The sequence below is a fragment of the Polypterus senegalus genome, chromosome 3 (genome assembly GCF_016835505.1).
Source record: "Polypterus senegalus isolate Bchr_013 chromosome 3, ASM1683550v1, whole genome shotgun sequence".
NCBI lineage: Eukaryota > Metazoa > Chordata > Cladistia > Polypteriformes > Polypteridae > Polypterus > Polypterus senegalus.
In genome coordinates this window covers 66560963-66633051 of record NC_053156.1, presented here as the reverse complement: position 1 = coordinate 66633051, position 72089 = coordinate 66560963, and the positions used below count along the sequence as shown (strand labels likewise).

Below are 72089 nucleotides of genomic sequence, written 5' to 3'. Positions count from 1 at the left end.
ACTAGTAACTTCCAGACAGTGTTCAGAAGCCATTAAGAAGGTTAACAGAATGTCAGGTTATAAAGCGCCCTGATGTGTGGAGTACAAGTCCAAGGAGGTTCTGCTCAAACTTCATAACACACTGGTGAGGCCTCATCTGGAGTACCGTGTACAGTTTTACTCTCCAGGCTACAAAAAGGACATGGCAGCAATAGAAAAGGTCTAGAGAAGAGCAACTAGGCTGAATTGCAGGGCTACAGGGGGTGAATTATGAGGAATGATTAAAAGAGCTGAACTTTTTCAGTTTAAGCAAAAGAAAATTAAGAAGAGAAATGACTGAAATGTTTAAAATAATGAAGGGAATTAGTATAGTTGATTGTGACCGTTATTTTAAAATGAATTCATCAAGCACACAGGGGCAGTTGAAAACTTGTAAAGGGTGCATTTTGCATAAATGTTAAGAAGTTTTTCTTATCACAGAGAACCATAGACACTTGGAATACGTTACCAAGTAATGTGGTGAACAGTGGGACTTAAGGGACCTTCTAAATTTGACTTGATGTTATTTTGAAGGAATTAAAGTGGATTGGACTGGCAAACTTTGTTGTGCTGAATAGCCTGTTCTTATCTAAATGTTTCTAATGTTCTAACAATTTCAAATTCAAACTTTTCTTCTTCATAACTCAATTTTACTGCTGTGTCTCTCCTTATGTCCCTTGTAACAGTTATTGGAGGTCCCATTTCTCACCTCACTTATACATCTCTAGCCTCTGGCTGTTTTCTGTTGTATCTTGAAACTGATGCAGATACACCTATTCATAGGAAACCTGGTTTTGATCCAACCTGACTTGATAGCTCCAGGACCATCTCTGGGTTGTCACGAAGCAGCTTCAGGCCCATATAATTAAACAGGACCTTTTCTATTTTTTTTTTTTTTGTTCACATGTTACCAGGCACTCTTGTTGCATTTTAAAAAGAGGTTATTCATCAACTTTTGATTGATGCCAGGGCACTCAACATTCTGCTGCTCCTTGATCTTAGTGCTGCCTTTCACACAGTAAATCATAATATACTTCTATCTGCCCTTTCCTCAATTGGCAAAGTCAGCATAGTTCTGTCATTGTTTAATCTTATATATGTGATAGACAGTATTTTGTTAAAAATGGTAAAAGTAAATCCTCTTCTGTGCCTAGTAACTAAGGTTTACCTCAGGGATTTGCTGTTAATCCCCTTTTGTTCTAATGAGTATGCTCTCATTAGGAAAAATCATTTGTCAACACAGTCTCAGCTTTCATTGTTACACTGATGACACTCAGATCTGCTTTCAAACAGTGGCAATAATATTTGCTTGAATGCATTTCTAATTTAAAGACTTGGTTGGACTCTAATTAAATAAAAATGCTAAATACCTTACCTAGAAAATTTCACACAATAATACCAAAGCTTCTCCTTAGCAAGATTCTCAATATGAATGTGACTATATGGCTTGTCTCTGGAAATCTTACTATTTAAGGAACAGACGTCAGGCGGTGAAAATAGGTGAATAGCAGTCAGAGACACTGATCCAAAGCACGGGGTCTTATCAGGGCTGTATTTCTTTTTCTCTCTCTGCACTAATTACTGCACGTCCAGTGATCAATCTGTTAAACTGATAAAGTTTGCTGATGATACCATCCCAACTGGCCTGATTACCGATGGTGACAAGAGGTCATACTGGAGGAACATGGATCGGCTGGCCAGTTGGTACACCCTCAACAATCATAATTGAATACCTTGAAAACAATGAAAATCATTGTGGATTACAGTATTGGAGATATTCCTCATCTTAATCACCCTTATTTATAAATGGTGTCATTATGAACAGGGTGGAAACCCCCAGGCTAATGTTACTTGATTAAGTTGACCTCCTCTGTAAGTCACTTTGTACAAAAGCATCTGTTAAGCTAAAAAGCCTAACTATCTCTCACAGTCAAAAAAGCTCAGCAGTAGATGTTTTTCTTCATCGGCTTAAAATGTTTAACTTGTCCTAATCAGTGCTGGAACAGGTTTATAGAGCTGTTATTGAAAGCATCCTCACTTTCTCCATAACAGTCTGGTATGACAGTCCATATGACGACTCCAAGCATAAACTTCAGTGTGTTATTTGGACAGCAGAAAAGATTGCAGGCCTGAAACTGGACTCCACTCAGGTCCTGTATGTGTCACAAGTCTGGAAATGTGCTGGAAATATAATATAAAACTACTATTATGTCAGGCCCACAACCACTGGAAGATCAACCCAGAAGACTTCTGTTCTTTTTTTTAAATTTTTATTAATTTTATTGCAATCCATACAAATCAATCAAGTTTTTACAAAAAGAAAAATTTAGTTAAGGACAAATCGATCCCTACCCCTGAGAGAGAGAGCAAGGCAAATGGCATAAAATTTAAGGCTTGTAAACATACCTAAATTAATAAATTCTCTGTGCTTTATGAGCTTATTTTAAAATATTACTGATTAGATCCTGCCATGTTTTGAAAAAAGTCTGTACAGATCCTCTAACTGAGTATTTGATTTTTCCAATTTCAAATAGTATAACACATCAGTTTCCCACTGACAAGAGGAGAGTTTGGGTTCTTCCAGTTTATTAGAATGAGTCTGCGTGCCAACAGTGTAGTGAATGCAATCACAATTTGTTTGTCTTTCTCCACTTTAAACCCATCTGAAAGAACCTCAAACACAGCTGTTAATAGGTTAGGAGGGATTGTGACCCCAAGGCTGTCTGAAAGGTAATTAAAAGTTTTGGTCCAAAATAATGTTAATTTGGTGCAGGCCCAGAACATGTGACCCAGTGAGGCTGGGACTTGGTTGCAACGTTCGCAGGTTTAATCATGCCCTGGAAACATTTTGGAGAGTTTTAGTCGAGACAGATGTGCTCGATATGTAATTTTGAGTTGTATAATTGTATGCTTTGCGCATATGGAGCTTGAGTGAATTCTCTGCATTGCTACTTTCCACTCCTCTTCTGATATATTAATTGAGAGATCTTTTTCCCAGTGTCCTCTTGGATCTTTGAAAGGGAGGGATAGTAAAATGATTTTATATATTGCAGAGATGGTGTTTAAGTCCTTGAGATTGGGCAATATTTTTTCTGGCATGGATGCGGGTGCAAATTAGGAAAATCGGGAAGGTTCTGTTTAACAATGGTCTTGATTTGAAGTTAGTGAAAGAAATGTGTAGCTGGAATGTTAAATTTAGAATGTAATTGTTCATAGGATGCAAAGACGTTGTCTATATAAAGATCTCTAAGCAAGTTAATTCCAATTTTTTTCCAGATATTAAAAACTGCATATGTTCGCGAGGGCTGAAAGAGGTGGTTCTCTTGCAGAGGTGCCACAGATAGAAGCTTCTCCGTCTTAAAATGCTTTCTACATTGGTTCCATATTCAAAGTGAGTGAAGCACAATTGGGTTATTAGTGTATTGCCGATAATGTGTGTTTATTGGAGAACAGAGCAAGGAATACAAAGAAGTACTGCAGGATTTTACTTCTATTGTGGACCAAGCCTGAGAAGACTTCTGTTCTACTGAGCTTTACACAAAAGGACCTCTCAGTCTTGCTCAAGTGAAATGAAGAAAGATGTTGGGCTTTGTGACATTTCCAGTCTGTCTGGGTCTATGCAAAGAAAGGCTGGTAAATGTCATTTTAGTTTTCTTTCCATGGAAATCTTCCCTTTCTCACATTTCTCAATGCCAAAAACTGCACTTCTGTGCAATTACGCAATTATGCTTAATAAACATTAATAAGATTGTCATGATGAGAGTGCTCACATCATGTCTATTATTCCAAATAAGTAGAAACGTTATGAATAGTGATGTCAGGCTACTATATAAAAACATGAAAGAAAGGTTTGAGGCATGCAGGAAAGTCATTCCTGTTATTTTAATATTATGTATTATATGTTAAAGGAGATGATGCCATGTCCATTCATGTATACCCAGGCTAGAAATAAACTTTAAAAAAAAGAGCTTGTCAAACAAAAAAACAAAGGTACAGGTATTTTCTCAAGGGTACGTGTTCCACTGTCTCATAAATCCAAAGCCAGTCCTCTGAATGTAACCCATAGGAATAAAAAATAAGTGGTAAAGGAAAGTAATTTCTTCAGTTCCATTTTTTAACTTGTTGGCTTATTAACAAATGTTTCCCACAAATGAACAGACCAAGGAATATAGTACTCAAGTAATTGTTTCCCTTTAACGTTCAATTGGATACAATTAAGGGAGAAAACCGTATAGAAAATATGAATTAAAAACAGCAAAGGAAACCTAATGGTAATGGTGAACAAACAACATCACGTTCTGTGTCTCCCTATATTTAGTAGTTGTTTGCTTAGTAATTGCCAGTCTGTTTACCCAGTACAGCTGACAGGTACCCCTTGATGTTTGATCTCACAGAATTTTTGGCAACTTTCAACTTCCATAGAAGATCATCAGGACACCATGGTCAACCAGAGCAGTTCTTCTGACAAGAAGTACATGATGGCAGCACCAAGACCATAAACAATATAATTATGCATATCACAGAAAACCGATGAAAATATGAAAAATAGGGTTTAAGTTTAGGTAAACTTTTATTATGCCAGAGAGAAATTTATTTGCACCAAGAAAGTACAAAAACATAAAAAATTGTTAGACAGGTACAAGAAAATAAGCAAATACACAACAGCTGACAACTTCTAAGTGCACACACTCAAGATTAGAACAAAGAAGAACAATCATCTTTAACATTACACAAACTAAAAATAAGCATTTAGGAGCTTCCCTACATTTAACATAATTCAAAATGTTTATAGCTCTGAGAATAAAAGAGTTTTAAATTTGTTGCTTTTAACTCTTGGGAACCTAAAGAAGCAGCCTGATGAAAACAGCTGAGATTTAACAAAAAGAGGATGGCTACTGTTGACAGAATTGAGTTGGTTTTATTTCTAACTTGTCTGTAATACTGTTCAGTGACAGAGATCTGCTGAAAAACAATTATTTTAATGCTAATTTTTAAAATGTTCTAAATATGGTTTATATTCTTAAGGTTGCCAAACCAACATATAAAAGCAAACATAACAATATATTCAGTGAAGGACATTACATCAATATTTAGTTGAGCCTCCTTTTGCAAATATAACAGCCTCTAGATGCCTTATAGCCTTTGATGAGTGTCTGGATTCTGAATGGAGGTATTTTTGACCATTCTTCCATACAAAATCTCTCCAGTTCAGTTAAATTTGATGGCTGCCAAGCATGGACAGCCTGCTTCAAATCATCCCATAGATTTTTGATGATATTCAAGTTACGGGACTGTGACGGCCATTCCAGAACATTGTACTTCTCCCTCTGCATGAATGCCTTTGTAGATTTTGAGCTGTGTTTTAGGTCATTGTCTTGTTGGAATATCCAACCCCTGCGTAACTTCAACTTTGTGACTGATGCTTGAACATTATCCTGAAGAATTTGTTGATATTGGGTTGAATTCATCTGACCCTTGACTTTAACAAGGGCCCCAGTCCCAGAACTAGCCACACAGCCCCACAGCATGATGGAACCTCCACCAAATTTGACAGTAGTAGCAGGTGTTTTTCTTGGAATGCGGTGTTATTCTTCTGCCATGCAAAGAGCTTTTTATTATGACCAAATAACACAATTTTTGTCTCTTCAGTCCAAAGCACTTTGTTCAAAAATGAATCTGGCTTGTCTAAATGAGCATTTGCATACAACAAGTGACTCTGGTCGTGACGTGAGTGCAGAAAGGTCTTCTTTTTCATCACCCTGCCATACAGATGTTCTTTGTGCAAATTGTGCTGAATTGTAGAATGTTGTACAGATATAACATCTGCAGCAAGATGTTCTTGCAGGTCTTTGGAGGTGATCTGTGGGTTGTCTGTAACCATTCTCACAATCCTGCACATATGCCGCTCCTGTATTTTTCTTGGCCTGCCAGACCTGCTGGGTTGGTTTAACAGCAACTGTGCCTGTGGCCTTCCATTTCCTGATTACATTCCTTACAGTTAAAACTGACAGTTTAAACCTCTGAGATAGCTTTTTGTAGCCTTCCCCTAAACCACGATAATGAACATTCTTTGTTTTCAGATCTTTTGAGAGTTGCTTTGAGGATCCCATGCTGTCACTCTTCAGAGGAGAGTCAAAGGGAAGCACAAATTGCAGTTGACCACCTTAAATACCTTTTCTCATGATTGGACACACCTGTCTACGAAGTTCAAGGCTTAACGAGCTAATCCAAATAATCTGGTGTTGCAAGTAATCAGTACTGAGCAGTTACATGCACTCAAATCAGCAAAATTATGAGGGGACCCACATTTTTGCACAGCCAGTTTTTCACATTTGCTTTAATTCCATACAGCTGAATACTGCTTCACTAAAAATCTTTGTTCAGAAAACACCCCAGTACTTAGATGTTGCTAGGAAATGAAAGACATACCACTGTTATCTTTTGTGTTGAAAGTAGAGTAAATTATTATGCAGGCTGAGAGAGGTTCCCAAACTTTTTCATATGATTGTATTTCTACAGGTCAATGTTATAATGGATTTTAGTTGAGCTATTTGTGCCTTGTAATAGGCTGGTATCTCATATGTATCATTAAAAGGTAGACAGTCAATTTATATTGAACATTTGAAAGTGGGTTTAAGTTCGTATTAACAAGAATCACTCTGACTACATGTGCAAATATATTAAAAAAAACAATGATGCTGTATACATAGGTATGACTGGGCTTCTAAAATATTTTTTTAAAAATTAATGTATATTCCACAGAAACAAAAATACCACTAGGACGACCAAATTTAGGCCTACCATCTTATGAAATCTTGGTGCCACTACTGCACTGAGAACATTAAGCAAGAATGATGTCTGTGGAAAGCATTAAAAACATCATTAGGGACTCCTGTCACTACAACCATGGACTATTTACCTTCCTGCTATTGTGGAAAGGGTACAGGAACATTTACTTTAGCACTAAAAGGCCCACGAGAAGCTTCTTCCCTGCTGCTATTGAATATTACACTCAAGTGGTAGACACGGCCCCCTCGCGTGCCTTACCACCTTCCACTATGTTTATTGGTATTTAGAGCTGGCTTGTTACATTACATCTATATATACATTGGTCATATTTATTTCTCATAATTTTACCTTTTTGTATATAATTTACTGTTTATATTGTGAGGTTTCTAAACTCTTTTAGGACTTGCCGTGACAGGATGACACTCCGAAGAGCATCCTGAAGCATGATCGCCGCATCTGTGGATGGCAGCTTATCCATTGCCAAGACAACCAACCGCAGGCTCAAAGCACTGTAGCGGCTCACCGTGGAAGCAACTCTGAGCCGATCGTAGTCGCACTATAAGTGCCTATCGTCGATGGATGATACACAGAACATTATAAATGCAGGGAACAGTATACTGTAACTTGGCCGCTATGCTAGCCATCTTATATTTTTACAAATCTCCCAAATGTAACATTTGTCAGTCTGATGTTTTTGAAACCATTCCATTGGAAAAATATTAAAGCCCTGGTAGTATATGTGATCCAAAGTAGTGTTAAAGTATTTTTAGCCCAATTTTTTTTAAGTGGAGACCATAGCTGTCTTAATTAACTTCTTAAATAAGATAGCTTGTGGTCTTAACTAAATGATACTGTCCTGTACCTCTGTTAGCACCTGCATGGTACACCAGGGGCCTCATGTATAACGCCGTGCGTAGAACTCGCACTATAACATGGCGTAAGCACAAAAGCCGAAATGTGCTTACGCACAGAAAAATCCAGATGCAGGAATCTGTGCGTACTCCAACTTCCACGTTCTTCCGCTACATAAATCCCGATCAGCGTGAAAACTAACGCTCGTGCACGCGCATTTTGTAACGCCCAAATCCTCCCAGAATTACGCCTATTTGAATATGCAAATCAATATAAATCGCCCTTAAGCGCAGCCTTCTGTGAAAAGACAATGGGAAAAGCACGGGGAAAATATAAGAATTTCAGCGAATACCAAGTGGAGGCAAAGGAAAAACATACTATTTGTTCAAATAAACCGTGGTATAATCAACAAAATGAAGTTGCTCGAGTGACTTAGCGTGTTGGAGAAACTTGAAAGCTCACATTCACAAAATTGCACAGTGCCGGAAATAAAAAAGAAGTCACATATCAAAGTTGCCGTGATAAGAAGAGTTGTAAGCCCACTGTCTGAGTGTCATATGAAAGCTTATTAGGGTACAGAGAAAAAAGGCACACGGTGGGGAAAACGCACGAAATGTCAACTTTAATCTCGAATTTTCCACTTTAATCACGTAGTTTATTTTGTCATTTAGTAGAACATTATAAACTTCATCTTAAAATCGTTTAATTAACCAGTTTCTCAAAATTACATCGTAATTAAAGTAGCACGTTAAATGCTTTGTTTTGTATTTGATCTTCTACTCGTATGTGATCTATGTGTGTGAATCACTACTTGCTTCTTAAACTGGCTCTCTTCCTCCAACTGGACACAGAGTCCATTACATTTGTGATATTACAGCTCTCTGAATAACTAAAATACTGAGATGTATACGTGATGTCATTTTCATGATGATAGGAGCTAAAGCACATTATTAAACATGTGTTTCATGAGCCTCGTGCTCATGACAAGCATTATCTTTTGTCGAAATTTGTCGCTGCGTTTTTAGCTGTGTTGTTATTTTCTCTTTCTGTTTTATATTCAATATATATTGGCGCCCAAGAGTCCTTGCTTTTCTTTCCCCAAGTAACCGATCGCCACACAATCAGCTCTGTAATAGAAGTTAAGCCATCTGTAAGCTTAGCGCCGATTCTTCAAAACGTTTAAAGAACATTGAAATATCTTCGTAGTACATGTTTAATTATTCTATCCTTCACGACACTCCCAGTGAAGAATATAGATTATTTAAATGAAGTTAAAGTTTTATGTGTATAATTTAACAAACATATTTTGCTGCATTTCACCTTAAAAATGATATCGTCATCATATGTAAATACGCGCTTTATAAAGTGGCCCAGGTTGTGAGATATTATAACTGTAGTACAAGTTTACAGTGGGGTGATTGTACTTATAAGTACAAACCGTTCTACAAGGAGCAATTGATTGAGTGCATTTAAAGTTCTTGGGATTAAACTGTTTCTGAACCGCGAGGTCCGTACAGGAAAGGCTTTAAAACATTTTGCAGTGGCTGAGGTAGCGTGTCCTTAAAGCTGTATACCGATAATTCTCTTTCCGATCAGCTGCTGCTGTGATTCACACTCAGATACAGTGATATAAATACTCCGAGTCTTGCAGTGAGAGTAATATGGAAAAAGATGATCCGCTGTGGCAACTCCTAACGGGAGGAGCTGAAAGAAGAAGAAGAAGAAGAAGAAGTGAGAGTAACAACGCTAAAGCAGTTATGGTATTTGGAATACTATGGCTGTTCCCTGGACCATTATATTGTTACGAGTTAATTACAATCAGATGCATTACACTAATAAACAATATGCGGTTAGTTTCTGTGTATTTATAAAGCCGCGTCATGAAAATAATGAGTAATCACACAAGAACAGTACCATTGCTTTGACGCTGGGTGCCGCCAGTTTGCAAAACCGAGCGGAGAACTTGCGTACGACAAGGCATGAGGTACCGTGGAAAAGTGCGTGGCTTTACGCCAAGTGTAGGTTTTATACATCGCGATTTGAACGTGGAAAAGTTCTTACGCAACATTTCTGTGCGTACGCACCGTTTATACATGAGGCCCCAGGTGTCTTCTTAAACGTGTTTGTCATTTCTCAGTCATTTTACATAAATGTCCTTGTAAGTAAATGTTAATATATACTAGGGGGCATCTTTAAGTCAGCCTATCTAGTACCAAGTGAGGCGTCAGCTTGAGTACTGTGTTCAGATTTGGTCTCCAGGCTACAAAAAAGGACATAGCAGTACTAGAAAAGGTCTAGAGAAGATTGACTAGGGCTACAGGTGATGAATTATGAGGAAAGATTAAAAACTTTATCAGGTTAAACAAAAGAAGACAAACAGGAGACAATGCAGTGTTCAAAATTAAAATGCAATCATCAAGAGGTAATTAAAGGTAAATTTCACACAAACATTAGGAAGTTTATCTTCATACAGAAAACAATAGACACATGGAGAAAACTGCCAAATTATGTGGTATACAGTAGGACATTACAAACCTTCAAAACAAGACCTGATGATATTTTGGAAGAATTAAGTGTATAGGACAGCTGAAGTTTGTTGGTCTGAATGGCCTGTTCTCTCAAGTCGATTGTTCTAATGTTCTAATGACCCAATTTCACCTTTAGAATAGCCTGAATTATTCAAGACATGAATTAAGCAAAGTGCTAGACACTTTCCTTGCAGATTTTAATCCATGTAGACTTGATATTCTGATGTAGTTCCTTCAAATTTTTCTTCTGCATATCCATGCTATGAACCTGTTTCCACCTCATCCCAAAAGTGCTCTTTTCGATTGAAATCTGTTGACTGTGTAGGCCATTGCATCACTATCATGTTTATGGAACCTATTTGTGATGATGCCAGGTTTGACAAATGTCACGTTGTCCTACTGGAAGTATCCTTTTGATAAACATTAGAAAAGTTTTCATCAGAACAGATCATTTAGCCCAACAAAACTCCCAATTCTGTTCAATTATATTCACCAAAATAACACTAAAACAAAATTTGAAGGTCCCTAAAATCGTGCTCTGTGGTACTCCTTATTAATTTCATTCCATGTGTCAATAAAAATAAAAACATTCTAACATTTATGCAAAATTTAACTTGAACAAGTCCCCCTGCCCAAGGTTTGTTTCCTACCTTGCACCCTGTGTTGGCTGGGATTGGCTAGAGCAGACCCCAGTGACCTTGTAGTTAGGATGTAACAGGTTGGATAATGGATAGATGGATGGAAGTCCCCAACTGTCTCCTCCTATTCTCCTTGAAGAATTTATTTTACAATAACAGCAGGAATCCACTGTATTGTACAAATTCCCTTCATAATGTAAATCACTTGATCTCATGTATTTTCTCAAAGGAATACTCTATCCAAAAATGATGTATAAGCACAAAATGTAAATACTTTCAGTTGTAAAATAAAGTCAAGGCACTACTTGGAAGATCTTTGTATGTCTTTGCTGAGATATCCACTAAAACTTAAGACGAGACACTTGTGAGAACACCGGGATATTTTTTTCTCAGGAGAAAAATCTGAGAAGAATGAGACAAAAGAAAACATCTCCATTTTATTTCTGTCTGATCTCATTGTTGTCTAGAAGCAACCAAAAACATATTAAGGAGATCTCTTTTTTGTGTTTTCATTTCTATGGGTTCTGTGAAATTATTGCAAGATTATAAGATTGCTTGAACATTGCAAAGCTATGGGGCTTTTCATTAATTGGGACTCTTGTCACTATGAGCTTTAAAATGTTTTATTACAATGCACTTAGTGAATAAATAATACTGCACTGCAGTCTTTTTTTCTTGTGTTTTTAAATGTCTGACATTTTTATCCAGTGCAGCTGAAATAAGCATTCTCACAACTCCATAAAGCTTAATTGTGACTATTGGCATACAGTATACATGTATAGTATCATATATCTTTAACATATGCTATTGATGGTGGCAGCCCCAGCTCCAGACCATAACGGTATGGGGTGCATTTAAAATGTTAGGAGGGGCATGGTGTGAGGAAGTCCTAAGAATCCAACATGTGACAGTATAACCAACAGCATGACTGGCTACAAGAGGGAAGTGAGCAAAAGCCAGCAACAAAAAAGGAGAGCTTCAGCTGGTGAGCACAACCACCATAAAACTTATCATAATGCCACCTGATACAAGGTACATTTCTGCAGAACACACAAAATATGTGCAGCTACACAGGCTTCATTAAACAGTGTATTCTCAGAACACTGGACAAAAAATAATATATATACAATTTTATCAGATATATATGTGATGATGCGGGTCCTGCTCCATGCGCCCACCACTCTTCTGGGAGCCTCTCAATCCCAACACCGTCGGTAATGTAACTGGTGCTTTCTTCTTTTACCTGGCGGCTCCCCTGCTTCTCCCATCCAGGCCCTGAACAGGGGAGTCGCTCTACCTGCAGAGTGGAGATTGACCATGATCAAGGACAGCTCACTGTGGAAGGCAGCAGGAGTCATGGAGGCTTGGGAGGAAGAGTCTCAATGTGAGCCCTGGTTGTTGGGGAACCCGAATCTCGGTCTGGCAGATTAGCTATATGGAGCCAGGGGTCAGAAGGCAGTTCCACCTGCAGGTAGAGCGACTCCTCTGTTGCAGGTTCTGGATAGGAGAAGCAGGGTAGGGTAAGATGCTGACCTTACCAGAGTGACACCTAAGGTGACTCTCTCGCAGCCACACATTCTTGAAAATAAAGGTGTCAGAGAGGTTCTTCAGAGCAATGCCATAGGGGAAACATTTTTGGTTCCCAAAAGTTTTATCCATATGAATGTCTCAGAAAGAACTTTTATTTAGATCAGTAACAGGCTCCATATTGTGAATAACCATAAACAGATAGATGCAGATTTGTGAAAGGCCAAAGGCTCATGATTTTTAAAAGCACTCTGCTTATAATAATACAGGCTAAGTCCAGGTTTTTTTAAACTTTACTGTCTCCTGCTAGATAGCCTACCATACATATATATATATACATAGATTTCAGTTTTTTTTACACATATTAGACAGTTTTTCAAAGCACAAAGAACCAACTTTTATATGCAAAGAACCTTGACAAAATGGTGCTTTGTAAGCAAAGGCTCAACAAGAAACTATGGAACTCAGTAAAGAACCATTTAGTGCCATTAAAGAACCCCTGTTAAGAGTGCACTTCAGTCAAGTCTGACAGCATGGGTGGGTAAGTTTAACATGGTATTTTTGCTTAGCCCAACTAAATGATCCCAGGAGCAAAGTCTGGATGGTGCTCATGTTTTAATTGAAATTTAACGTAATTTGACGCGACAGGGGCCTTGTTTAGTGTTTTATACTTGGACCCATCAACTTCTAGACGCACCACAGGGTATGACATTGAGAAACAGCAGCATGTCAGCATTGTGCTTCATTTGCCTTGCAGTGTACTCTGCTTGTCACTAATTTATATTATTTGGATACATTTAAGGGAACAAACTACACCAAAAATGTAAAAAAGAAGGAAACAACAAAAGAGAGGTAATCATTTAAAAGAATGGAAAAATACAAACACTTTAAATTTCTTATAAATCTCATACTACTTTATTATTTTTAATGTAATGTAATGTAGAATAAGTGAGGGAAAAATGATCCCCTAGTTAAACAATGAAAGTGATTAAAGGTAAAGCATTTAGTTGAATGTGAAACAGAATAGAACAAAAACCTGCAGCCACTGAAGTCATAAATTCCTCAGCCACACGACCCATTAAAGTTGGAAGCCCACATATATAACAAGTCAAAGATAATACAACAGATTATTTTATTGCTAGAAGCTGGGGAGCTGGAGCCTTGCATGATAAGAATTAACATATATATAATATACAACTATTCAAACAAAGGTTTTGAAAAAATACTATTTAATGTGGTTTTCTTCACAACTGATCCAAACTTCTCTTTGTTGACTGAACTAACCCTACTAAACTAATCTTACAAGACCTCTGGGTTCAGTGCAGTCTATCCAGTTAACTAGTATTTGGTAGTCACAATCAGCAGGAAATATAAAGATCTTTTATAAACTCAATTTCTGCAATCTGTTTCAAAGCATTGAGGAAAATATCAACAGGGTCAACTCTTCAGCTTGCTGTAAGAATGAAAATTAAATAATTATTTGCTTTCCAAGTATTTTAACCTTTTTTCAGAGTGTTCCAATGTAAATAAAGTAATCTTTTTCCAAAGAAATTGTAAACGTATTTATATGGAATGTAGTGGGTGACTTGGCACTGCTTGACTTTCACCTTTACTACCGGGTCGCAACTTGTTGGCTTATTAACAAATGTTTCCCACAAATGAACAGACCAAGGAATATAGTACTCAAGTAATTGTTTCCCTTTAACGTTCAATTGGATACAATTAAGGGAGAAAACCGTATAGAAAATATGAATTAAAAACAGCAAAGGAAACCTAATGGTAATGGTGAACAAACAACATCACGTTCTGTGTCTCCCTATATTTAGTAGTTGTTTGCTTAGTAATTGCCAGTCTGTTTACCCAGTACAGCTGACAGGTACCCCTTGATGTTTGATCTCACAGAATTTTTGGCAACTTTCAACTTCCATAGAAGATCATCAGGACACCATGGTCAACCAGAGCAGTTCTTCTGACAAGAAGTACATGATGGCAGCACCAAGACCATAAACAATATAATTATGCATATCACAGAAAACCGATGAAAATATGAAAAATAGGGTTTAAGTTTAGGTAAACTTTTATTATGCCAGAGAGAAATTTATTTGCACCAAGAAAGTACAAAAACATAAAAAATTGTTAGACAGGTACAAGAAAATAAGCAAATACACAACAGCTGACAACTTCTAAGTGCACACACTCAAGATTAGAACAAAGAAGAACAATCATCTTTAACATTACACAAACTAAAAATAAGCATTTAGGAGCTTCCCTACATTTAACATAATTCAAAATGTTTATAGCTCTGAGAATAAAAGAGTTTTAAATTTGTTGCTTTTAACTCTTGGGAACCTAAAGAAGCAGCCTGATGAAAACAGCTGAGATTTAACAAAAAGAGGATGGCTACTGTTGACAGAATTGAGTTGGTTTTATTTCTAACTTGTCTGTAATACTGTTCAGTGACAGAGATCTGCTGAAAAACAATTATTTTAATGCTAATTTTTAAAATGTTCTAAATATGGTTTATATTCTTAAGGTTGCCAAACCAACATATAAAAGCAAACATAACAATATATTCAGTGAAGGACATTACATCAATATTTAGTTGAGCCTCCTTTTGCAAATATAACAGCCTCTAGATGCCTTATAGCCTTTGATGAGTGTCTGGATTCTGGATGGAGGTATTTTTGACCATTCTTCCATACAAAATCTCTCCAGTTCAGTTAAATTTGATGGCTGCCAAGCATGGACAGCCTGCTTCAAATCATCCCATAGATTTTTGATGATATTCAAGTTACGGGACTGTGACGGCCATTCCAGAACATTGTACTTCTCCCTCTGCATGAATGCCTTTGTAGATTTTGAGCTGTGTTTTAGGTCATTGTCTTGTTGGAATATCCAACCCCTGCGTAACTTCAACTTTGTGACTGATGCTTGAACATTATCCTGAAGAATTTGTTGATATTGGGTTGAATTCATCTGACCCTTGACTTTAACAAGGGCCCCAGTCCCAGAACTAGCCACACAGCCCCACAGCATGATGGAACCTCCACCAAATTTGACAGTAGTAGCAGGTGTTTTTCTTGGAATGCGGTGTTATTCTTCTGCCATGCAAAGAGCTTTTTATTATGACCAAATAACACAATTTTTGTCTCTTCAGTCCAAAGCACTTTGTTCAAAAATGAATCTGGCTTGTCTAAATGAGCATTTGCATACAACAAGTGACTCTGGTCGTGACGTTTGTGCAGGAAGGTCTTCTTTCTCATCACCCTGCCATACAGATGTTCTTTGTGCAAATTGTGCTGAATTGTAGAATGTTGTACAGATACACCATCTGCAGCAAGATGTTCTTGTAGGTCTTTGGAGGTGATCTGTGGGTTGTCTGTAACCATTCTCACAATCCTGCACATATGCCGCTCCTGTATTTTTCTTGGCCTGCCAGACCTGCTGGGTTGGTTTAACAGCAACTGTGCCTGTGGCCTTCCATTTCCTGATTACATTCCTTACAGTTAAAACTGACAGTTTAAACCTCTGAGATAGCTTTTTGTAGCCTTCCCCTAAACCACGATAATGAACATTCTTTGTTTTCAGATCTTTTGAGAGTTGCTTTGAGGATCCCATGCTGTCACTCTTCAGAGGAGAGTCAAAGGGAAGCACAAATTGCAGTTGACCACCTTAAATACCTTTTCTCATGATTGGACACACCTGTCTACGAAGTTCAAGGCTTAACGAGCTAATCCAAATAATCTGGTGTTGCAAGTAATCAGTACTGAGCAGTTACATGCACTCAAATCAGCAAAATTATGAGGGGACCCACATTTTTGCACAGCCAGTTTTTCACATTTGCTTTAATTCCATACAGCTGAATACTGCTTCACTAAAAATCTTTGTTCAGAAAACACCCCAGTACTTAGATGTTGCTAGGAAATGAAAGACATACCACTGTTATCTTTTGTGTTGAAAGTAGAGTAAATTATTATGCAGGCTGAGAGAGGTTCCCAAACTTTTTCATATGATTGTATTTCTACAGGTCAATGTTATAATGGATTTTAGTTGAGCTATTTGTGCCTTGTAATAGGCTGGTATCTCATATGTATCATTAAAAGGTAGACAGTCAATTTATATTGAACATTTGAAAGTGGGTTTAAGTTCGTATTAACAAGAATCACTCTGACTACATGTGCAAATATATTAAAAAAAACAATGATGCTGTATACATAGGTATGACTGGGCTTCTAAAATATTTTTTTAAAAATTAATGTATATTCCACAGAAACAAAAATACCACTAGGACGACCAAATTTAGGCCTACCATCTTATGAAATCTTGGTGCCACTACTGCACTGAGAACATTAAGCAAGAATGATGTCTGTGGAAAGCATTAAACATCATTAGGGACTCCTGTCACTACAACCATGGACTATTTACCTTCCTGCTATTGTGGAAAGGGTACAGGAACATTTACTTTAGCACTAAAAGGCCCACGAGAAGCTTCTTCCCTGCTGCTATTGAATATTACACTCAAGTGGTAGACACGGCCCCCTCGCGTGCCTTACCACCTTCCACTATGTTTATTGGTATTTAGAGCTGGCTTGTTACATTACATCTATATATACATTGGTCATATTTATTTCTCATAATTTTACCTTTTTGTATATAATTTACTGTTTATATTGTGAGGTTTCTAAACTCTTTTAGGACTTGCCGTGACAGGATGACACTCCGAAGAGCATCCTGAAGCATGATCGCCGCATCTGTGGATGGCAGCTTATCCATTGCCAAGACAACCAACCGCAGGCTCAAAGCACTGTAGCGGCTCACCGTGGAAGCAACTCTGAGCGATCGTAGTCGCACTATAAGTGCCTATCGTCGATGGATGATACACAGAACATTATAAATGCAGGGAACAGTATACTGTAACTTGGCCGCTATGCTAGCCATCTTATATTTTACAAATCTCCCAAATGTAACATTTGTCAGTCTGATGTTTTTGAAACCATTCCATTGGAAAAATATTAAAGCCCTGGTAGTATATGTGATCCAAAGTAGTGTTAAAGTATTTTTAGCCCAATTTTTTTTAAGTGGAGACCATAGCTGTCTTAATTAACTTCTTAAATAAGATAGCTTGTGGTCTTAACTAAATGATACTGTCCTGTACCTCTGTTAGCACCTGCATGGTACACCAGGGGCCTCATGTATAACGCGTAGAACTCGCACTATAACATGGCGTAAGCACAAAAGCCGAAATGTGCTTACGCACAGAAAAATCCAGATGCAGGAATCTGTGCGTACTCCAACTTCCACGTTCTTCCGCTACATAAATCCCGATCAGCGTGAAAACTAACGCTCGTGCACGCGCATTTTGTAACGCCCCAAATCCTCCCAGAATTACGCCTATTTGAATATGCAAATCAATATAAATCGCCCTTAAGCGCAGCCTTCTGTGAAAAGACAATGGGAAAAGCACGGGGAAAATATAAGAATTTCAGCGAATACCAAGTGGAGGCAAAGGAAAAACATACTATTTGTTCAAATAAACCGTGGTATAATCAACAAAATGAAGTTGATCGAGTGACATAGCGTGTTGGAGAAACTTGAAAGCTCACATTCACAAAATGCACAGTGCGGAAATAAAAAGAAGTCACATATCAAAGTTGCCGTGAAAGAAGAGTTGTAAGCCCACTGTCTGAGTGTCATATGAAAGCTTATTAGGGTACAGAGAAAAAAGGCACACGGTGGGGAAAAGCACGAAATGTCAACTTTAATCTCGAATTTTCCACTTTAATCACGTAGTTTATTTTGTCATTTAGTAGAACATTATAAACTTCATCTTAAAATCGTTTAATTAACCAGTTTCTCAAAATTACATCGTAATTAAAGTAGCACGTTAAATGCTTTGTTTTGTATTTGATCTTCTACTCGTATGTGATCTATGTGTGTGAATCACTACTTGCTTCTTAAACTGGCTCTCTTCCTCCAACTGGACACAGAGTCCATTACATTTGTGATATTACAGCTCTCTGAATAACTAACTAATGTATACGTGATGTCATTTTCATGATGATAGGAGCTAAAGCACATTATTAAACATGTGTTTCATGAGCCTCGTGCTCATGACAAGCATTATCTTTTGTCGAAATTTGTCGCTGCGTTTTTAGCTGTGTTGTTATTTTCTCTTTCTGTTTTATATTCAATATATATTGGCGCGCGCCCAAGAGTCCTTGCTTTTCTTTCCCCAAGTAACCGATCGCCACACAATCAGCTCTGTAATAGAAGTTAAGCCATCTGTAAGCTTAGCGCCGATTCTTCAAAGCGTTTAAAGAACATTGAAATATCTTCGTAGTACATGTTTAATTATTCTATCCTTCACGACACTCCCAGTGAAGAATATAGATTATTTAAATGAAGTTAAAGTTTTATGTGTATAATTTAACAAACATATTTTGCTGCATTTCACCTTAAAAATGATATCGTCATCATATGTAAATACGCTTTATAAAGTGGCCCAGGTTGTGAGATATTATAACTGTAGTGCAAGTTTACAGTGGGGTGATTGTACTTATAAGTACAAACCGTTCTACAAGGAGCAATTGATTGAGTGCATTTAAAGTTCTTGGGATTAAACTGTTTCTGAACCGCGAGGTCCGTACAGGAAAGGCTTTAAAACATTTTGCAGTGGCTGAGGTAGCGTGTCCTTAAAGCTGTATACCGATAATTCTCTTTCCGATCAGCTGCTGCTGTGATTCACACTCAGATACAGTGATATAAATACTCCGAGTCTTGCAGTGAGAGTAATATGGAAAAAGATGATCCGCTGTGGCAACTCCTAACGGGAGGAGCTGAAAGAAGAAGAAGAAGAAGAAGAAGAAGTGAGAGTAACAACGCTAAAGCAGTTATGGTATTTGGAATACTATGGCTGTTCCCTGGACCATTATATTGTTACGAGTTAATTACAATCAGATGCATTACACTAATAAACAATATGCGGTTAGTTTCTGTGTATTTATAAAGCCGCGTCATGAAAATAATGAGTAATCACACAAGAACAGTACCATTGCTTTGACGCTGGGTGCCGCCAGTTTGCAAAACCGAGCGGAGAACTTGCGTACGACAAGGCATGAGGTACCGTGGAAAAGTGCGTGGCTTTACGCCAAGTGTAGGTTTTATACATCGCGATTTGAACGTGGAAAAGTTCTTACGCAACATTTCTGTGCGTACGCACCGTTTATACATGAGGCCCCAGGTGTCTTCTTAAACGTGTTTGTCATTTCTCAGTCATTTTACATAAATGTCCTTGTAAGTAAATGTTAATATATACTAGGGGGCATCTTTAAGTCAGCCTATCTAGTACCAAGTGAGGCGTCAGCTTGAGTACTGTGTTCAGATTTGGTCTCCAGGCTACAAAAAAGGACATAGCAGTACTAGAAAAGGTCTAGAGAAGATTGACTAGGGCTACAGGTGATGAATTATGAGGAAAGATTAAAAACTTTATCAGGTTAAACAAAAGAAGACAAACAGGAGACAATGCAGTGTTCAAAATTAAAATGCAATCATCAAGAGGTAATTAAAGGTAAATTTCACACAAACATTAGGAAGTTTATCTTCATACAGAAAACAATAGACACATGGAGAAAACTTCCAAATTATGTGGTATACAGTAGGACATTACAAACCTTCAAAACAAGACCTGATGATATTTTGGAAGAATTAAGTGTATAGGACAGCTGAAGTTTGTTGGTCTGAATGGCCTGTTCTCTCAAGTCGATTGTTCTAATGTTCTAATGACCCAATTTCACCTTTAGTATAGCCTGAATTATTCAAGACATGAATTAAGCAAAGTGATAGACACTTTCCTTGCAGATTTTAATCCATGTAGACTTGATATTCTGATGTAGTTCCTTCAAATTTTTCTTCTGCATATCCATGCTATGAACCTGTTTCCACCTCATCCCAAAAGTGCTCTTTTCGATTGAAATCTGTTGACTGTGTAGGCCATTGCATCACTATCATGTTTATGGAACCTATTTGTGATGATGCCAGGTTTGACAAATGTCACGTTGTCCTACTGGAAGTATCCTTTTGATAAACATTAGAAAAGTTTTCATCAGAACAGATCATTTAGCCCAACAAAACTCCCAATTCTGTTCAAATATATTCACCAAAATAACACTAAAACAAAATTTGAAGGTCCCTAAAATCGTGCTCTGTGGTACTCCTTATTAATTTCATTCCATGTGTCAATAAAAATAAAAACATTCTAACATTTATGCAAAATTTAACTTGAACAAGTCCCCCTGCCCAAGGTTTGTTTCCTACCTTGCACCCTGTGTTGGCTGGGATTGGCTAGAGCAGACCCCAGTGACCTTGTAGTTAGGATGTAACAGGTTGGATAATGGATAGATGGATGGAAGTCCCCAACTGTCTCCTCCTATTCTCCTTGAAGAATTTATTTTACAATAACAGCAGGAATCCACTGTATTGTACAAATTCCCTTCATAATGTAAATCACTTGATCTCATGTATTTTCTCAAAGGAATACTCTATCCAAAAATGATGTATAAGCACAAAATGTAAATACTTTCAGTTGTAAAATAAAGTCAAGGCACTACTTGGAAGATCTTTGTATGTCTTTGCTGAGATATCCACTAAAACTTAAGACGAGACACTTGTGAGAACACCGGGATATTTTTTTCTCAGGAGAAAAATCTGAGAAGAATGAGACAAAAGAAAACATCTCCATTTTATTTCTGTCTGATCTCATTGTTGTCTAGAAGCAACCAAAACATATTAAGGAGATCTCTTTTTTGTGTTTTCATTTCTATGGGTTCTGTGAAATTATTGCAAGATTATAAGATTGCTTGAACATTGCAAAGCTATGGGGCTTTTCATTAATTGGGACTCTTGTCACTATGAGCTTTAAAATGTTTTTATTACAATGCACTTAGTGAATAAATAATACTGCACTGCAGTCTTTTTTTCTTGTGTTTTTAAATGTCTGACATTTTTATCCAGTGCAGCTGAAATAAGCATTCTCACAACTCCATAAAGCTTAATTGTGACTATTGGCATACAGTATACATGTATAGTATCATATATCTTTAACATATGCTATTGATGGTGGCAGCCCCAGCTCCAGACCATAACGGTATGGGGTGCATTTAAAATGTTAGGAGGGGCATGGTGTGAGGAAGTCCTAAGAATCCAACATGTGACAGTATAACCAACAGCATGACTGGCTACAAGAGGGAAGTGAGCAAAAGCCAGCAACAAAAAAGGAGAGCTTCAGCTGGTGAGCACAACCACCATAAAACTTATCATAATGCCACCTGATACAAGGTACATTTCTGCAGAACACACAAAATATGTGCAGCTACACAGGCTTCATTAAACAGTGTATTCTCAGAACACTGGACAAAAATAATATATATACAATTTTATCAGATATATATGTGATGATGCGGTCCTGCTCCATGCCCACCACTCTTCTGGGAGCCTCTCAATCCCAACACCGTCGGTAATGTAACTGGTGCTTTCTTCTTTTACCTGGCGGCTCCCCTGCTTCTCCCATCCAGGCCCTGAACAGGGGAGTCGCTCTACCTGCAGAGTGGAGATTGACCATGATCAAGGACAGCTCACTGTGGAAGGCAGCAGGAGTCATGGAGGCTTGGGAGGAAGAGTCTCAATGTGAGCGCCCTGGTTGTTGGGGAACCCGAATCTCGGTCTGGCAGATTAGCTATATGGAGCCAGGGGTCAGAAGGCAGTTCCACCTGCAGGTAGAGCGACTCCTCTGTTGCAGGTTCTGGATAGGAGAAGCAGGGTAGGGTAAGATGCTGACCTTACCAGAGTGACACCTAAGGTGACTCTCTCGCAGCCACACATTCTTGAAAATAAAGGTGTCAGAGAGGTTCTTCAGAGCAATGCCATAGGGGAAACATTTTTGGTTCCCAAAAGTTTTATCCATATGAATGTTTCAGAAAGAACTTTTATTTAGATCAGTAACAGGCTCCATATTGTGAATAACCATAAACAGATAGATGCAGATTTGTGAAAGGCCAAAGGCTCATGATTTTTAAAAGCACTCTGCTTATAATAATACAGGCTAAGTCCAGGTTTTTTTAAACTTTACTGTCTCCTGCTAGATAGCCTACCATACATATATATATATACATAGATTTCAGTTTTTTTTACACATATTAGACAGTTTTTCAAAGCACAAAGAACCAACTTTTATATGCAAAGAACCTTGACAAAATGGTGCTTTGTAAGCAAAGGCTCAACAAGAAACTATGGAACTCAGTAAAGAACCATTTAGTGCCATTAAAGAACCCCTGTTAAGAGTGCACTTCAGTCAAGTCTGACAGCATGGGTGGGTAAGTTTAACATGGTATTTTTGCTTAGCCCAACTAAATGATCCCAGGAGCAAAGTCTGGATGGTGCTCATGTTTTAATTGAAATTTAACGTAATTTGACGCGACAGGGGCCTTGTTTAGTGTTTTATACTTGGACCCATCAACTTCTAGACGCACCACAGGGTATGACATTGAGAAACAGCAGCATGTCAGCATTGTGCTTCATTTGCCTTGCAGTGTACTCTGCTTGTCACTAATTTATATTATTTGGATACATTTAAGGGAACAAACTACACCAAAAATGTAAAAAAGAAGGAAACAACAAAAGAGAGGTAATCATTTAAAAGAATGGAAAAATACAAACACTTTAAATTTCTTATAAATCTCATACTACTTTATTATTTTTAATGTAATGTAATGTAGAATAAGTGAGGGAAAAATGATCCCCTAGTTAAACAATGAAAGTGATTAAAGGTAAAGCATTTAGTTGAATGTGAAACAGAATAGAACAAAAACCTGCAGCCACTGAAGTCATAAATTCCTCAGCCACACGACCCATTAAAGTTGGAAGCCCACATATATAACAAGTCAAAGATAATACAACAGATTATTTTATTGCTAGAAGCTGGGGAGCTGGAGCCTTGCATGATAAGAATTAACATATATATAATATACAACTATTCAAACAAAGGTTTTGAAAAAATACTATTTAATGTGGTTTTCTTCACAACTGATCCAAACTTCTCTTTGTTGACTGAACTAACCCTACTAAACTAATCTTACAAGACCTCTGGGTTCAGTGCAGTCTATCCAGTTAACTAGTATTTGGTAGTCACAATCAGCAGGAAATATAAAGATCTTTTATAAACTCAATTTCTGCAATCTGTTTCAAAGCATTGAGGAAAATATCAACAGGGTCAACTCTTCAGCTTGCTGTAAGAATGAAAATTAAATAATTATTTGCTTTCCAAGTATTTTAACCTTTTTTCAGAGTGTTCCAATGTAAATAAAGTAATCTTTTTCCAAAGAAATTGTAAACGTATTTATATGGAATGTAGTGGGTGACTTGGCACTGCTTGACTTTCACCTTTACTACCGGGTCGCAAATTGTTGTAACTTGACCCAATGGAAGGAAGTAAAAAGCACTGAGAATGCACCAAATTGATTAGCTTTGGAAAGAAAATCTTACTAAAATTTCTCTTTGCATGCCTTGTTTTTGCAGCAGCTGTCAATAATTATCTTCAATTTACTAGCAAATGTTCAATTAAAATATAAAAGCAACAACAACAATAACAACATTTATTTCTATAGCACATTATCATACAAATTAATGTAGCTCAAAGTTCTTTACATGATGAATAAAGAGAAAAAAAAAAGAATTAAAATAAGAGAACACTAATTAATATAGAATAAAAGTAATGTCCGATGGCCAGGGAGGACAGAAAAAAAAAAAAAAAAAAACTCCAGACGGTTGGAGAAAAAATAAAATCTGCAGGGGTTCCAGACCATGAGGCCACCCAGCCCCCTCTAGGCATTCTACCTAACATAAATGATCAGTCCTCATTGTATTCAGGGTTCTCATGGAAGGACTTGATGATTATGGTCACATGGACTTCTGGCCTTTAATCCATCAATGTAGGGACATCATGGTGCTTTGATTAGGTGGTGGTGGCGCAGGTTGCCACCACAGAAAACTAGAAAAAAAACAGAAGAGAAAGTTGGGATTAGTAATAGTAGTAATAGTAATGATAATTAATTGAATATACAGAGCATCAGGATTAAACTAAGATGAAGCTATGAGAAAGCCATGTTAAAGTAATGAGTTTTTAGCAGTTTTTTAAAGTGCTCCACTGTATTAGCCTGGCGAATTCCTATTGGCAGGCTATTCCAGATTTTAGGTGCATAACAGCAGAAGGCCGCCTCACCACTTTTAAGTTTAGCTCTTGGAATAATAAGCAGACAGTCATTTGAAGATCTATGGTTACGATTTGGAGTGTAAGGTGAAAGACATTCTGAAATAGAAAATGGAGCGAGATTATTTGAGGCTTTGTAAACCATAAGCAGGATTTTAAACTAAATTCTGAAAGACACGGGTAACCAACTGGAGAAATGTGCTTGGATTTTCCTTTCCTAGTTAGGATTTTAGCAGCTGCATTCTGTACAATTTGCAGTTTATGTCTGCACTAGTTGCAAATGATTTAAGTCTTTTTTGGGTAGTCCTGAGAGGAGTGCGTTACAGTAATCTAGTTGACTGAAAACAAAAGCGTGAACTAGTTTCTCAGCATCTTTCAATGATATTAGAAGTCTAACTTTTGCTATATTTCTTAAGGGGAAAAATGCTGCCCTAGTGATCTGATTAATATGCCATTTAAAATTCAGGTCACAGTCAACTGTTTCCCCTAAATTCTTTACCTACGTCTTGACTTTTAATCCTAATGCATCAAGTTTATTTCTAATAACCTCATTATATCAATTATTGCCAATCACTAAAATTTCTGTTTTCTCTTTATTTAGCTTGAGAAAATGACTACTCATCCATTTAGAAATACAAGTAAGACATTGTGTTAGTGAAACAACAGAGTCAGGGTCATCAGGTTCTATTGATAAATACAGCTGCATATCATCAGCATAGCTGTGGTAACTCATGCTGTGCCCCGAGATAATCTGACCTAACAGAAGCATGTAAATCGAAAAGAGCAGCGGACCCAGGATAGAGCCTTGTGGAACACCATATAGAATGTCATGTGTCTTTGAGTTATAAATACCACAACTAACAAAGAATTTTCTACCTGCCGGATTCAAACCAATTTAAGACACTGCCAGAGAGGCCCACTCATTGACTAAGACGATTTCTAAGAACATTGTGTTCAATGGGATCGAATGCGGCATTTGTATCTAAGAGAATGAGAACAGATAAACAGCCCCTGTCTGCATTTACTCGCAAGTCATTTACTACTTTAACGAGTGCAGTTTTTGTGCTGTGAAACTTATCAAGAATACTGTAGCATGTTTATTGAGGAAGTCATTTAGCTGCATAATGACTGCCTTTCCTAGAATTTTACTTAAGAAAAGCAGGTTATAATTGGGTCTAAAATTTTCAAAAGCAGAGGAGTCGAGATTATTTTTCTTGAGTAGGGATTTAACTTTAGGGCTTTAAGACAGCAGTTTTAAGACAGTCTGGGAAGACCCACCGTATCTAATGACAAGTTTACTATGTCATGAATACTATCGATTAGCATGTTCGATACTTCTTTGAAAAAACTTGTTGGTTTTGGGTCAAGGATGCAGGTGGAGGGTCTCAGTTGAGAAATAATTTTATATAAAGCAGACAAATCTATCCTGGTGAGGATCCCAGGATATCATTAAGTTAATATCATTAAGTAAATATCATTAAGTTTTTATTTGAAAAATACAGCAATAGCCTCACAAGTTTCACTGGAAGCATTTTGGAGGCATTCCTTTGTGTTACCTGGGTTTAGCAGATGATCAGTCGTAGAGAATAAGACTCTGGGATTACTGGCATTGCTATTTATAATTCTGCAAACAGAAATCGTTAAGACAGCAAACCATCAACAATAAAATAATTACACAAGCACTGACATAGAAGACCAAGACACACACTGAATGAGAGTTAAGCCCAATAATGGGCACGTTTATTTCACAGCAAACAATGTACAGAAGCTTCCTAGCAAAATCAAACCATACTGTAAAAGCTGTTTAAGGCACCTCGTAAAAATAACAATCACTTCAATGGACAAGTTATTTCACTCTCATAGTGTCCCCGATCATCGTCTAGCATCTTGTGTAGTGTTCCTTTCCCTGTCTCCCCATTGTCATCTGCAAGGCTGTATTTATAACACCCTGGAAGTCTCCACCTGCCTTCTTGAGCCTTCTTGGACTTGAAAGGTATAATTGAAAAGTTCCAGGTGTTCCTGGAATGCAGAGCTCATCACACCTGTGAATACCCTGCCATCAATCACTTGTTCAGACCCTGCATGTCTCTAGGGTGACACTGCTGGCTACTACACTGCCCCCTTCTTTAGCTCCTTGTCCATTTTTTTAATATAAATTTTGTTGATTTTATTGTAATCAATCCATACAAAAAGATCAATTTTTACTAAGAATAAGATTGAAAACAAATCAACCCCCACCCCTGAGAAAGAGAGCATGGTCAACAGAATAAAACTGAAAGCTTGTAAAAATAAATAAATTGATGAGTTTAATAGGTGAATAAAGATAAATGGAGAAGAAACAGAAATGGGAACAGAATCTGCTTCCTCAGTGCTTTAAGAGCTTAATCTAAAATGCTATTAATTAGTTCCTGCCAGGTTTTGAAAAAGTTCTGCACAGATCCTCTAAGTGAGAATTAGATTTTTTTAAATTTCAAATAGTATAAAACATCAGTTACCCACTGATTTAAAAAAGAGGAGATTTAGGATTCTTCCAGTTTAGCAAAATAAGTCTGTGTGCCAATAGTGTAGTAAAGGCAATCACAGTTTGTTTGTCCTCCAATTTAAGCCCATCTGGAAGAACACCAATCACAACTGTTAATCAGTTAGGAGGGATTGTGAGACCAAGGCTACCTGAAAGGCACTTAAAATTTTTTGTCCAGAATGATGTTCATTTGGTGCTGGCCCAAAACATGTGACCCAGTGACGCTGGAACTTGATTGCAGTGTTCGCAGGTTGGATCTTGCCCTGGAAACGTTTTGGATAGTTTTAAGTGAGACAGATCTGCTCGATATATAATTTTGAGTTGCATAATTGTATGCTTTGTGCATATGGAGCTCAAGTGAATTCTCCGCATTGGTGACTTCCACTCATTTTCTGGTATGTTGAGTGATAGGTCCTTTTCCCATTGTACTCTCGGATCTTTGAAAGGGTGGGACTGTAAAATAATTTTATATATTGCAGAAATGTTGTCTTAGTCTTCGAAATTGAGCAATATTTTTTCCAGCATAGATTAAGGTGGGAGATGAGGAAAATCGGGGAGGTTCTGTTTAACAAAATTTCTAATTTGAAGATAGTGAAAGAAATGTGTAGTTGGAAAGTTAAATTTGGAATGCAATTGTTCATAGGATGCAAAGATGTTGTCTATATAAAGATCTTAAGTAATTTAATCCAAAATGTTTACCAGCTATTAAAAACTGCATATGTTTGCAAGGGTTGAAAAAGGTGGTTCTCATGCAGAGGTGCCACCGATAAAAGATTCTCCATTTTAAAATGCTTTCTGCATTGGTTCCATATTCTGAGTGAGTGAAGCACAGTTGGGTTATTAGTATATCAGCGATAATTTGCATTAATAGGGGCAAAAAGCAGGGCATATAAAGAAGTACTGCAGGATTGTATTTCTATTGCACACAAAGCCTGTGTATGTTCATCTATTTGTGTCCAGGTTTTTATAACTTGTATGTTTGCTGCCCAGTAATAAAACTGAAAGTTAGGTATAGCCATGCCACCTTCTGCCGTAGGTCTTTGTAGAGTCGCTCTTTGGATACATGGATGTTTTAAGTTCCAAATAAATGAGGTTACGGTTGAATCTAATTACTTAAAAAATGATTTATTGATTTTTATTGTAATGTTTTAAAATAAAAAAGAAGCTTAGGATTGATATTTATCTTAACAATGTTAATTCTTCCAGCTAGAGTGAGATGAAGGGTTGACAATCTATGCAAGTCTTGCTTAATTTTTTCCATACAGACGGTGAAAATTTTGTTGATGAAGAGCTTTTTGTTTACTTGTGATGTTTACCCCTAGATATTTAAACTGATCTGCAATGATAAAAGGGAAGGTGTCCAATTCTGATATTTTATGCTTGAGAATTTACTGGAAAGAGCACACTTTTACTCAAATGAATTCTGAGACTAGAGATTTTTTGAAATTCTATAAGTGCTGTTAAGACTGCAGGCACAGTATTTTGTGGGTCTAATATATACAATATCATATCATCTGCATATAGAGAAATTTTCTGTTCCAGTCACTTATCTCATAAGCATTTCAACAGTGAACTGCCAGTGGTTCAATGGTGATTGCAAATAGCAGTGGTGGCATCCTTGTTTGGTACCACATTCTACTTTAAAGTAGTCTGAACAAGTGTTGTTAATACAAACTGAAGCTTCTGAATTGATATACAGTAGTTTGATCCATACACAAATGTTCGGGCCAAACCCAAATTTGTCTAATATAGTGAAAAGGTAGATCCATTCAATCATATCAAAATCTTTTTCTGCATCCAACAATAATAATATCTCTGTGGTGTTTGACATTGCGGGTGAATATATTACATTAAACAGGCATCGAAGATTGAAAGGTGTCGGCCATTAATAAATCCAGTTTGATCTTGTGATATTTGCAAAGGCAACACTTTCTCCATCCTTCTAGCTAGGACTTTGGGGAGTATCTTAACATCATTATTCAGAAGTGTAATTGGTCTGCATGTTGCACATTGTAACAAGTCCTTATTTTGTTTAGGAAAGATGGTGATTGATGCTTGGCGAAAAGTTTGAGGCAGAATTTGATTGTCTCTATCTTCTGTAAATGTTGCTAACAAGAGTGGAGCTAGCTGAGTTGAGAATTTCTTATTAAATTTGACAAGGTAGCCATCAGGGCCTGCTGCTTTCCCACTCTGAAGTGACTTTATAGCATCTAGTAATTCTGATAGCAACCAGAGGTTTATCCAATTCCTCTTCACTAAGAGTATCTATTTGTGGTATCTGTAATGCATCCAGAAATGTATTAGATTGTGTGCTGTCTTCTTTAAACTCAGTAGAATATAAGGATTTATAGTAGTCTCTAAATGTGTGCATTATATTTTTATGGTCAATGATTTTATCTCTGTTTGTGTTGGTGATTGCTGGAATTGCATTGTGAACTTCTTGTTTGTGGATTTGTTGAGTTAAGAGCTTATTAGCTTTCTCTCCATGTTCATAGTAATGATGTCTTGACTTAAAGATGAGTTGTTCAGTTTTAGTTGTTAAGAGGTTGAGCACTGAATGCCTGCCTTTTCCTATGAAGAGCCTCACCTGGACCCCATTTTGCCTCCCCACGTGAGGCTCTACCCCAATTCACCTCTGACATACCTAGAGACAGAGCACGTCCAAAACAAAACAAGCCCCCTAGCAGTGGTGTTTGAAGATTTTAAAGTAGAGATATCTATTGTCAGTAAAGTCTAAATACAATATGCATAAAATACAAGGTGGCCCACGAAAAAGTAGCCCGCCTTCCTGCCAGAGTGGCGCGCCGATTGACCAACCTCGTCACGAAAGCTGTGTAGACGTAGTGCAAATGTGTGAGTACGAGCTGAGCGACGTATTCCATTCCACAAAGAATCATTTTCAGCACTTTCTGTAAAGAGTGAGTAAAGATATTGTTCTTTCTTTATGGAAGAGGGCCTTTTTTCGCCAGGGAGGCGGGCTACTTTTTCGTGGGCCACCCTGTATAATCTTCAACAGTCTTGAAATATTAAGATAATAAACCCAGGGAATGGTGTTAAAAGTGGCCCTGGATAAGCATAGTAAACCCTAATACAATAATAACAATAAAAATAAACCAAGGGTATAAATGTTAAACAGTATCCTTTAGAATAGTAAAAAGAAAAAAACTTTAATTTCTTCCACACATGCCTGTATGATTGTAAATAAAACATAAGCCAAAGTGGCTGAGATGAAAAAAGGATGTATAATTATGGTACCCGTATTGTTGCAAGCGGATCAGACAAACGGTAATATCTTCTAGCCATGCCATAAAAGGGTGCGACTCACTATCGTTTTTCAAAACAGTGTTGGCATCAGCTTTCTTAACTCCTTTTCTGCTTCCTCCATGGTGGAGAAGGTGTAATATTTGTCTTGAATATCCACTTTCAGTTTGGCAGGATACAAGAGGCTCTATCTGATATTGGCTTTTTGTAATCACTGTTTAATGTTGTAAAAAGCATCACGTTTGGCAGCTGTCAATGGCAAGAAATCAGGGAAAATATGAATGTGGTTATTTTCAGATATAATCTCTTGTTTATGTCTGAAAAGCGACATTACTTTAAGATTAAATTGTAATCTCTTGAAGCAAACAATTAGAGTCCTAGTTTTAGAGCTATTTGATCCACATATGCAACAAGCTGCTGCTATCTCGGTATCTGATTTAAAGTCCTCTCCAATTATTTTTGAGAATAGTTCAGCTACGAGTTTCACTGCATTAGGACTTTCACAAGTTTCAGGTAGACCTTAGGTTCTAATATTATTCCTTCTGCATCCATCTTCCATAGCGCAAGTCTGTCTCTGATTTTTTTGCATTCGGAATTCGCAGCTGTAGCTTTTCCGGTAGATGCCAACTGTTCAGCTGTTTCAATTCGAGTCGAGAATGTCCGCTTAATGTCTTCCAGCTGAACGGCAAGTGCTCTCAGTTTGGATGCATTTTCCTGAATGTGTTCCTCAATTTTGCCCAGCATACCTTTAAAGGCTGCATCAAAGCGATTATATATACGTTTTTCCAGGACTTTATTATCCGGCCACAGCTCTTGCAGCTCCAGCTGCAGCTTCTCATTTGTCTTCTCACTTTCTCTCTTTATATTTTTCTGAATGTCTTTCTTGAGCTCATTGATGGCTGTGGCGATCATTACCCTTCAGTTCAGACAGATCGTTTCGGCTTTTGTCCTCCGTGGGTGAAGTAGCAATCCCCTTTACAGCTCGCGAGGAGTAGATGAAAGCATGGACTGCAAGGCCATCTCCAGTTTCAAGTGATCTGGAATCGGCGAGCTATTGTGACCTGCATCACTTGCACCTTCGCTCCCATTTTTGCTCTTGACTGGAGATGATGCAGTGGAGCGGGTCCTGGGAAGTCTGTGCTTTCGCCTGCCTGTTTCAGGTCAGTCTCTGAAAGGCCTTACCTTGCACTTGAACCTGATGCCTGTCTAGATTTAGATCTAGGTTTAGGTTTCTTTTCCGTTTCTTTCTGACCCCCTTTTCTGTTACTCATGTTTATATACTGTAGTAGAAACTCCTCAGGTTGGGTAAATACAGGATACCTCGGAATAATAAGAAATAAGAGAAAAAATAAAGCCGCTGTTAACAGGGCTCCGCTTCAGACGTCATTTCCTGTAACAGACGAGACCAACTCAACTCCTTGTCCTTGAGGGCAATATAAAGTCTTTGCAATGAGCAGGTAGGTGAATCTGACGTGTTGATCTTCTAGGGCAGTGGTGGCGAACCTATGGCACGCGTGTCAAAGGGGGCACTCAGAGCCCTCTCAGTGGGCACGCGCGCCGTCGCCCGATCACAGAGTTCGTTACTATAAAGCCAGAGGAATGCAGGGCCGGGCTGCTCCCTTCACCGCTCCCCCTCTTCACGCGCTCTGGAGGACTTTTCTCACATCACCCGCCCCTCTGCCCAGCAGCCCAATGGGAGCGCTTCCTCCCTCTCCTGTCTGGGGTAAGGCGGGCGGCACACATGCTGCTTGAGGGTGCGGCACGGACTGCAGCCTTTTGAGTCTGTGATTCCCGTGGTGGGGTAAAGGGGATGTGGTATAGCGGGTCCACAGCTCAAAATTGAAAAGGTCAGTTTTAACAGATAATTGCCGCACTCGCGGCTTAAAGGGGGTTATGGTAGAGTGGCCGGAGCGGTTTCCGGGAGCTTTGTGATGCGGGTAGTCCTCACTTAAGCGCACAGGTGAGGAGTCGTCCGCATCTGTAATTATTGCCGGGAGTTGTTAATCGCCACACCTGATCCACGACCCCGTAATATATAATGGAGGCTTTGGGGGCGGAGCTTAATAGGGAAGACCTGCGTGAAACACTTGAGAGGATTGAAGGGATGACAAAGGACAGCACAGTTAGTTATGAAAATGAAATCCTTAAAGTGTGGAATTCTCTGCCAAATAATCTTAAGTCAATGAAGGCACTTGAGATTGCTTTCCTTACTTTGTTTGGAAAATCTTATGCTTGTGCGCAGCTGTTTTCAGCTTTGAATTAAATCAAATCTGACACCAGAAACAGACTAACAGATGACCTGAGTGCTGCATGTGTTGCTCTCAAACTTACAAAGTATGAGCCAAGGTTAGACAAATTATCAGCATGCATACAACAGCAAAAAGCACATTAGTTGTTCAAAAGCATACAGAATGCAAACTTTTACCTTTCAACAAAAAGTTGTTTGTATCATTGAAAGCTCCGTTATTATGTTTTTCTTTTAAGACAAAAGATGTTAATGTATGAGTTGCTTTTCTAAACTAAAAGCTCAGTAGATGGATAGACAGACAGAGCATCATTATTGGCAATTCAGTCCAATTTATCATCCAGCTGCACTCCCAGGTATTTATAGGTCTGCACCCTCTGCACACACTCACCTCTGATGATCACGGGGTTCATGAAGGGCCTGGGCCTCCTAAAATCCACCACCAGCTCCTTGGTTATGCTGGTGTTCAGTTTTAGGTGGTATTCAGGTTAAATTGCCATGTTGGCACTTTGCGATAAATAAGTGGGTTTTGGATTGCAGTTTGGGCACTTGGTTTCTAAATGGTTCGCCATCACTGTTCTAGGGGTTCCACTAGGTTGTGAAGAATAAATGTGCATGTTAGAGGTGCTGCTATTAATAGTGATTTCTGGTTTTAGGTCAGTGGTGAGAAGTAAGAGATGTTTCCTCCGATGTGCATGTTGGGTGATATGGTGCCAAGCGATCCTGAAACACCTTCTGTCCTGAGAAAGGTAACTGAATCCAGTAGATCACCTCCCTAATCCTATCCAGGACTTGGCAAGGGCCCACCCACAGATTGTCCAACTTAGGTGAAAGTCCCTTCTTTCCTCAGTCATAGTGTCTCTTTTACGTTAGCCCTGCTTCCTGCAGTTGGTCACAAGCAAACTCATGCAATGTAAACAGTGCATCCTGTAGCTTTCTGGCATATTCCATTCCAGGAGGCTCAACAATATAGTTTGAGGTCAATCCAAATTCCAAGGCTGTGGGGGTTCTCAGCTCTTGCCTTAACATTAGCAAGGCAGGAGTGCAGTTGGTGGACTCCAGAAGTGCTGAGTGACATGGCATTATGATCAATGGCAAATAATCACACTAATCCCTTCTTGTGACCATAGCTAGCTGTGTTGTCAGAGTACAGATAAACTCTTCTGCCAGCCATTGCTCTGTGGATGAAGAGGTGCAGTGTGAGTCTCAGGTGCACAATGCCTAAAATTCCCGGCTTCCAAAATTTCATCCTCAATCCAAAAGCAATTCCATACACTTTAACAAAAATTTATATTTATGATAACAAAAAACTGGCAGTTGTGGTTGCCAGAATTTTACTGTAAAAAATAAGGTGACAAGGTGTTTATACTTGTTCATTTCATTAATAAGTTGTGTCCCATCCTGGGACTATGAATATCTGGCCGGCCTATTTCTTATTTAATTTACAAACAATTCACAGTGGAGCACAATGAGCAACAAAGCTAGTCTAGAGAAGCTTTGACACCCTAAATATTTATCCTGATATCAGGGTCATGAAGATCTGGACATGGGTGCACTTGCCTTCAGGTTGAAGTGTTTTGCAATCTTTGAAACGAATGCTTCCTTAGAAGTTTCCACAGCCACCTCCCCCAATCATCCTTCCCCTTCTCTTCAGCACAGATTTAAAGACCTTCAGCATCCCAGGCTCAGCAGGTGATAGAGCCACTTGAAAGGTTGGACAGAACAGAGAAGCGGCCAGCTAGTCTCAAATTTGCTGAGAAGAGCTACAGTAAGGAGACAACAGGGGAACAGACCTACAGCACAATCAGAGTAGGTGAGTAGTTTAGTGTCACACCAGTATTGTGGTTGTGCAAGAGTGTGAGAATGTGTGATGTGATTTATTAGGAACTATTCAGAAAAATATAGTCACTCAAATGATAACTGGATACACGTTTTTAAAATTTGAACATCTGCTTTTTTAGCTGTTAAAAGTGACAAAAATGTTCTTGTTTGTTCTCATACTTTCTTCCATGTTGCTTGTGGTCATTTTAGGAAATCTTTGAACTAGGAATTCAAATTTGTACACGCATTTGTAATAACATGACAGTGAAACAGTCATGTGTGACCATCAAGCAGTGCTCTGCAAATTATGTTCTAGAAGATTTACTATCAGATTAATCAAACAGCTCCTCTGCCTCCACATGACTTACTCATCCAGTCTCTGCACTCTGCTGATGTCAGGATGAGCAGTCAGAGGTGGATTTCTGGTTGACTGAACTTCCAGACTTTGAGCCTTCAGCTACAACATACTTTGACATAATTTTACATTATTTGTGCATGTTGGGTCTCAGTGTGATGTGGGTCTGTGTCCACTGATAAACCCTGGCCCATTATAGACTTTACCTTTCCTCAGCATTTGTGTGCTTTTGTATCACAGCTTCAGTGCAGTTTCAGTTTAGAAACTGCTAATTTTTCTTTGCCTCCAGACTTCTTTAAGTTGTTTAACTTATATTTTAAAGAGGGGCTTTGTCAGTTAATGATATCTCTTGACATTTTCCCCACACCTCCTGTTTAGAGTTGGATTCATGCTAATTTAAAACCTGATTGGATGTAGTTTTTACAATAAAACTCTACAGAAACTTTCTGTTTCACCATTTAACAAACTGTAACTGTAATTTGCAATGTACCATGGGTCTCCAGTACAAATACAATAGCTAGCAGCATGTTTCACAGTAAATAATGAGCACACCTACAGGCATGAGGTTTTCCAAATGTAGTTTGGGTATTTTACAAACTGTAAACCATAATTCTTTTTACAGTAGGTACCAATTTTGTAGTGCATTATTGGTAACATTTTTGCCAGTTATTTATGGTCAACTCTGCTGTGGTGTAGTGGTCAAGGCTGTGGAGTTCAAACCCTAAGGTTATGGCTTCAGATCCTGCAAATGACACTGTGTGACCCTGAGCAAATTATTTCACCTGCCTATGCATCATTTGGAAAAACTAAAGAAATGTAAAAAGTTGTATCTCCTGGGTGTTGTAAGTTGCCTTATATAAAAGTGTCACCCAAACAGGTAAATTTACTGCTAAGTATTTTATAGCATAAAATTGACAATTTGGGGTGTTTACAACCATTTAATGGCAACTTGAGTTTTCAGGTAACGACAGTAAATGAAAAAGATTCCAAAAAACAGTTGCAAACTAGATTACAAGTGCAATACAATGTTAAAAAAAACAACTAAGAGCTGGATTTCACTTACAAGAAGAAGCTGCACTTTTGAATTCAGCAGTACACTGTAATTTGTTTTTTACAGTAATTAACAACAATTTCATAGATATAATTGACAACATTTCTGCCAGTTGTTTACTGTAAATTCTACAGCAGATATTTTACAGTGCAGAGTTAAACTATACATCATTTACATATACAGTACACCTACACATCATTTACATAGATGATTACACCAACTAAGTTAAACCAACAGTAAAACAGAACTATTTCAATCTGAGTTTTTCTCCCACATCTGTAAGACATGGCATCTCTAATCTGAGTGAGTATGGGTGAGTGCTTTTGTGAGCTCTGTGATGGACTAGCACCCACCCATGTCGTACCTAATGTTGTTGAAGTGGGATCAGGCCACCATGATGCTGCTTGGATCAAACAGCTTTGATAATAGAATAAAGGAAATATTTTGTATTATTTCTAAAAGCTATACAAAAACAGTTCTATTTTTAGACTCATTTAAGTGAATGTGCAGAATGAATTCTATAACAAGTGAGTTCAGGGCCGTCTTAACACATGGGCACACTGGGCAGTTGCCCGGGGGCCCCATGCTAATCTATGTATGTTGTGACTTGCTGAGTGGTTGTGTAGGTAGGGGCTCCAGTGCACTGCTTTGCCCGGGGGCCTATAATGCTGTTAAGACAGCCCTGAATGAATCTCAAAAACAATATGCTCATCAAATCAAGTCATTCATTGTACTTGTTGCTTTCAGATGGCAACCTACAAGCTGTTTGTGGCTACAGGCAACACTGACTATGCTGGAACCATGGACTATGCTTATGTGACAGTTATTGGGAAGAGTGGGCAGAGTGAGAGAAAGTCATTGAACAACCCAGGAAGAGACCATTGCCGTGGATGTGTAAGTTTGCAGCAGACAAAATTTCTATTTAAAATGTTTGGACATATAAGTAATTTGGACCTTAAATAAGTTTATGTTAAAATTTCATTACTTTGTTGTTTTTCCTGCAGGGGACTTCTGTGGTTTTGTTCTTTGGACTTCTATTAAAATGTTAGTTGTTACCTTCTCTGACCTTTTCATCTGTGTCCTTCTAGGTTGATGAGTATGATGTTTGTAGCAAAGTTCTACTTGAAGACATCTGGTTTGTGGAGCTAGAGAAGTGCTTCTGGGTTGGTGATGACTGGTTTTACTGCTACGTGGAGGTGAAGTGTCCTGATGGGACTTGTAAGATATTCCCCTGCTACCGCTGGATTGTAGGCAACATGACGATCAGGCTGCGAGAAAGTTCAGGTAAGGAGTGCCACTGTTGTCTCACTCATACTTACTGTACTTCATCTTATAATTCATCAGTTGTTAAAACCAATTTATTCTAGTCAGTGTCTTGTGGGTGTCCAGTGCAGCAGCTTGCTTCAACTCACATAGAGAGTTGTTGGTTGCAGGGTGACAGCAATTTTGTCACAAGACCCAGCTCCACTAGGTTTAACATTAGAATTACCAGAGCCTACAAAAAACTTGTAGATCCGGCCCACCTTAAATTTGTTCGCACCTCTCCATCAGCGTCTTTTGTCCTGTAAATGTGCCGATTAAGACAAGCAGCAAGCAGCCTGGTATCCCATCCCCCCCCACCACAGAATGTGCACAAAGTTCTCCCAGCTCATGCCTTGATTGATTATCTGGGAGTGAAGTGCTGGAGTTTTAGAGTGGAAATAATAGATCGTTATTTGGAACACATGCATTTCATGTGTGTTCCATTTCTGCAATAATCTGTGTAAGCCCATTGTTAAAACAGAAACGTTTTTCATATTTTAGTAGTAAATGACAAAATGTTGGCATAAACTATATAATGTGTGAAGCCAAGTCAATATCATGAACAGATTGCAATGTAAAAAGTTTTAAAATGTCAAAATTTCCCACTGAAAAACATAGAATTTGCAAACTCGTCCATCTTAAAACAGCGAAATGTTAGCTGCTATTTTAAATACGAATTAGTTTACTGTTTCAATATTTCCTTGAGAGTAGTATCTTGGTCTTGTGCATTTTGTATATTATCCTCTTTTACTCATCTGACACCCACTCGAATGCCCAATGCAAGTGAATGAAACACTGGGCTGAGTGCACTCACCAATGGCACAAATTGCAGCATCCTTCTCCTGCTGCTTTAGATAAGGTAATTAATAATGTACAAAAAAAAAATAACTTCTCAGGAAATAAACGGAGGGGGAAAGAAATTATGTAAAAATATATAAGACTGAATTAATTTAACTAATATAATGATGATTATTATTGTAAAGAACTGACTTTATCAACTTTCACCTAAATGGTATTTGAACTAATGAATTAAAAGTGCAGCTGCCCTGACTGACACAAACAGAGGGCAGGTTTAGAAATGAACAGTGGTATCGGCAGAGGATTCAATGATTAAAACTCCTGATATCGGTTGCTCAGACACTTTCAGTCCTAGATGTACACTGACTATCGCGGTAAGCCCCTGATTGTCTTGCTCATTGTGTACAAAATAGACCCTAAACTTGGTAAACACTTTTTTTGCGATATATGTAATTCTTGTACAAAACCCCAAGAATGAACTTTTTACACACAACTCCTGTAAAATTCCCTCTCTTCAAATTGTGTGTAACCATGAGTGACAATCACAGATGTGGGTAAGAAGACCCTGATTACTTCAAATTCCACAGATGCCCCTAGAAATGGACCTACAATTGATCTGTGGGCAGAAGACTCCATTAGTTGCTAATAGCAAGGACTGGGCAGGATTACAGTTTGCTCAGTGCTCAGTATTGAGAGGTAAAACACACAACAGACTGAGCACGTGTTTTGGTTTATCCATACCCATGAGAACTGCTTTTGCTTCTCTGTATCTTCAGACTTGAAATAAAATCTTTAAGATTGTTGTTACCTTTTATATCCCCATCTCTCTCTATATATATATATATATACCTGTATATAAAATCCAACATCTGTCTGTCTGTAGGTCTGTCTGGTTTTCACAAGAGAACTACTTAACAGATTTAGATCGGGTTTTTTTCTATAATTTACTTGAGCATTATGGTTGATTTTGTGACTTCACTCATCACACTAAGAATCATAGTTCTCTTGCAGGAGAGATATATTCATGCTAATCCGAGACAGAGGCTGTGGGCCTAGGGGAGGGGAAGTGTGATGTCAGTATTGGGGAACCAGGCAGCACCCTCTTCACTGTCCTTTTTCATTTAAACGTTGGCAGAGCACTGGTGTATGGCTAGTAATATATAACATAACTTAAATACAGTTAAAACCCTTTACATCAGTTGAATGCCAGGTAATTGCAGCATCGCCATGCTAATTTTAAAAATAGATACGACTTATTAATACTACCAATCTCACAAAAGTATGATGTGGCAAAGGAGCTATGTTTGTATAGCAAACTTGCTCCAGTCTCGTCTGATACTGCATCTGTTCATCATCCTTACCTGACTCCCAAACCTAAATATGCCAAAGTTATGATTTTAAATAGTGAGAATAGAAAAATCCTTATACAGCAATGATTTGTACTAGAATCATACATGACATTCCCCTAGAAGTAAAATGTTTGTCACCAATCTACTGACATTTTGTAATGTGTCAAATAGAAAAAAAAATTCTGTCAGTGGTAATTTTATTCCTGTACTTATTGTACCAGTGTTGGAGTGCAAGAAATCATGCTGCTTAGCAGATACTGGTGACACTACATAGGTGTAATCAGTGTTAATTTCAGCTGCAAGCATAATGGAAATATTTGGAGTAATGGTTTTTAGTCTGTTCTCTGATGTAGATATTCAGCTAATAAAACAGCTGGATACAGGCATAGTTTAAGTTCATTTACTTAAAAATATTTATTGGACAATTTACAGTAAGTATAATGTGTTAGAATTTTTGAAAAGATTTAATTAAACATAAATTCCACCAATATTATTTTTTAATTTTTCTCTACATGAATTTAAAAATAGGAAAAAGAAAAGACTTTCATGTTCATAATTGCATTAAATTTAAATTTGTTAATCTGTGCAACATTAATTTCAAGGAATTCATTAATTTAACACTGCACCATAATAATTAGACAGATATATTAAATGAATTAAAGATTCATCTATTGATAATCACCAAACATGTTTTTTCATAGTTGTGCACATATTTTTCTTCAAATGTACCATTCTATTTGTATATGTTACACTTTATATGATGTAATTGATCACCTTTTGGACAAACGTCAACCCAGACAAAAAATACTAAGGAAAATTCTATCAATATAATTGCTTTTTTAAAATAGTCATGGCTGTCCACTGACCCAAAGATGACGCTCTCCATTCATTTGTCCATCTCTGTATTGGAAGGAAGGAAGCAAAGGAGTTGATATCGGTGGTAGTGAGTGTATGCAATCCTCAATCACACCACTTCCTGGTGGGAATAGAAAATGGCAACCAGTACATGGGACAATGAAGGATGGCCCAAAGTTGTACCACTTTGGTTGGAAAGGTAAATGGCTGAGTCAGTTTCAGTCAGAACCTTATCTCTCACCTTGCTGCCATGGGTGACCCTATCAGAAGTAGACAACTCCTGTCTGCATTGCCCAAGGGGTTGTGCAAATCACTCCACCGCATCAAGGCACTGATTTAGTGGAGGGATTTTTTTTAAGTAAAATACAAGAGAAACAAAGAAAAAGTTCAAAACCAAAGTACAATAGCAACCAAAGGACTAATCATCACGCTAAGTATCATAGTTCACTTGCAGAAGTGGTATATTCGCACTGATCCAAGAAAGAGTCTGAGGGCCAAGGGGAGGGGGAAGCATGACGTTAGGAGTAGGGAGCCGGGCAGGGCACTCTTCACTCATGTGCCAGCCTTCGTTCGAGTCGCTCTACCTCTGGCCATGTTTTGGAGTTTACTTTACCTCTAGCTTACCTAGCGATACCAGTTTGTTTATTGATTTTCAAAGTTTGTCCTGTTTCACTACTACACGGGTGGAGCAGCAGGGGACAGTTAAGTTATACAATAAATTAGCTACTTTTAAGTTCTTTTTTATGTAATTTTAACGAATTACTGTGTTTTTACTACTTCTATTAGCATTTCTTTTTCTCCTTTCATACAGTTATATTGATACTGATTTTATGCTAGTATTGAATATTTTGTATTAATAGTTATTTTTAATTGCTAATTATTGCATTGTACTCTGTTTGGTGTGCAGTGGTACCTTGAGATACGAGTGCCCCAGTGTACGAGTTTTTTGAGATTCGAGCTAGTTTGATTTTTTGCCTTGAGTTACGAGCCAAAATTTGAAATACAGGCCATCAAAGAGCTTATCGCCGCACATTCTGAGGAACTGACGACAGAGGAGTTGATGGAACTACAGACGCAGCAATATACAGTTTCGAATTTTAAAGAAAAGAAACACCCTGAAAAAGTTACAACTGATCGTGCAGCGGCGCTATTTAATGACACTTGCCTAATTCATTTCAGAAACATTCTAAAGGGGAGGAAGAAACAAAGCTCCTTGGGCAGGTTTCTATTGAAATGCCCTGCAAATGAAAGTGACAAAAGCGTGGCAAAAAAGAAAAAAACTAGTGAAGAAGAAAATTAAGTTAAGCAAAAGTGAAGTGAAAGACAAAAACATTACAATACGTTAATCGGCTTCACCAACATCTGTTTATTTCTTTTTATGTATTAGGTTTTATTTTGTTTGTATACAATATTTGTTCATTATAAATATATTTTTTTTATGTTGTAAACATTAAAGAAAAAATTGGGGTGGTTTTTTGGGGGCTGGTACGAATTAATCTAATTTCAAAGGGGAAAATGGATTTGAGATACAAGCTTTTTGACTTAAGAGTTCTTGAGATAAGGATGAGGAGTCCAGGGTGAGTGTCTCCAAAGAGGAACAAGGGATAAAAGACTAACTCTATAAGAACTGGTGTGGACGAAGAAGTAGTTATGTTTGGTTTAAATTCTTTGTGTGGGTTAGAAAAATGCATGCAAATGTGTTAATAGAGCCACTCCATGCATGCCATGGCCAATTGGAATGTAAGTGTGATTGTGGTCAAAAATTGTAGGTAGACTCAAGCTCTATCTTGACCAACAAGATTGTGGTTTCTAGTTGAACTGAGGATGAGAGAATGAGAACTGATCCTTCTATCTATCTATCTATCTATCTATCTATCTATCTATCTATCTATCTATCTATCTATCTATCTATCTATCTATCTATCTATCTATCTATCTATCTAATATTACCTGTAAAATATTTTAACATTTTGCCAAAGCCCTTTTGTGTTTCAGCCAGAGTTCCCCCTGGCTGTAGTTAAAATGCAGTTTTTCACTCATTTTGCTCATGTTTTATTTTATCAATATTGCTTATTTAGTTTCTTTATGTCCAAGCAACTTCTCCAGTCCTATAAAGGCTGGGACAATCCATAGTCCCTTGCAGTACATTGAATGTGCTCGTAGTGTGGTGAGTTGCACTGTGAATTGTTATTTATTTACTTATTTAGTTTATTTATTTATGTATATGTATTTACCATTCTTTGGATTTGTTTTAGGAATTGTTTGCCTTAGATTGCCTTTGTCTTTTCAGGCATTTCCTGCTGGGCATTTTTGTGCTCTTCAGAACTTTTGGCACTGTTTATCTGAGCCTTTCGTCTTTGTTACCCTTTTTCTGTGATTAGCTGGGGTTTTTAATATTTCCCCCTCTAGCTTACATTTCTAGTATTTATGAGACTTTCCTGCTTTGGGACCCTTGAGGGTAGTTAAGTTCAGGGCAGATTTCAAAATCCTCCTTTTAACATATAAAGCATTAAATGGTCAAGGTCCGGCTTACTTGTCTGAACTTATCATGACTTACAAACCTGAGCGCACATTAAGATCTCAAGATGCCGGTCTGCTTAGGATTCCAAGGATTAATAAAATAACAGTGGGAGGTCGAGCTTTTAGTTACAGGGCCCCTAAACTGTGGAATGGTCTTCCTGCTTCCATAAGAGATGCCCCTTCAGTCTCAGCCTTTAAATCCCGGCTGAAGACTCACTACTTCAGTTTAGCATATCCTGACTAGAGCTGCTGATTAACTGTGCAGACTGCATCTCTGTTGTTAGTCATTAGCACTATAACATAAGTAACATGATAATTATATTTGAATACTAACCCTCACCTATTCTGTTTCTTTTCTCGGTACCCAAATGTGGCAATTGGTGCCACGGCCCACCTGCCAAGTTGTTTGCCTGCCTATGGTAAAGTCATCCCTGATGGAGGATCACAGGAATCATGAGAAAGAGGGGCCTTTCATCGACAACGTTTCAGCCGTGGCATGGCCAAATGGGGAGGCAGCTAGATGGATGAGGTCTCCAGGACTCTAAAATATCCAAACCTAATTATGTCATATCATCTACTGTTAAACCGTACTTCTAAAATTTTTATTATTATGCTGTCTTAAGGAATTGTTCTGTTCTGTGTATTGTATTATATTGTATTGACCCCCTACTTTTGACACCCACTGCACGCCCAACCTACCTGGAAAGGGGTCTCTCTTTGAACTGCCTTTCCCGAGGTTTCTTCCATTTTTCCCTACAAGGTTTTTATTGGGAGTTTTTCCTTGTCTTCTCAGAGAGTCAAGGCTGGGGGGCTGTCAAAAGGCAGGGCCTGTTAAAGCCCATTGCGGCACTTCCTGTGTGATTTTGGGCTATACAAAAATAAACTGTATTGTATTGTATTGTAATATCTGCAACCTGTGCAACTCATGAAGGTCTGCCCCAATGCAATAAACAGAAGAAGACTCTCTAGAAATCTGGTTAACAGACCTGACCTCAAAAGGGCTTTTAGCAGTGAGGTTAATTCCTCTTGTTCTAATTCTTTTTTTGGGAAGGCACTATTGGAGTTTTTAAGCTCTTATTTGACCTGACCCCTAACAAAATTTCTCAAGGTTCTAGAATGAGACAAATGGTGACTTGTGTTGCATAACAGGGTGTCACACTGCAAACCCTCCACATCCCACATTTGGGACTGCCTCTTTGCCCACCATGTGTAATACCCTGTGATTTGAAGTAGTGTACCCCCACATACTTCTTCAAATAAAGAGCTGCATGTTGACTCTGGCTTTATGTCCACAGCTTTATTAATCTTGGTTTAAAGAAAATAGTCAATATTTTGAATTCCTTGAATCGTCTTAAAGATTTCCAAAGTGTTCTATCCAAGCCATCGCCCATAGCAGGTAGGAAACCCAAACTGCTTTGCAAAAACTGGTCTCTCATTCTACTCAAGATCCCTTCAAGTTAATGAATTTGCTCTTCTTTTCAGCATATGTTATGGAGCACTGGAAGGTTTTGGAAATAGTGCATTATCTATTCTCTTCTAGTAGGAAAAATTCTCTCTCTCTCTCTCTCTCTCTCTCTCTCTCTCTCTCTCTCTCTCTCTCTCTGCAAGTAAAAGGTAAAAGTAAATTTAGAAATTCTTCCCTGGAAAATAAGAAGATTGGCATGTCTTCAGCAAGCTTGGAAATATAGGATTATCTTTGGTAGAAACAAGAAGACAGATAGCATAAGGATTCTAAGTAGAGTATGCAGCTAAATGGAAATACACGATATTGCTGTCTGATTTCTCTCTTACAATAGCTAAACTGCAACACTTCTTGCGGTCAGTCCTTATTTCTGGGCTCAGTGTCTTATCTATGTTTCTGGAAATAAAAACACGAAAATCCTGATGAATATCATTTTATATTGGCACAACCATTTTTTCTGAATGATCTCAATGTTGTGTGAAATTAACTGATAAAATTAGTACAAAAATGGAATTGAGAAAGAGGTACCTTCTGTAATACACTCAGCAGGATTCTGTTTTAATGTTGGAACAGTCTTAATAGAGAAACTTCCCTTCTCACATCTAAATAATGTCAAAATATGTGGCAAACTAGGAAGCCACTGAAGATATGATATTGCTCAGACCTCTACTTGCAGTTGGTTAAAAACATGTAAAACGCACATTGTCCAGAAGAGAAAAACATTTTAAAACTGTGTCTGATAGCCTTTAGGTTTCAAGGAGCCTCCATGATGATCTTGAATATTCTTTTCATCTTGGCTTTCATGTTAATGATACAGTATATAACAGTGACTTTTTGCTATACTCTGAAATAACAGGAAAGTTAAGCTGCACAGCATAATGTTATGCTACTTTTAAGAGCAAATTTAAAAACTGTAACACAGAGTCCAAAACGATATAAAGATGCTCATAATATGGAACAAAGCAATAAGCATTTAAAATGACTGTGATGGATATCTTGTGTACTCCTAACACCCCATCTTTAAGATGAACAAACAACAACAACATTTACTTATATAGCACATTTTCATACAAACAGTAGCTCAAAGTGCTTTACATAATAAAGAATAGAAAAATAAAAGACACAATAAGAAAACAAAATAAGTCAAAATTAATTAACATAGAATAAGAATAAGGTCCAATGGCCAGGGGGGACAGAAAAAACAAAAAAAAAAACTCCAGACGGCTGGAGAAAAAAATAAAATCTGTAGGGATTCCAGACCAATAGACTGCCCAGTCCCCTCTGACAAATAAAAGCAAAATTTATAAATAAATACTGTAATCCAGATCTACTAATGTAATGTTCACAGCAGGCTCATACAAATTTTACTAGAGAGGGACGAGGCTTTTCTCTACTGGCTCATTTTCTGAATACATCTTGCTTAGAACATTTTTTATCTCTTTCAGATAAAACAGAAGCCTCACAAGAACAACCCCATCTTCCTGCCTTCTGACCCTGAGCTTGACTGGCTTTTAGCAAAGATGTGGGTTCGACATGCTGAATTTCAAGTCTATGAGGCTCTATCTCACCTTCTGCGCACACATCTGGTCTGGGAGGTGTTTTGTATAGCCACCATGAGACAACTGCCTGCGGTCCACCCTGTTTATAAGGTACAGTTCAACATCATTAACTGTAGAAGCTGGAAACTGAATTGTTTGCCTGATGTTGTACTGTATTTATCAAGAACAACAAAAACACATATTAGGTATATATTTGAAACTAATAATAATGATCTGAGGGCTAATCACACTTCTATGTCCATCCTCAGAAGATAACCATTGGGACCATCTACAACTGATGCTTTATCTAACATTGCATGCTAAAACACACCCAAGAAAATACAATGTGTTTATTCCAAGTCAGAGTTCATGGAGTCTCTCCTGGCAACATTGTGGGCAAAGCAAGAGTTAACATTGGACAGGGTACCAGTTCATTGTAGGGAATTTAATAACTGAAGCAGAATCCCCTTCCAGTTCAGTATGTTAGCCCAATGTTTACCACTGCTGCCTTACAGCTGCAAGAGAGGAGGTGTGTATCTGACTGATCACAGTCTGAATGAGATTTAATGCTACTGCCATGTCTGCATTGGTTTGTCTTCAGCCTTCCTCCAACATCTCAAACATGTGTGAATTACTTTGCATTTGCAACTACAAATTAGTTTAATATGAATAACAGTGGCTGTGTGAGCAAGAGTGCCATTCAGAGTTGGTTCCTAAGTTTGTTCTGATGTTGCCTTCAGTCACCTTTAACACATAAATCAAATAAGCAGGTTTACTAAATTAATGAATAATTGATGAATAAATACATTTTGATTCACACTTATCTTTGATCAACAATAGAAAGGTATAAATACAGATAAATGGGGAACACAACATTGTTTATTATCCTTGCATTTAGATAACATAATCTCCAGTGGTACACCTGGGCTGCAATGTGAGGAGTGAAAACATGGTTGCTCACTGCATGATGGTTTGCAATTCTTAGAAGGCACTCCCATCCAAAATGCATGTACAGAAGAAACTTCTGTTTTATGCGCACCTATTCATTTCTGACTTTTGTGTTTTTCAGCTCCTAATTCCCCATATGCGTGACACCTTGCAAATCAACACTAATGCCCGTTTAACTCTCATTTCAGAGAACGGCATCTTCAAACAGGTATGCTTGGTGGAATGCTGTGTATTTTGTCACATATGCTCTGAAGAGGCATTTCTGACACCTTTCTCTCCATCTCTCTCCCCATTAAACAGATCACATCCACAGGAGGGGAAGGGTTGGGCTTATTGCTTCAGAAGGAGTGCCAAGAGATTGAGTTCATGTCTCTTCTGCCAAAAACTGATTTTGAGAAACGAGGTGTGAGCCAACTGAAGAACTACTTCTACAGAGATGACTGCCTAAAATTATGGGAGGCCATTGAGAGGTGAACAAAGCAGGGAATAACAAACTGCTTATTGTGTTAAAGGAAAATACACTTCCTTCTCACCAAACTCACAGGTTGTTCAAAACCAAGTCCTTGGCTGGGACAGACCTCTTCCAAGTGTTTGGGCTAGAACCCTTTTTGTGCAGACCTGCCAATATCCACGAATCCCCCATTGTCCAGTTACTCACAATCTTTTCTTTGTCTCATTTTTGCAGTTTTGTGTCTGGTATTGTGGATCTCTTCTATTCTTCTGACAAAGATGTTATGGAAGATAAGGAGCTGCAGAACTGGATTCAGGATGTTGTTACAGAGGGCTTTAAGGATCTTCCTAACTTTTGTGAGAAACAACATGCCATCTGAAGTAACATTTGCATTCTCAGCTAAACTGTTATTGCATTTGGTTAAAAAAACAGTAAAAAAATTTACTGTGTCCAGTAAACAAGCGGTTACTGAGAGCAATATATTCAACTGTTTTTACTTTATGTGGTTATAGTGCTAATCCATAAGCATCCACTACTGTCAGGCAGTTTAAGAGCACATAAATGACATCTTCTGCAACTATGTATTCCAGAAAACCAGACATGAAATTCTTTCATTTGCATGTTTATATGTGACATCAATTAATAAAGCACAATATGTCCACAGATTGATATCTTTGAATTTAACCACTGCACTATTACAGTCGGCATACTGTTGAACATTTTGGAGATGTTGGTCATTAATGTTATTTAGCTTGTTGATCAGTTCACTGATATATTGCTAAAAAATTTGGTTAGTGGGCAGCTACAGTAGGTTGGGCTCAATACATCAGAGAGGCTCTTTATATTACTATTTTTATTTAGCAGACACCCTTATCAAAATCAATTTACAGAAACAAATCATAATACATAAAGTTTAACATGATTACAAAATGCAAAGTTTAACGGTAATAAAAAATAAAAATTCAGTTCAAACTCATGAAGTGTGGTATAATATGCTGGAATAAACAGTAGAGTTCAAACAATATCAATGCTTCTTCCTGATTAATTGGCGAGTACAACTGTAGATTATGGAAGAATATTTCGGACAAAATGAAATAAATAAATAAATGCGTAAATAAATAAAAGTACTGTGAAATGTGAGCATAAATAAATAAATGTGTCATGAAATGACAGCCTTAATAAATAAATATGTCATGAAATGAGAGCATAAATAAATAAATGTGTCACGAAATATGTTTTTCGTTGCTTATTTATTTATTTCATTTTGTCCGTAACATTCCTGCAAATCGTCATGAAATACGGCTTGAAATAAAACTGTCACTTTCACTCGTCAAAGTTGAGAGGGTGGGCTCTAACACGCCCTCTAGTTACTGATTGGTGAATCGATAGCACAAGAATTAATTAGAAAAATGCTTACTACTGCCGATGAAATGGATTCTGCCGAAGATATTACGTATTTCAGAGAGAGAATTGAAGATTTATCGGAAGAAATTACAATGTTGGCGGCCCTTTTAGACTCCGATATAGATGAAACTGTTTTTGAAATTATCGAAGAACAGGTGGAACAGACTCTACTACACTCCAATTCAGGTGATGCAGTTCCCTGCTCTGGACGTCCATCCTTTGACATTCCAGCTGAGTCAATAGAACACCTTCTGTTATGCGGTTTAAAAGTACAACAGATTGCAGATCTGTATGATGTATCAGAGAAGACGATCACAAGACGAATGAGCCAATTTGATATACGGTAAGCTGCAACGGCTGTATTAGTTTAGGTACTTTGACATGGAATGCCCAAAGCAGCTCCACCTAATATTTTGAACTGAACAACTTTACCACTGATCAGAGCTGTACAGTTGTTTGAAAAGTAGCTGCGAATATGCAACTGACTTTCTACTCGTAAAACAAGGGTCAAATACTCAGTTCTAAAAGGGCCGCCAACATTGTAATTTCTTCCGATAAATCTTCAATTCTCTCTCTGAAATACGTAATATCTTCGGCAGAATCCATTAAATCGGCAGTAGTAAGCATTTTTCTAATTAATTCTTGTGCTATCGATTCACCAATCAGTAACTAGAGGGCGTGTTAGAGCCCACCCTCTCAACTTTGATGAGTGAAACTGACAGTTTTATTTCAAGCCGTATTTCATGACGATTTGCAGGAATGTTACGGACAAAATGAAATAAATAAATAAGCAACGAAAAACATATTTCGTGACACATTTATTTATTTATGCTCTCATTTCATGACATATTTATTTATTAAGGCTGTCATTTCATGACACATTTATTTATTTATGCTCACATTTCACAGTACTTGTATTTATTTACGCATTTATTTATTTATTTCATTTTGTCCGAAATATTCCTCCATAGTAGATATCCAGAAAGACAGCACACAGGGAAAAAGTGTAAGGCATCCCAAGATGTTCTAGGAAGAGATGTATTTTCAAGACACACCTGAAAGTCAGTAGACTGGAAACAAATTTCACAGTTTAGGAGTGAGAACAGAGAAACATCATTCAGTTTTAGTATGTCTGCTGAGAATGAGGGATGTTGGTAGAGAGGCCAAAGCAGAATGGAGACTTCTTGCTGTGATTTACAGGGAAACCAAAGCCTGGGCATATTGAGGACCAGAACCATGGAGGAAATGGTAGATTAAGGCTGGAGTTTTCAGTTGGGATCTTAGTGTTTTTGAAAACATAGTAGAAGGGTGATATGGGTGAAATGTGGGAAAGAGGTGCACCATTAAAGTAACTCCATTTATGAAATGGTGGAGAGGTCTGAAAGCAGTTGCTGTGAAGTCAACCACAGACAATTTGAGGCAGTTCAGCCAATAAAAAAAGAACTTGAACCAAGAGTTGAGTAGCTTAAGTTATAAGGAAGGAACACATCTTGTGAAAATTCCAACATAAAGAAATGAGAGGACTGGATCAATAAAGAAATACGTTGATGGAACAATAAGGAATCGTCAGTGTTCACACCAATATTCTTGACAGTAGCTGTGGGCTTATGTGTAACATCATCAAGGCAATGAAAAAATAAAAATCTGTGGAAGGGAAGCAGAAGGTGAATAATAAGTGTTAGACATGGAGAGATTGCATTTAATGTGATGTTTATTCATCAGTGATAACATGTTAGAAAGATGTTTGAATATATGGGAGAAAACCTAATTGGTGAAAAAAGGAAATAGAAGGAAAATCTGTGCCTCACCTGTGTACTGTAGAGGTGGTAGGGGAAGCCATGAGAAGAACTCGGAAAGCCATGTGAACAAGCATAGAGAAAAGAAATTTGCCCATCACTGACTTTAGGGGCACACATGCCAAGATTTTTAAAGGAGGAGGAGGAGGAGAAGAGAGAGTGTTAGGCTATGAGCCAAAGAATGACTGGCTAGAATTGCAAAACTTGAAAGAGTCCAAGGCAGATCTTCTAATTGCAAGTTTCTGTATGAAAGATAAAAGTTGATAAGTGTATTGAAAGATGATACAATGTTGAAATTGATAAGGGCATAAGAGGCAGCTTGAACAGAGCCATTTATGACTGAAATTAAAGCAACCTCTGCAGAATCGCCTTTGAGGAAACAAGATTTAGAGTGTCATGGAGGTTGTTATTCAAGAGAAAGAATGAGAGATGGAGTTTTGTTTTTGATTGCATAACAACAGCATCATTTATTACCATTATGGAATCTCATTGTTTCCTTAGTCTTGCCCAAAAACATAGAAGATAAAACAGGTCTTGTCACTATCCTAGCAGGGGTCATCTTTACAAGCTCTGCCCAACATGCAGCAATCAATAATGGACAGGTAAGTGCCATCATGATATACTCTACATAAGCAAACTGGCCCACTGTCTTTGAATTAATGACTAACAGCATACTTATCATTTTCTTGCAGTATGACTGGTGCTCATGGGTGCCAAACACACCCTGCACTATGCGCTGTCCCCCTCCCCCTCAAAAGGGTCCGACTAACATGGATTTGATCATAAATACATTCCCAAATATGCAAGAGTCTTGTTTACAGGTGACCATCACATGGGTCCTTAGTCTTGAACAGCCTACAGCAGTAAGTTTCTTCACAAGAAATGCTACACATCTTCTTCTAGACGTTGGTACTTATCATCTGGGAAGATGGCTGTTTTAGAAACAAAATGTCTTCTGACAGTGTCACGTCTATCTTTTCTCCTTATTTAGGTCTGGCTTGGTCAATATCCAGAATTTTTTTTCACTGAGGAGACTGTCAGAGATCATATTGAAAAATTCCAAGAGGCACTCAAGAAGATTGAAAAGTCAATTGATGAAAGGAATGCAAACTGTCAGCTGAAATATGAGTACCTGAATCCAAGAAAGATTGAGAACAGTGTTGCTATATAAAGAGCAACCTTTGATGTACAGGTGTCACCAGAAGACAACATCTGGACCCTAAATCAAGAAATTTTATAAAAAGAAAGATTTATTTGCTACTTTCTTTATAACTTTTTAAGTGAAGTAAAATTAATTTGGGAAGTATACATGTGTAATTTCTTATTTTGTGAGTTGGCTATTCATTTTCATAACCTATTCTTTCTGATGCATTGTGAAGGGTCCTGACTGTGCACTTTCACCTTTAAACAGCTCATTAATTGGCTAAGGACTTTTGAAACCTAGAGGAAGCCTTTGACATGCTTGCTGGGTCTTTAGTATATTTCATGGCTGTGTTAAGCTTCTGCATGACTGGCAAAAATATTTTCAATAAACTGAAAATAAAATACACAAAGTAACCTGGTAGTCTCACTAACTGGTTAAATATTAAATTGGCAGAGAAAAATGTAGGTGTACACAAGATGTTTCCCATGAAAAAGGAGATACGGTATTCGATTATTTACATACCGTCATGTAAAAACATTAACTGTTTCAATATATTTGAACAGGTAAATAGATCTTGAGACAGGCATTGTTACTGATAAAGGTAATATACAGTGGTGTGAAAAACTATTTGCCCCCTTCCTGATTTCTTATTCTTTTGCATGTTTGTCACACAAAATGTTTCTGATCATCAAACACATTTAACCATTAGTCAAATATAACACAAGTAAACACAAAATGCAGTTTTTAAATGAAGGTTTTTATTATTTAGGGAGAAAAAAATGCCAACCTACATGGCCCTGTGTGAAAAAGTAATTGCCCCCTGAATCTAATAACTGGTTGGGCCACCCTTAACAGCAATAACTGCAATCAAGCGTTTGCGATAACTTGCAGTGAGTCTTTTACAGCGCTCTGGAGGAATTTTGGCCCACTCATCTTTGCAGAATTGTTGTAATTCAGCTTTATTTGAGGGTTTTCTAGCATGAACCACCTTTTTAAGGTCATGCCATAGCATCTCAATTGGATTCAGGTCAGGACTTTGACTAGGCCACTCCAAAGTCTTCATTTTGTTTTTCTTCAGCCATTCAGAGGTGGATTTGCTGGTGTGTTTTGGGTCATTGTTCTGTTGCAGCACCCAAGATCGCTTCAGCTTGAGTTGACGAACAGATGGCCAGACATTCTCCTTCAGGATTTTTTGGTAGGCAGTAGAATTCATGGTTCCATCTATCACAGCAAGCCTTACAGGTCCTGAAGCAGCAAAACAACCCCAGACCATCACACTACCACCACCATATTTTACTGTTGGTATGATGTTCTTTTCTGAAATGCTGTGTTCCTTTTACGCCAGATGTAATGGGACATTTGCCTTCCAAAAAGTTCAACTTTTGTCTCATCAGTCCACAAGGTATTTTCCCAAAAGTCTTGGCAATCATTGAGATGTTTCTTAGCAAAATTCAGACGAGCCCTAATGTTCTTTTTGCTTAACAGTGGTTTACGTCTTGGAAATCTGCCATGCAGGCCGTTTATGCCCAGTCTCTTTCTTATGGTGGAGTCGTGAACACTGACCTTAATTGAGGCAAGTGAGGCCTACAGTTCTTTAGACGTTGTCCTGGGGTCTTTTGTGACCTCTTGGATGAGTCGTCTCTGCGCTCTTGGGGTAATTTTGGTCGGCCGGCCACTCCTGGGAAGGTTCACCACTGTTCCATGTTTTTGCCATTTGTGGATAATGGCTCTCACTGTGGTTCACTGGAGTCCCAAAGCTTTAGAAATGGCTTTATGACCTTTACCAGACTGATAGATCTCAATTACTTCTGTTCTCATTTGTTCCTGAATTTCTTTGGATCTTGACATGATGTCTAGCTTTTGAGGTGCTTTTGGTCTACTTCTCTGTGTCAGGCAGCTCCTATTTAAGTGATTTCTTGATTGAAACAGGTGTGGCAGTAATCAGGCCTGGGGGTGGCTACGGAAATTGAACTCAGGTGTGATACACCACAGTTAGGTTATTTTTTAACAAGGGGGCAATTATTTTTTCACACAGGGCCATGTGGGTTTGGATTTTTTTTCTCCCTAAATAATAAAAAACATCATTTAAAAATTGCATTTTGTGTTTACTTGTGTTATATTTGACTAATGGTTAAATGTGTTTGATGATCAGAAACATTTTGTGTGACAAACATGCAAAAGAATAAGAAATCAGGAAGGGGGCAAATAGTTTTTCACACCACTGTACTTGAATAAAAACACAAAAAATTTGCCTTTCAATAATTTCTTAAAAAAAACCTGAGGCCACAGGTCTGCCACACCCTCGACCCTCTGCAGTTCGCATACCAAGAGAAGGTGAGAGCAGAGGATGCCATCATCTATATGCTACACTGATCCCTCTCCCACTTGGACAGAGGCAGTGGTGCAGTATGAATTATGTTTCTGGACTTCTCTAGTGCCTTCAACACCATCCAACCTCGGCTCCTTAGGGACAAGCTGACAGAGATGGGAGTAGATTCATACCTGGTGGCATGGATTGTGGACTATCTTAAAGACAGACCTCAGTATGTGCATCTTGGGAACTGCAGGTCTGACATTGTGGTCAGCAACACAGGAGTGCCGCAGGGGACTGTACTTTCTCCGGTCCTGTTCAGCCTATATACATCAGACTTCCAATACAACTCGGAGTCCTGCCACGTGCAAAAGTTCGCTAATGACACTGCTATCATGGGCTGCATCAGGAGTGGTCCCAACAATTCAGAACAGCTCCTTTCTTTCTCTGACACACTCAGAGATGTAGTGCATGTGGTCATATCAGGGTTGATTCCTGTGTCCTTTATCATCTGCACTGGCTTCCAGTTTCCTTATGCATTAAATATGAACTTGCACTCATTGCAGTTTCTTCATGTCTATAATCCTCCATGTGCTCTTAGATACTCTGGTGCTGGTATTCTAAAGGTCCCACAAACTAAACCTTCCTGAAGCAACAGATTATTCAGTGTTATAACTCCTTGCATCTGGAACTCCTTAACTCAACATTTGCATGACAGCTCTTCACTTTCTTCTTTCAAAACTAAATGAAAAAGTTTAATATTTATACAATATGTTTTCCTAAACCTTAGATTTTTACCTCTTGTAAGGTTTAATCCTAAGAGGAATTGTTTAAAAAATACTTTATGATTAAACTTACAGCAGTTTCTGTTTAGTAGCCTTCAAAATACTGTCCTTAAGATGCAATACATTTGTCCCAGTTCTTCTCCCATTTCGGGAAACATATTCCTATGCTCAGTTTTGTTACAATGTCTAGAGCATCCTGCGATTTGTTCTGAAATTCTAACACAGTAACAGATCTTGTCCCCTTCAGTCTGAATGTTAATTTCTAGAATAAAAAGAAGTTGGGAATGAGGTCTGGTGAATATGGATGGAGCAAAGCAACAACCACTTTTTTTTTGTCAAAAACTCATTGACTGACAATATGGAGTGGGCAAGTTTGTTGTTTTGGGAATGCCACAGCTCTAGATGTCGTTGCCTGATGCTTTTCCCATATATGCCTTAGCAGTTCAATGTAGTATCAATTTCAATGTTTATTTATAGAGCATATTTAAAACAACATCAGTTATGCTGTAGCCAAAGTGCTTTACAATAAAATATCAATAAACATAAAATAAATAGAATACAATCAGTACAACACAATACAAACCAGCAGTAAATTGAAAACAAGTAAATGACTATGAGGAAGTATCCATTAGTATCACTGAAGGTCACTGAAAGCTAGAGAATAGAAATGTGTCTTCAATCTAGTTTTAAACAGTTCAACTGAAGGTGACTGTTTAATGTAATGTGGTAAAGAATTCCACAGATAGGGGGCAGCAGCTGCAAAAGCCCTTCCCCCCTTAGTTTTTATTGTAAAAGAGACAACAAAAGACAACTGACTGGTAGATCTATGCTCTCTATATGGCTGGTGTATAACACACAATTCAGATAAAAAAGTGGGAGCATACTCATGTATTGATTTAAAATCCAGCAGCAAAATTTTTAAATCAGTACTGACACTAACAGGCAGCCAGGGTAAAGAGACTAAAATTGGAGATTGTGAACACCCGAGGGTGAACAGCTCCTCTAACACCCGACACGACAGACAGAGGCACAACACAGGCTTTATTCAGAGTGGGAAACGCTTGTCTTTTGTTTCCCACCTATGCAGCATAGTACAAAGAGCACAAACAGGACGCGGTCCTTTCTTCCCTTTCTCCCTCGCTCTCTCATTCTCTCTTCTTCTTCTACCTCCATTTCTTCCTCAACTTTGTTCGCTTCCTCCTGACTCTGGCTTCTTTTATTGGATGCCCGGAAGTTCCACAGGTGTCCAGTGATCTTTTTTCGGCAGCACTTCCAGGTGTTATGGCAGTCCTTCTAAGGAGGGTTCAGCTGGTCACCTTGCACCCCCTGGCAGTACCGGTAAGGTCAAGTGAGAGAGAGAGAGAGAGAAAGAGAGGAAGACAAAACACAAAAAAATTAAACCAGCTAAATAAAAACAGGCTCCATTTATTGTCAAAAAACACAACACACAAAATATGGAAAAAAATTACACAAAACAAGCAAAGCAGGAGAACCACACTAAAATGGCTGTCTAACCTCACAAAGTTTACATACCTACCTACCTACCTACCTAATATCTGTTCCTCTATCCTTTCTGGATCCATTTCTGATCTTTTTCTGTCTTCACCTATTCCATCAACACTAGATAGTCTTGTTGACCACTATAACTCAACCCTTCATTCAGCATTAGATAAAACAGCTCCTTTAAAACATAAGGAGGTTTCCTTTAAACGTTCAGCTCCTTGGTATAATACAGAATTGCAATCTATGAAAGCAGCTGGCCGACGCCTTGAGAGAATGTCATGTAAGACTGGCCTCACCGTGTACATCCAGGCTTTCTCTGACCACCAAAGAGCTTACAGAGAAGCACTAACTGCTGCTAAGAACACCCACTATGGCAGAATAATAGAAAGTGGCCACAATAACCCAAGGGTTTTGTTTTCTGTAGTTAATAAACTACTCAAACCTACATCTGGCCCAACTACCTCTTCTACTGAAGTCTGTGAGGATTTCCTCCACTTTTTCTGTAACAAAATTAAAGATCTAAATAATTCAACTAACATAAATACATCATCTGTTTATATCTCTCCCTGTTTTCCCACTCCATCCAGCTCCTTCTCTAAGTTCTCACCAGTCACATCTGCTTTGTTAATGACCTGCTTTGTAAGATGAGGCCGACTACTTGTGTACTGGACCCCATCCCCAGCACACTACTTAAATCCTGCCTTCATGCCATAATCCCGACTGTTACAACAATAATAAACTCATCCCTTGACACTGGCTCTGTGCCGCTCACTTTTAAAAACGCTTTAAAGTCTGGTCTTGATGCTGACAATCTTAACAATTTCTGGCCTATTTCCCACTTACCTTTCCTGTCAAAAGCTCTTGAGCGTGTTGTAGCCTCCCAGTTCACCAATTACCCAGCCACTAATAATTTGATGGAACCCTTTCAGTCTGGTTTCAGGGTGCAGCACAGCTGTGAAACTGCTCTGCTACGGGTAACCAATGATTTGCTTATGGCAGCAGACTCTGGACAAACCAGCATATTAATTCTGTTAGACCTCAGTGCAGCATTTGACAGACATGACATTCTACTGTCCAGAATGGAGAACATGCTGGGTATCTCTGGCACTGCCCTCCAGTGGTTCAAGTCCTATCTGACAGATAGGCAAGAGTTTGTTAGTCTTGGCAACAGCAGATCCAGCTCAGCGTCAGTCACACAAAGAGTTCCTCAGGGCTCTGTCCTTGGCCCTCTTCTCTTCTGTATTTATATGCTTCCCCTTGGCCATATTATTCGTAGCTATGGACTGGGCTATCATTTTATGCAGATGATACTCAACTCTACTTCAATGTTAAAAGTGGAACTTCATCAGAGCTTTCTCAGCTCACAACCTGCCTTAGTGAAATTAAAACCTGGATGGAGCAGAACTCTTTAAAATTAAATTGCAACAAAACTGAACCTCCTACAAATTGGGACTAAAATGCAACTTAATAAAATGAGCTCCTTCTCAGTCCATCTTGGGATCTCATCAGACCTGCCTCTACTGCAAAGAATCTTGGTGTCATTTTTGATTCCTCCCTTTCTTACTCTGCCCACATAAACCACATTAAAAAACTTCCTTACTTTCACCTCCATAACATATCCCATGTTCGCTCTTTCCTCTCCTTTTCGAATGCTGAGAAATGTGTCCATGCTTTTATCACATCCCGCATAGATTATTGTAACTCGCTGTTAGCAGGTGCCCCTTCTAATCTTATATCACAGCTCCAGCTTATTCAAAACTCAGCTGCAAGAGTCCTTACTCAGACCAGCAGCAGCGAGCACATCACAACCATCCTGCTCCGTCTTCACTGGCTCCCTGTGTCTTACAGAATCGAATATAAAATCCTACTAATAACCTACAAAGCCTTAAATAACCACACGCCAAACTACATCAGTGACCTTCTCCATCACTATGTGCTTTTCCGTTCACTAAGGTCTTCTGATTCTGGCAATCTTGTTGTGCCCAAAACCAATCTACACTCCATGGGTGACAGGGCCTTCAGCTGTATAGCACCCAGACTCTGGAATGACCTACCGAAATTAATCAGATCAGCTGACTCCATGAATTCTTTTAAAAAAACAACTTAAAACTCATCTGTTCAGGAAGGCTTTTAGCTCTACTTGACTTTATTACCCTTCTCTCAGTTTACCTCTATGTCAAGAGGCTCATGTAACCTGTATGTGTGTGTGCTAGGCCATCAATTATGTTGTCTGTTGGGCTTTCTCTGAATTTACGGTCTTAATCTTCTTTATTTATTTATTTGGTTTGTACTATGCTATATACTGTATACCCTGCCGTTCTTTCTTATATTCTGTAAGTACATTGAGTATAGGAAAGGCGCTATATAAATAAAATGTATTATTACCTACCCCCCTCTCTCTCTCTCTCTCTCTTTCTCTCTCTCTCTCACCTAAAACAATAAGAAGCTTCATTTAAAAAACCTACACCCCACTCATAACCCAGGTGAGTTACAGTAATTAATAAGCAACTTAAGTGGGTAATTAGGGTAGAACTCAATTAAGGTAAACACCACATTAGAGTATAAAAACAAAACTTTACAGTAGGTTGTAACATACCCCCACCCTTAAAAAAAGTCTACAAATACACTTTTTTTCTTTTAATCATACATTTAAATATATTAATACAAGAAAGAGCATCAGCAATTATATTTTCTTTACCCTTTTTATGCTTAATAATTAGGTTATAATTTTGAGCAATCGAAGACCAACACATTAATCTCTGATTAGAATTAAACATACTTTTTAAAAAGGTAATAGGATTATGAGCTGTAAAAACCATTACAGGGAGTACAGATGAACCAAAATAGACTTCAAAATGTTGCAAAAAAGCCAAAGTCTCTTTCTCTATAATTGAATACTACAGTTGGTGTTAGCATAGCATATAGGATGTTCCACTCCATTCTCATCTTCCTGTAGAAGAAGAACTCCAACTCCACAAGCACTTGCATCTATCCATTCATCCATCCATCCATTATCCAACCCACTATATCCTAACTACAGGGTCACAGGGATCTGCTGGAGCCAATCCCAGCCAACACAGGGCGCAAGGCAGGAAACAAACCCTAGGCAGGGCACGCACACACACACACACACACACACCAAGCACACACTATGGACAATTCAGGATCGCTAATGCACCTAACCTTCATGTCTTTGGACTGTGGGAGGAAACCAGAACACCCGGAGGAAACTCATGTAGACACGGGGAGAACATGCAAATTCTGTTCAGCTTTTGGAATAAACCACTAAATCATCCAAATAGGCCTCACAATATTGCAATCCTGCTAGTACAATTGTCATTAGTTGTTGAAATGTGGCAGGAATATTCCTCATTCCAAATGCCATCACTGTATATTGAAGAAAACAATCCGGTGTAACAAATGCAGAAATATCCGAAGCACGTGGAGGCACCTGACAATTCCCTTTTAACAGATCAAATTTACTCACATAGTGAGCCAAGCCAACTCTATCAATACAATCGTCCATTCTTGGAAGAGGGAATGAATCAGGTTTAGTAACAGCATTTACCTTTCGATAATCAGTACAAAACCGATAAGTCCCATCTGTCCTAGGTACAAAAATGCATGGCAAACTCCATGGTCTACTACTGTGAACAACAAGGCCATTTTCCAACAAATATTCAACTTCTTTACCCATAAGTATATGTTTAACAGGATTAACCCAATAAGCATGCTGTTTAATTGGCTGTACATGGTTTACCTCAATTTTATGATACAACACATTTGTACAAGTAGGTACAGAAAATAGCCCAGAATGAGCAGTTATAAGACTTACAATATCAGCATGCTCAAATTCAGGTAAACAACATACGAATTCTTGAAGATTACATAATATTTTAAAATTTGATAACTTGCTGCTCACAACATGTGCATAGCATACTGTAGATAACCCATCCTCAGATGTGATAGGCACAGCTAACGCCACTAAGGTTTCAAGGCCACCCAACTTAACCCCCTGTTTATCCTTTAAACAATTTTCCACCTGACTTTGATACAGTTTTAACATATTAACATGACATAATCTACTTTTACGTTTATGATCAGGAGTATGGATGAGATAATCCCGGTCACTCACTTTTCTATCAATTACGTAAGGACCAGAAAAACTAGTTTGCAAAGCAGAACCTGGGACAGGCAATAGAACTAATACTTTATCTCCTGGCTGAAAACTTTGACTCACAGATTTCTTATCAAAATAGGGCTTCATGGGGTGGCACTGTGGCGCAGTGGGTAGTGCTGCTGCCTCGCAGTTACGAGACCCGGGTTTACTTCCCAGGCGTGGAGTTTGCATGTTCTCCCCATGTCTGCATGGGTTTCCTCTGGGCACTCCGGTTTCCTCACACATTCCAAAGACATGCAGGTTAGGTGCATTGGCGATTCTAAATTGTCCCTAGTGTATGCTTGGTGTGTGTGTGTGTGTATACGCCCTGCGGTGGACTGGCGCCCTGCCCAGGGCTTGTTTCCTGCCTTGCGCCCTGGGATTGTCTCCAGCAGAACCTTGTGACCCTGTAGTTAGGATATAGCAGGTTGGATAATGGATGGATGGATAGTGCTTCATTTTTCATTGAGAGGACTCCAAAGTTTTTTTTAGCTATTTCACAAGCATAGCTCAGTTTGTGATGAAAATCACAAACATAATCCAATAAGTTTTTAGTAGTAGCTGAAGTTTCAGACGTCCATCTCTCTTTTAGCAAGTTTAAAGGTCCCCGTAAAGTATGACCAAATACAAGCTCTGAAGGACTAAATCCTAGAGAATCTTGATCTACCTCTCTTATTTATATATATAGTTCACTAAGGGCACGCAAGATAGTGAGCGCATGCAAGACAGAGAGCCACGCCCACCAAGTCACAGAGCCCCGCCTACCAACTCTAACCCTCCTGCCGGGTCATGGGATACGCACAACAGAGCCACACACGCCAACTGTAACCATCCTCCCACGTCCAGCGTCACTTTTGAGGCATGTGCACTGCCTGCTCATGTGCCTGCATGCAACAACTCACCAAACACAGCCTCAGTCGCTTTCGTCTGTGCAAAAGTCCACATGCAACTCTGAGCCACATTGACTTTTCACCGCACGCTAGACAGAGAGCCACGACCACCAACTCATAGAGCCCCGCCCATGGGCTACGCACGAAAGAGCCACGAACACCCACGCTAACCCTCCTTCCACGTCATAGGATACACACGACAGAGCCCGCACGCAACAACTCACCAGACACAGTCTCAGTCGATTTCGTCTGTGCCACAGTCCACATGCACCTCTGAGCCACATTGACTTTTCATTGTTCTTTTTGGCCACAAAATCGGTATACAAACAATCCATTTTCCTTTTCGGTTTGTGCTTGCCTATGATTTCCGCACGTGTTCAGTCTCTCCCTGTGCGTTCCCTGTGCAGCGAGAGAGAGAGCGACAGCGAGAGACAGACACACAAACAGGTGCATGCCAGAAAGAGAGAGAGAGACACACACACACACAGACACGCGAGAGACACACACACACAGGCGCGAGCGAGAGAGAGGCACACACACACACACAGGATGGCGCAAGAGAGACACACACACACAGGTGCAGGAGAGAGAGAGAGAGAGGGCTGGAGGCATAAGGGAGAGATTTTTTGTTTTTGTTTTCACTTCTGTTTACGGCGATCAGTTCGTAGCGTGCATTATTGCATGGTTACTTTTCTTGGTGGTTTATTAAATTACAGGTTTTTCAAATATTCATTTCTTTCCCTGTGCTTAAAATTCATTTAAAAAAAGTTATTTTAGCGAGTGGTTCGTACCTCTATAGCGCAAACTCTTGCAGTGTTAGTTTTCTCTGTTGTTCAAGGTTTTCTCAGTGTTATTCAATGTTTTTAAATTTAGTTTACTATTAAGCTGTGCATTTTATGGTAAACTTAACTATATTTGTGCTTAAAAATCTTTAAAAAAATATATTTACATACAGTTTGTACGGTCTGGAACGGATTAATTGTATTTAAATACAATCTTATGGGGGCAATTACTTCGGTTGACGACCAAGACGGTTTACGGGCAGAGGTTTGGAATGAATTATGGTCGTGAACTGAGGTTTCACTGTACAGGGGACTGATGGATGCTGTTGCTGCAAAAGTACAACACTATAACATCCACCCTGGACAATTGATCATTCTTCTCTCTACCTTTCAAGGCAGTCCATGGTACATGCAACAGAAATACCAAGACGCGATGGCAAATGTGGGCAGCCTGATTTATTCCTAACCTTCACCTACAATCCTGGTTGGCGGGAAATCTGTAACGCCATTCCCCACCATGAGCAACCAGATCGCAAACCTGACATCATTGCACTGAAAGTCGTATCCTCAAATATATCCCTTTTGGACAACTGTGTCTTTCAGGAAGTGTTCACACATCAATAAATAATTATGCGGTGTGTGCTATGCAGCGGGTTGGCTAGTAGCAAATAATACAAAAGGGATACTCTGATCCCAGTCTCTCTCAAACTGATAATAATAATTATGCAACATGGACTTCAGAGTCTGATGGATCCATTCTAAACTCCCTTGAGATTCTTAATGATAGGCACTTGATATTTTATGCTTTACTGCTAACTGCTGTAAAACTTGGGCAAGCAATTTAGACATGAAATTAGACCCTTGATGTGACTGCATAACTTTAGGTAAACCAAATATAGATAAAAATTTTACCAAACCTTTACAATAACAGAGGCAGTAATTTATTTTTACAGGAATAGCCTCAGGATATCTTATGGCCCTGCACATAATCTATACTAATAAAAGGCAAAGCCCTCACTCACTCACTCACTCACTCACTCACTCACTCACTCACTCACTCACTCACTCACTGACTCACTCACTCACTCACTCACTGACTCACTCACTCATCACTAATTCTCCAACTTCCCGTGTAGGTAGAAGGCTGAAATTTGGCAGGCTTTTTCCTTACAGCTTACTTACAAAAGTTAAGTAGGTTTCATTTCAAAATTCTACACGTAACGGTCATAACGGTCGATAACAGTCGACAACGTCTGCCATGTTGAACTTTCTTATTTATGGCCCCATCTTCACGAAATTTGGTAGGCGGCTTCCCTGCGCTAACTGAAACTGATGTACGTACTTATTTTGATGGTATGACGCCACTGTCGGCCGCCATATTGAACTATCCAACATCACTAATTTTACAGCTTCCCGTGTAGAGAGAAGGCTGACGCCATCTACACGAAATTTGGTAGGTGGCTTCCCTGCGCTAACCAAAACCGATGTATGTACTTATTTCGGTGGTATGATGCCATATTGAACTTTCCAATGTCACTAATTCTCCAACTTCCCGTGTAGGTAGAAGGCTAAAATTTGGCAGGCTCATTCCTTACAGCTTACTTACAAAAGTTAAGCAGGTTTCATTTCGAAATTCTACGCGTAACGGTCATAACGGTTAACAACGTTCACCATATTGAACTTTCTTATTTATGGCCCCATCTTCACAAAATTTGGTACGTGGCTTACCTGCGCTAACCAAAACCGATGTACGTACTTATTTCAGTGGTATGATGCCACTGTCGGCCGCCATATTGAACTTTTCAACGGTCTTTGTTACTTATGGGCCCATCTTCAAGAAATTTGGTACGCGGGTTCCCAACGCTAACTGAATCCTACTTACGTACATGTATACGTCCATAGCCTGCAGCTCAGTCACCGTGTGAGGCGTTGGGTCCCCATACCAGCGCCTCCCGTTGTTGGCTGCCTGCCTATATAAGGCCGTCCGTCACTCCAGTCTCTACATTCCCTTCCTTGCTTCGCCACAGGATTCACGTCTCCCTGCTGATAACTATAGCCTTTTTTATTTAATCCACGGTTTTTCTGCTGTTTTATTGTTCATTTATTATGGTTATAGTTATTGTGTAGGTATTTTAGACTTACTTTACATTGTTCAGGTACCCATTTCCTTTATCATTCCAACCGTACCCCCATTAACATGTCTATTGAGGTGATCACCATCGATCAAAGAACTGTCACTTACCGAGTGGTTTTCATTCCCGGAGATGGCACCTACCTTTTCCATTCTCTTTGTTACATATTGCACGGCCATATCAGGCTCACTCTTGATATTCGGAGGAACATTGTGTCTTATGTATTGAATGACTGGGACAAGTTCAAGGTGTGGACTGATGACGGTACAGGAGATAATTATACTACACAGGAGCACTATAAGAGTGAAATGCTTTATCCCTTCACCTATGCATCTGCATGTGAGTTGATGGCTGCCGCTGAATTGTTCGGTTGTCACTTTCAAGTGTACTCAAATGGCCAAATATTTTACACCTTTCGACATCCGCCAATGCCTCTTAAACATCTTAGATTCACAGGTGACGATTTCAGTAGTGGACACTTTGATGTTTATGAATGTTTAAACTCTCAAAAGCTGGATGTGAAGTTATCGATGAAACCGGTTGTATACTTACAACGCATGATAGATGCCGAATGTCTCTCCAACACAAGTCCTACAAATACTGTCGTAATTGAAACAAACCATGAAACTTAAACCGATTATGACAGCAGCAATCCAATCTGTGAGATTTGGAACAAGATTACTGTTCACATGGCCAACCGTACGTTGCATGCTCAAGAGTAAGCTCAGCGCCCAGCTTGGTCATATTACAACTGGAGGGCCGAACTCACAATGTGGTATACAAAGAGATCCTTAACAAATAATTATTGGTATATTTTCCCTCAGTTTAAAAGGGTTTAATTTTCTTCTTAATAAAACTTTTAAGGCAGTACTTCGCCGCTGCAAAGCGCGGGTATTTTGCTAGTAGTTAATAAATACTGATTTCCAGATTTTGTTCTAGGCAAAGGACCAACACAATCAATAATAATATATTCAAAAGGTTCCCCTGTTACTGGGATTGGATACAACGGAGCTGAGGGAATCTTTTAATTTGGTTTTCCAAACATTTGACAAACAGAGCATGTTTCGCAATAACATTTAACATCAGACCATACCCCTGGCCAGTAGAAATGCCTAAGTATTCGGTCACATGTTTTTTTTATTCCAAAATGACCAGCTAAACAATGATCATGGGCAACAGATAACACATTTAACCAATATAAAACATCCATCCATCCATCCATTATATCCTAACTACAGGGTCAAGGGGGTCTGCTGGAGCCAATCCCAGCCAACACAGGGCACAAGGCAGGAAACAAACCCCGGGCAGGGTGCCAGCCCACTGCAGGGCACACACCCACAAACCAAGCACACACTAGGGAAAATTTAAGATCTCCAATGCACCTAACCTGCAAGTCTTTGGACTGTGGGAGGAAACCGGAGCACCCAGAGGAAACCCGCACAGACATGGGGAGGACATGCATCCTCCATGCAGGGAGGACCCGGGAAGCGAACCCAGGTCTCCTAACTGCAAGGCAGCAGCATTACTCACTACGCCATCATCCTGCCCCAATATGAAACAGGAACAACAATTTGATATTTTACATCCCATTCAGGAGATGATGCAGATGATTGACATTTACACATTAAAACTCCATTTTCAACAAAATAAGCAATAGTCAGTTCACCCAGTTTTTCCTTTAAAGAAAAATGATGAAAGTTCAAGGTTACTCTTTTGCTCCATAATAAATTGCTCTCGTGAAATGAACCAAGGGAAAAGCTTCAGTTACAGTCTCATTTGGTTTTAATTGTCTTAAGTTTTTCTCATCTTCAGACAGTGTCTACAACTGGAAGTCCAATACACTCTGATCAATATCATTAAGAAACGTTTCTGATAAATTTCTCATCCAATTTCTCAGTACTATCTACTCCAAGTCTTTTGGACTCTGCATGAGTCACAACACATGCAGGAAACACTTGAGGAAACTGGCATGCCAGTTCATCAGAACAAGGTTGGTATAGGGTTTTCCAAAATCTCTGGAACGGGTGACACATTACCTCCAGTCAAGTCATTGCCCAATATGAATATAACCCCCATCACAGGAAATCAAAATCACTGTATGAAGTGGAAAATTCACATAGCCCATTTCAAAACCTCACATTAATACACTTGATCCCTATTGATGTCTTCTCAGACAGAGGTAAAACTCCTTCCAACAAAAATGATTGGCTGGCACCTAAATCTCTTCAAATTTTAACAGGTTTTTGAACATCAGGATGGTCAGGTGTTGTTATTGAGCCATTTGTAATAAAAGGCTCAAAACCCTTACTAACAAACAACTTCTCAGACTTTTCTTCAAGTTGTACCACAGCCACACTTTTTGGATCTTGATATTTCTTTTTCAACATCACACAATTAAAAATTATATGACCCGGCTTTCTACAATAAAAACAAACATACTTTTGGTCTACTGCTACATTACTAGACGTCACTGATTTATACTGTAATAAATTCTGATGAAAGGACCCATTCAAACCTCTACCCAAACATCTGTTTCTTATTATTTTCTCACCAGAATATTTTTGTGGAGTAAATACAGTTTTATGAGTATGAACAAATTCATCAGCTAATACTGCTGCTTTAGAGACCTTCAAAACTTGTTGCTCATTTAAATAGGTCACAATTCGTTCTGGAATGCAGTTTTTAAAATCCTCAAGCAAGACTAAATCTCTGAGTTGTTGAAATTGTTTAACAATTAACAATTGTTGTACTCTTTCCAGTGAATTCTCAAGCATATAATATTAGATTAGACACCCTACCTTTTATCATTGCAGAACAGTTTAAATACCTTGGGGGTAAACATCACAAGTAAACATAAAGCTCTTTATTAACAAAATTTCTCAGTCTGCATGGAAAAAATTAAACAAGACTTGCATAGATGCTCAACCCTTCATCTCACACTAGCTGGAAGAATTAACACTGTTAAGATGAATATTCTTCCTAAGCTCCTTTTTTTATTTCAAAACATTCCAATATACATTAATAAATCATTCTTTAAGCAATTAGATTCAACAATAGCCTCATTTATTTGGAACTAAAAACATCCACGCATCAAAAGAGCGACCCTACAAAGACAAAAGGCAGAAGGTGGCATGGCTCTACCTAACTTCCAGTTTTATTACTGGGCAGCAAATATACAGGCGATAAGAACCTGGACACAAATAGAAGAGCATACACAGGCTTGGACCGCAATAGAAGTAAAATCTTGTAGTACTTCTTTGTATTCCTTGCTCTGTGCTCCAATAAATACACGTTATCGGCAATACACTAATAACCCAATTGTGCTCCACTCACTTAGAATCTGGAACCAATGTAGAAAGCATTTTAAGACGGAGAAGCTTCTATCTGTGGCACCTCTTTCAACCAACCACCTCTTTCAACCTTCACAAACATATGCAGTTTTTAATATCTGGAAAAAATTTGGAATTAACTTGCTTAGAGATCTTTATATAGACAACGTCTTTGCATCCTATGAAAAATTACATTCCAAATTTAACATTCCAGCTACACATTTCTTTCACTATCTTCAAATCAGGAACTTTGTTAAACAGAACCTTCCAGATTTTCCTCATCTTGCACCCTCAACCATACTGGAAAAATTATTGCTCAATTTCAAGGAGTTAGACTCCATCTCTACAATATATAAAATCCTTTTACAATCCCTCCCTTTCAAAGATCCAAGAGTACACTGGGAAAAAGATCTCTCAATTAATATATCAGAAAAGGAGTGGAAAGTAGCAATGCAGATAATTCACTCAAGCTCCATATGCGCAAAGCATACAATTATACAACTCAAAATTATATATCGAGCACATCTGTCTCGACTAAAACTCTCCAAAATGTTTCCAGGACATGATCCAACCTGCGAACGTTGCAACCAAGTCCCAGCCTCAACAGGTCACATGTTCTGGGCCTGCACCAAATTAACATTATTCTGGACAAAAATTTTTAATCACCTGTCAGACAGTCTTGGACTCACAATCCCTCCTAACCCATTAACAGCTGTGTTTGGGGTTCTTCCAGAGGGGCTTAAAGTGGAGAAAGACAAACAAATTGTGATTGCATTCACTACACTGTTGGCACGCAGACTCATTCTGATAAACTGGAAGAATCCAAACTCTCCTCTTTAAGTCAGTGGGAAACCGATGTGTTATATTATTTGAAATTGGAAAAAATCAAATACTCAGTTAGAGGATCTGTACAGACCTTTTTCAAAACATGGCAGGATCTAATCAGTAATATTTTAAAATAAGTTCATAAAGCACAGAGAATTTTTTTTTTTTTTAAATTAGGTATGTTTACAAGTCTTAAATTTAACGTTATTTGGCTTGCTCTCTCTCTCAGGGGTGGGGATCGATCTGTTTTTAACTCAATTTTTCTTTTTGTAAAATCTTGATTGCTTTGTATGGATTGTAATAAAATTAATAAAAATTAAAAAAAAAAAAAAAAAAAAAAAAGAAATTGTTTAACACTTTGAGATGCACACCATCTATCAAAAAGGTTCTCCTTTTCTCTAGCAAACTCCACAAAAGTTTGATTAACCTGTTTCTTATGATTTCTGAACTTTTGTCTATATGCCTCTGGAACCAGCTTATAAGCCCGCAACACAGAATTTATCACCAACTCATAATTTAGACTCTGTTCAGCCAAAAGAGCAGAACACACTTATTGTGCTTTTCCACTTAATTTGCATTGCAACAATAATGTCCAGACATCTTTTGGCCAATGTAATACAGTTGCAACATATTCAAATACAGTAAAATACTTATCAACTTCAGTTTCTTTAAAAGGAGGAACTAAATGAATATGTTTGCTAATATCAAAATCATTAGAAGGATTTTGTCTAGAATAGTCAGTATTTAAGGCCTCAACTTCAAGTTCACGAAGTCAAGTGGTTAGTCTTGTTTCAAATTCCATCCTTCTCATCTCCATTTCCATAGCCACTTTTCTTTCATGCTCTCTGACTTTCAGTTCTTCCAATCTAAGCTACTGTAATTTAAATTCTTAACATTTTAACTCAAGATCACGTTCTCATAAAAGAACTATAGTAGCTGTATTTTCTACAGGAACATCAAAACAATGCTGTGCTGCCCCACCTGGATGTGTACTTCCTACATCAATAGGAGTTACAACATCAGCTTCTGAAAGCAATGTGGGTTCTGCTTCAGCACAAGTATCAGGCAATGCAACATCACCTTACATAACACTTGCTGAAACCTCCCTGCCAAGCAATACCCCCAATGTTATCAAATTATGCTTAAGTTCAGACTTAATTTCACTCTTACTAGCATGAGATATCAAAAAAGTCGGCAATAAGTAAGAGATCTGCCTTTCTACAATTATCAAGCTTATCAACAGTGGGAGCACTAGTAAACTCATGCAAATCAAAATCCATTGTAACACTAAAAGTAACAAACCTGCTACAGTATACAAAAATGGACCCTTCAAAATCACTTCCAGTTATCCAACTAATTAAGTCCACAATACTTTATTACCAAAGAATTGCTGATGTACTGAATATACTACCACTTATAAAAAAGGCTCTCAAAAATATTCTTTTTGAATATACTAAAGCACTTAGAGAAAAATAAACTCCAAAGTCAACACAGGACCACCAAAACCACTCTGGCCAAAACAACTCAAAGTGCACAAAAATGCTGAAAAGATCCCGGACAAGTCCCCAATATGCTACAGCCTACCAAAAAGTCTAGGGATATATAAATAGGCCGCACACAAGTGAGAGAGAGAGAGAGAGAGAGAGAGAGAGAGAGACAAAACACAAAAAAAAACGAAACCAGCTAAATAAAAACAGGCTCCATTTATTGTCAAAAAAAACACAACACACAAAATATGGAGAAAATTACACAAAACAAGCAAGGCAGGAGAACCACAATAACATAGCAGTCTAATTTCACAAAGTTTTATTACTTAGATGGTGTGGTGGACGGCCGGATCCCATGCCTGGCAGGGACGTCCCTTTTACTTATGTTCTGGGGGAGCAGCCAGGGGCTCCTCAGTACCTCCTCCGGGACGCTTGGTGGCAGCCTCTCTGGTTCATGATGGTGACTCAGCTTCCCGCAGGGTTTAATGGGAGCTGAACCAACACCTGGAGCACTTCCGGGAGGGCTATAAAAAGGGACTGCCTCCCTCTATTCAATGGCCAGAATCGGGAGGAAGAGGACGAGGTTGCCTGGGAGGAGTGGTGGTGCCAAGGTGGAGGACTGTGTGTACTGGTTAAGTGCTCTTGGGACTGTGTAATACCTGTGGGTCACAGAGAAGATGTGTGCCCGCAGGGGAAGAAAAAATAAAAAGTCATGGTGTGTTGACACGTGCCTCTGGGTCAGTCTGTGCCGGGTTGGGCGCAATATAGTGGCTCTATCACAATGGCTAGCTTACAATTACATGTTTAAAAAACCCAAAGCCAGACCATCCAACCCTAACTTTCTATACCTTGCACTCTCTCTCTTTCTCTCTCTCTTTCTCTCTGATCTGAAACCCAAAGAAACTTTTTTGACCTTAGCTAAAAGACAAAGCTCGAAAACCCAACTCTTGCCTACAGAGTTAATCTATTTCTGAAAAAAGAGGTTACTATCAAAAATAACCCCAAGATTCTGAACATGAGGTTTGCAAAATTCCGCAAAAGAGCCAAGGAGATCAAAACCAATATGACCTTTGGCAGGAGGACCAGCTATCAGCACATCCATTTTATTTTTATTAATTGTCATCCATCCAGGATCTTAGTTCTACAAAGCACTTAGGCAGCCAGTTTATTGAAGAGTTATGCACAGGAATATAGACCTGCGTGTCATCATCATAACAATGAAAAGAATCATTAAACTTCCTAAAAACAGCACCTACAGGATGGAGATATATAGAGTATAAAATAGGACCCTGATTTACACCAGATTTAACAGGAACAGTAGATAAAAAAAGGAATTGAAAGTTACTGAAAAGTGTTTATCAGTAAAATATGACCTAAACTAGTTAAGGGCAGCCCCTTTCAGCCCCACCAGATGCTCAGTCCACAACAGTACGATCTCATGATCGCATGAGGTGGGTGTTGCACAGTCTCTGGAAGATTGTATCCAAGTCTTGGAGGTATTGTTCGAGAGAAGGGGAGTAAATGATGATGTTGTCAATGTAAACAAAGCATATTTTGCCAATCATCCCCTTCAGGACTTGCTCCATGAGCAGCTGGAAGGTGGCTCCAGCATTTTTAAGATAGAATGGCATGACTTTGATCTTAAACAAGCCTTCTGGGGTGATGACTGCATTGAGGCTCCATGTAGGGACTCCAAGATCTCATGAACCAGAGGCATGGGGTATGCATCTAAACTGGTCTTTGCATTTACCCCCCTGTAGTCAATACAGAATGGGTAAATGCCATCTGCTTTCTTTACAAGGACTATAGTGGACGCCCAGGAGGAAGAGGAGGTTTTGATAATTCCTTTGGCAAGCATCTTGTCTAGATGCTCCTTAATTCCTGCATTCTTCTGTGGAGAAACCCGATACGCTCAGTGCCGAACGGGGACTTCATTGGAGGTCTGGATCTTGTGGGCAACCCCACATGTGACTCCCAATTGTTCAGTCCACACCCCTGGCCACTTATTTAGCACTGGCCTCACCCCTTCAGGTTGCTTCTCCAACAAGGATGCTGCCGAGATGTCACAACCCCTCCTCTCGATAAATAAGAATCCTATGTAAGTTCAGCCAAGGTCTTCTCTAGATTTCTGTATAAAGTTGCATACCACTTCCCCTAGCACCGCATACCCCCGGGGATTAAGACGAAAATAATCTTGACTGTTGTTAAGGAGTCCAACCCCAGGAGTAGCAGAATGTACAGGTGCTGGTCTTTCAGGTCAAAGGTGTCAGTCTCTCAAAAGGTGGAATGGAAATTGTGTGCAAAGGGCTGTGTGTCCACTCCCATTGGCCAGCACAAACTTGAAAGATGGAGTAGATGACAAGCTGTTGTGGCGGGCGGCTGGGGGCTGTACACCTAGAAGGGCTGGGAGAGGGACTATACCTCCACTGGACCACGAGAGGGCAGCTGCCCTGG

General features: G+C 38.6%; 1 protein-coding gene across 1 annotated transcript; it reads left to right on the top strand.

Annotated features, from left to right (window-relative positions):
* Positions 1 to 21966: 21966 nt before the first annotated feature.
* LOC120526494 (polyunsaturated fatty acid 5-lipoxygenase-like) lies at positions 21967 to 51459 on the top strand. The gene is made up of 11 exons (XM_039749658.1): positions 21967 to 22122; positions 36613 to 36759; positions 36954 to 37149; positions 42248 to 42336; positions 45597 to 45800; positions 46759 to 46845; positions 46938 to 47107; positions 47323 to 47444; positions 50790 to 50890; positions 50981 to 51151; positions 51280 to 51459. The coding sequence occupies exons 1-11, from the start codon at positions 21967 to 21969 to the stop codon at positions 51457 to 51459; spliced, it is 1623 nt and encodes a 540-aa protein (XP_039605592.1).
* Positions 51460 to 72089: the final 20630 nt, after the last annotated feature.

Coding starts and splice junctions, on each gene's coding strand:
- LOC120526494 (XM_039749658.1), top strand. CDS start 21,967: ATGATCAAGGACAGCTCACTGTGGAAGGCAGCAGGAGTCATGGAGGCT. Junction 42,337..45,596: donor TTGAATGTGCTCGTAGTGTG/GTGAGTTGCACT, acceptor TATCTCTTTCAG/ATAAAACAGAAGCCTCACAA. Junction 45,801..46,758: donor CGGTCCACCCTGTTTATAAG/GTACAGTTCAAC, acceptor TGTGTTTTTCAG/CTCCTAATTCCCCATATGCG.